The 70,271-nt window shown below is 44.2% G+C and overlaps 5 protein-coding genes across 14 annotated transcripts in view; 2 read left to right on the top strand and 3 right to left on the bottom strand.

Moving 5' to 3' along the window:
- The window catches only part of ankrd44 (ankyrin repeat domain 44), a 47,920-nt gene extending 35,038 nt beyond the window's left edge, over positions 1–12,882 (bottom strand). For 2 of the 4 annotated variants that reach the window (XR_797456.3, XM_010747766.3), the window contains exons 1-2: positions 11,891–12,882; positions 2,841–2,924 (exon numbers count right to left, since the gene is read on the bottom strand). Coding sequence is in view for 3 of the 4 variants with exons in the window: in XM_010747766.3 (XP_010746068.1) it covers positions 2,841–2,924; positions 11,891–11,917 (111 nt within the window). In the remaining variant the exon portion in view is untranslated. The remainder of the gene's footprint in view (positions 1–2,840; positions 2,925–11,890) is intronic. The other 2 variants (XM_010747767.3, XM_010747768.3) reach the window with 2 other exon arrangements.
- A 2,908-nt stretch (positions 12,883–15,790) lies between these two features.
- Positions 15,791–26,980, bottom strand: sf3b1 (splicing factor 3b, subunit 1). Of its 5 annotated transcripts, XM_010747761.3 has the most exons (23): positions 26,848–26,875; positions 26,090–26,262; positions 25,358–25,459; positions 25,116–25,230; positions 22,687–22,766; positions 22,390–22,575; positions 21,775–22,237; positions 21,533–21,654; positions 21,239–21,436; positions 21,013–21,114; positions 20,553–20,732; positions 20,377–20,463; positions 19,850–20,120; positions 19,473–19,618; positions 19,066–19,212; positions 18,686–18,811; positions 18,332–18,553; positions 18,054–18,236; positions 17,727–17,959; positions 17,510–17,641; positions 17,130–17,402; positions 16,512–16,728; positions 15,791–16,413 (listed from the first exon to the last, which is right to left on the bottom strand). In XM_010747761.3, the coding sequence occupies exons 1-23, from the start codon at positions 26,873–26,875 to the stop codon at positions 16,255–16,257; spliced, it is 3,945 nt and encodes a 1,314-aa protein (XP_010746063.1). In that variant the 3' UTR covers positions 15,791–16,254. The 5 variants fall into 5 exon arrangements, with proteins under 5 accessions (XP_010746063.1, XP_010746064.1, XP_027131701.1 ...); XM_010747762.3 differs by lacking the exons at positions 25,116–25,230; positions 25,358–25,459; positions 26,090–26,262; positions 26,848–26,875 and adding an exon at positions 23,121–25,027; XM_027275900.1 differs by lacking the exons at positions 15,791–16,413; positions 16,512–16,728; positions 17,130–17,402; ... (13 more) ...; positions 21,775–22,237; positions 22,390–22,575 and adding an exon at positions 23,121–23,175 and having other exon boundaries at positions 26,848–26,980.
- Positions 26,981–28,549: 1,569 nt separating this feature from the next.
- On the top strand, positions 28,550–35,664 carry coq10b (coenzyme Q10B). The gene is made up of 5 exons (XM_010747760.3): positions 28,550–28,724; positions 31,248–31,403; positions 32,036–32,228; positions 33,144–33,245; positions 33,377–35,664. The coding sequence occupies exons 1-5, from the start codon at positions 28,627–28,629 to the stop codon at positions 33,542–33,544; spliced, it is 717 nt and encodes a 238-aa protein (XP_010746062.1). The 5' UTR covers positions 28,550–28,626; the 3' UTR covers positions 33,545–35,664.
- Positions 35,665–37,437: 1,773 nt separating this feature from the next.
- Positions 37,438–42,760, bottom strand: hspd1 (heat shock 60 protein 1). The gene is made up of 11 exons (XM_019270178.2): positions 42,634–42,760; positions 41,159–41,334; positions 40,729–41,064; positions 40,540–40,635; positions 40,361–40,454; positions 40,088–40,256; positions 39,850–39,949; positions 39,509–39,754; positions 39,249–39,423; positions 38,969–39,147; positions 37,438–38,695 (listed from the first exon to the last, which is right to left on the bottom strand). The coding sequence occupies exons 2-11, from the start codon at positions 41,330–41,332 to the stop codon at positions 38,525–38,527; spliced, it is 1,740 nt and encodes a 579-aa protein (XP_019125723.1). The 5' UTR covers positions 41,333–41,334; positions 42,634–42,760; the 3' UTR covers positions 37,438–38,524.
- A 266-nt stretch (positions 42,761–43,026) lies between these two features.
- LOC104932517 (MOB-like protein phocein) lies at positions 43,027–53,100 on the top strand. Of its 3 annotated transcripts, XM_019270177.2 has the most exons (9): positions 43,027–43,342; positions 45,201–45,356; positions 48,281–48,343; positions 49,740–49,840; positions 50,264–50,306; positions 50,525–50,611; positions 50,747–50,826; positions 51,635–51,746; positions 51,881–53,100. In XM_019270177.2, exons 1-9 carry the CDS (start codon positions 43,211–43,213, stop codon positions 52,013–52,015), a joined length of 909 nt encoding a protein of 302 aa, XP_019125722.1. In that variant the 5' UTR covers positions 43,027–43,210; the 3' UTR covers positions 52,016–53,100. The 3 variants fall into 3 exon arrangements, with proteins under 3 accessions (XP_019125722.1, XP_010746061.2, XP_010746057.1); XM_010747755.3 differs by lacking the exons at positions 43,027–43,342; positions 45,201–45,356 and adding an exon at positions 47,469–47,607; XM_010747759.3 differs by lacking the exons at positions 48,281–48,343; positions 49,740–49,840; positions 50,264–50,306; ... (2 more) ...; positions 51,635–51,746; positions 51,881–53,100 and adding exons at positions 45,490–45,579; positions 45,674–45,881 and having other exon boundaries at positions 43,040–43,342.
- The last annotated feature ends 17,171 nt before the right edge of the window (positions 53,101–70,271 follow it).

Below are 70,271 nucleotides of genomic sequence, written 5' to 3'. Positions count from 1 at the left end.
TGTGTCTTATATATCATGACACATGCAGACATTTTCAAAACGTTTTTCAAAGAGCAGAGAACAGACTGAACACGTTTTACCGGAGAGGATGGGAGCTCTGTGATCTCAGCATCGCCCAGGAAGGCTGCTGCATGCAGCGGGGTGCGCTTCTCTGCATCCTGAGGGAGGAAGTCAGTCGGTTAGCACGTTCTTATAAATCAGGACGGTGCAGTGTGTGGGTTCTACTTTTATCAGCAGCTGCATTCATTCGTGTGTGGCTTTTTCATGAGAACACGTTCAGATTCCCTCCTGAACTAGAGCAGAGTACATTTTTATTGTTTGATTCTGCTCTCTGATGACGACCAAATGAAGATGCTCAATCAATATGAGATCGTTCTTGTCCTCTGCGGATTGACACAGGGTTGTGCTTGTCTCCATCACCTCCGTGAATTGGTCCAAAATGCTGCATCGAGAAAAGCAGATCACATGACCCTGATTCTGTCCTTCCTGCATTGACTTCCTGTTGATTTTTTACACGGATTTTAAAGTCTGATGTTGACTGTAGCTTTACATGACCAAGGCCCTACTCATGTAAAGACCACTAACCCCAATGAGTCCTGTAGCAGCCAATAACCTAATAACGTCCAATAATGTAATACCTGCCGGAAACATAATCATTTTGCTCATTTTAAATATAAAAAGTCAATAATGTAATAACTTAGTAATAACTAGACTGAGCAAACACATGTAGGTCCCATGACCACCATTCCACTAAGTGATCTAACCACTATACACTTCACTGTAATGAATAAATAATTTCCTCCATACATGAAATTATGAATTTACATATTGAAGAAAATAAACAATATTCTAAATAAAGATTTTGTACAACAAATAATTCTAAAGGAGAGAGAGTGCTGCATAGTATGTACCCTTGAATGAATATGAGACATGCCATCCACTAATTTATTTTTGATGAGCAAGACTTCTGCACAAAAACTGCAAAAATAATATTTTATTTCCAAGAAATGCAGTCCTATTTATGTATTATTACATTATCTGATAACAATGTTTTTAATGCTATGCCAATAACTTATAATATAATATAATAAGCAAAATGTTATTACGTTATTGGCAGGTATTACATTGTTGGACTTAATTACATTATCTCTTGTAAGCCCCCAAGAAAGTTTGGGTCATTCCCAGAGCCCCGACTAGTAACTAAAGGTGACCAAGCTTTTGCTTGAAGACTACCTGCAGAGATTAGACGTACTGCTTTTTAAATCTCTTCTTAAAACATTAGATTTTTTGAATTTGATTTGATTTATTACTGTTGTTCTATTGTCTTCTATCTAAAGAACGTTGTAACATTGTTAAGAAAAGTGTTCAAATTAATTTATCATTATTATTATTTTTCTTTAAAGCTGATTACATCAGTTAATAACATCAGTGCACATCTGTGTGATTGTCTGCTCATTGACTGCTCTGTGATGTGCAGCTCTCGTCAGTGCTGATGTTACATGATGGTAATCTATGAGTTCATGCTGAGGCTGAACAGAGGAGGCTGTGACATCAGCTCACAGATGATGACCTGAGGATCAGTGTCAGGACCGTCAAATACATCCATTGTTCCTCTAGTCAGCTCACTCACACACTCACTCACACACACACACACACACACACACACACACACACACACACACAGACAGACAGACAGACAGAGAGCGATGACCACCCCACGTGTCCATGTGACTGGTCTGAGTGCAGCCTCTCTCGACAAAAACTCATCTAAAGGGGACAAGGACGGTGACGTGGGAGTCCTGAAACAGGCAGCCATCAGTAGACTGATGCAGCAGAGAGAGGAGAGCAGGCCCTGCTGCGGACATGTGTTATACATCTACAGCCATATGATGGGAATAAACACACGCTGTGAACTTTGGCCTGACTGACTCTTGACCTGCGGCCCTCCTTGGTGCTGGCTACAACAAGAAGTGGGGGCAGAGTGAAGAGAAAGCAGGACAGAAGACGACGAGCCGGATATTCATTTTCCTGAAGATTTTGAGCTGAGATAGATGTGAAGACTTTTCACCAACACTGTGTGACTGTGATTCACAAATCTGCAAACAGTGAGTCAGACATGTACATTGAGATATGGACGTATAAATGGTATAAATATATGTTGCTGTTGTTGTCCTCTCAGTGTTTTGCACGTCATCTAAACATGGTCGCTTAAAGGGGCATCACACTCTCCAACGAAAAGAATCTGACACATCATCTGATAAATATAACTTTTGGTAACTCAGGATTTTCAGTTAGCTTCCCATAATTACAAGAGAAGAGTTAGGAGATGTGGATCAGGTAATTAGAAAAAATATATTTTCTCCAAAGCTATAAATTACGCAGATTTTAATTATGAGATATTTAATGAAAATTACCAGGTGCTGAAATCTTAATTATGAGAAAATTCATTTTTAGTAGCTCTATGGAGCAATATTTTTATGAGTGGATCCCCATTCTGTTTATACTGTGGTGGAAAAAACATCATAATGTGCTTTCATATATGAGTTAGACATTTAAAGGTCCAGTGTGTCAGATTTAGGGAATTATATTTACAGAATATATATTATTCATTTCTACAGTAGCCCAGACAGGATAAACTAAACATTGCCTCTAGATTGGGACTTATGCTTTTTTTTTTTTTTTTGCAGTTTTGCAGCCCCTGAAATTTCTCCTGGGGCGAGGTGTATTCAGTTGGTTGCAGTCTGCAGCTTTCTAGCCTAGATAGATAGATAGATTTTAGACGTCCAACACATCTTTGTCTTGATGTGTGTGTGTGTGTGTGTGTGTGTGTACGTCCTCACCAGGGCATTGATGTCTTCAGACTTGTATATGAGCATGCGGATCTCTTCAGGGTCTCCGCTGAAGATCGCCTGGATGAGAGGAGGCTGTGGAGAGGAGAGGGGAGACGTTCAACACATGACCAGAGGCGCCATGTATGACACACAGTGATCCATTCAAAAAGTCTGTGAGGCGATGTGACCAAACGACATGTTAGTTGAGAACATTTCCTGCCCATAACACAAGAGGAGACCAAGCATGATCCTTCCCATGGTATATGTCTGTGTGTGTGTGTGTGTGTGTGTGTGTGTGTGTGTGTGTGTGTGTGTGTGTGTGTGAAGGGGCAGCTGCTTCACTTTAAGCTGCTGTGTTTACAACTGCTGGAGCAGAGAGGGCTACTATGAGGCTGTATCCTACTATATACTGTATACAAAAATATTCTTTATTACCAACATGACTTTATATACACATGGGTGTGTGTGTGTGTGTGTGTGTGTATTATATGTAGACAGGGCCAATGTATTTGCCACCAAACAGAGAGACTCTTGTAGAGAAGTCTTTGTCGATAGAGATCATAAAATAAAAAGTCTGTGCAGAGAAAGGACTTTAATGAAGGGCACTGTGTGGAGGTCATGTCTCTGAAACCCTTATTTTCTTTCCCAGAGCACAGATATGAGATAAATAGAGGTCCTAGACGCACACACGCGCACACACACACACACACACACACACACACACACAGTAGCTATCAGTGACAATCAGCACTCCAGAACAGAAACCGTTGTGGGTAAAAAGAAGTCAACACGGTGGAGGCCAACATGGCAGTGACTTAACAATATTCATGCAAGTTGAACTGTTTGTCCTGAAGTACACATCATATGGACTTTGCAGCAGCAATAATACATAAATGACATTGTGGCAACATGAAAAGGGTCACTAGTAGTGATGAACCTACACCAGAGTCCGACCGATATCAAAAATTCACTGATAGAACTATGCACTGACATGACTACACAACGTACTCAGGAGGCTGCTCTCTTAAACAAAGTTCAATTTTATTAAAGTTAAATGTTCTTTAATATGTTAAATAATAAAGATGATATTAATCAAACAATTCTACTTCATGTTCTGCTTGCATTGTATCATAAATGACAGTTCAGTCTGCTCGATAAACAAGCGTTTGTTTCTGTACCAGACAAAAACTGCTTTTGTAACAGCGCATATGGGATAACATGTATGTTAATACCAAGCAGCAACTTTTGTGGCTGTGAAGTGAAGCTAACACAGGAAGTGCCAAAAACTGCAGTTCCTCAAACGTCCACTTGAGTCTGGCTCCAGAAGTGAGTCAGTCTCCATAAGTCCCTATGTTCAAATGTCCAACTTCACAGCAGAAATAAACATGTTTACAGCCTGGTACAAAAAACAGTTTTGTCCTCCACCCCGTTTCACATCTTTATCTTGATGTTGAAACTAATTTCAAGAGTCTGGTAATTCATTTTTGTTTAATACAGAAATGAATGGCTGACGGAGAGTAGTGCTGGATGATACGATATGGCAGATTTATTTAAAGTCATATCAGAAATAAGCTAAGTGATGTTAAAACAACTAGCTGTGTTCCATGTCATGCACTGCATGAGACCAAACTTCACATGTGTAAAATAAAAGCCACAATAAATGATTTTTTTGGAGAACCATTTGATTTAATATTTAAAATCTCTAGAAAGAGAACATAACACAATCATATCCTCACAGTGTCATACCGCTAATCAATAACAGCTCTTTATTAAATAGAACCCAGATCTACAAAAAGACTCTGAAACACAGCAACATGGTGGAAAATGGTTAGAAAAGAGTCTAATCTGACACTGACTAATTAACATTAAAGTCAAACATTGTCAGGCCACATGTCTACAGGTTAGATGTGTTACTGAAGACTCCGATCTAAGTGAGGCAGGCCTCAATCCACTTCCTGTGTGTTTCTGCCAGCTCCTGCCTCACTTCCTGTTGCACAGTCTCTCCTTCTCAGAAACTCGAGAGAGGAACCACAGAGGAGCGTTTCACTTCTGCTTTAGAAGCAGAGCACACATGCACGCACAAAATGACACCACTTCCTCATCTGACCAGTTTTCTTTCCCCTTTAATTTGATTCGGCTGTAATGCCACATCATCGCACCATCTTACTTCTGCTACCTGATACCCAATTCTACCTTTTTTTAAACTTTGCTCACACAAAATCTAACATAAAAGACTGCTCAAAGTCACTGCTCCCAGACATGAAGCAGTCAGACATGTAACCCCTGGAGTTGTCACGATACAAAAATAACTAAAAGTATCACGGTTATTGCTATACGGTGGCCTTTTTTTATTATTATTTTTATGAACTGCAATGTATTTGTACAAGTTATGAATACTTATTAAATACTTATAATTCTGTTTGGTGTATGATAAACTTAATACTGGTGAAGTAAGAATTAGATGAAACAAGTTTGAAACAACGAGTTTGCTTTTGAGCAAAATTAGTGGAGCCACTGACAACGAGCAACCCAGCATGTGGAAACAGCCCCCTTGTTTCCAGTCTTTGTGCTAAGCTAAGCTAACCACTCTGCAAGAAAGAGAATAAACGCATCTTCAAAAACTATTCCTAACACAAAATAGCTTGGAGGAAAGACTGATGCCACACTCATTTTTGTTTGATAACTAACGAGCAACAACCAGAGGGGATTAGCTTAGCTTAGCATAAGGAATGTGTGGGGTAAACAGCTGGTCCTGCTCTGTTTGAGGTTAAAAATGCATCGAAAACACCTCTGAAGTTCACTGTGAATATATTATATATCAGTTGCTTTCACACATAGTGAAGGGCTCTAAAGGCAAACTAACAGCCGAGTGCAGTGACTTTCTCCAGTCAACACTGCAGAGATGTGCTAGGCAGTCATATAAACCGTTGTTATTCACAATTACAGCACATAACTCCCTCTATATTCATAAATGCACGTTTAGATTTTTTTCTGTGTATAGATTAAACAAACAAAGAATAAAGTGTATTAATAAGTGGCATTTTGCCTTTCAGACAGGGCCAGACTAGCTGTTTCCCCCTGCTTTCAGTCTTTATACTAAGCTAGGCTTCTATGTGACTTAACACAAGAGCGCTATCAACCTTTTCAAAGAAAGTAAATAAGAATGTTAGACAAATCTTTGTACTATTTGTTTAAATAAAACAGTCAAAAAATATTCAGGAAATTCTTTATATCAAATCAAATCAAATCAATTTTATTTGTATAGCCCAAAGTCACAAAGTACATTTGCCTCAGAGGGCTTTACAATCTGTACAGGGAGTGACACCCTCTGTCCTTAGACCCTCGGTTCGAGTGAGGAAAAACTTGCCCACAAAAAACCTTTAACAGGGAAAAAAGGTGGAAGAAACCTCAGGAAGAGCCACAGAGGAGGGATCCCTCTCCCAGGACGGACAGACGTGCAATGGATGTCACGTGTACAGGACAAATCAACACAAACATATTGTACAATGACTGATAAAATGACAATAAATTATAATGAATGATAAAAATGGTTACAGTAATAGATATGGTAGTAATAATGACAGTAATAATATATGTAGTGGGCGTCATGCAGGATCACAGCAGCAGCCACGATCCACGAGAACCCGCTGGACGACAGAGCACAGAAACTCCGGGGAAGTTTGGTTAGTAACATGCATTAATGAGACATGTCCACAGATGGAGAGATATGGAGAGATATAGAGATATAGATATATATATATAGAGAGAGATAGAGATGAGAGTAGAGAGAGGAGAGAGAGAGCGAGAGAGAGAGAGAGAGAGAGAGAGAGTTTTCGGTAAGGGAGATGTGTGCATCTTCAACCAATACCGTGCCTGGCTAGGCATAACCCTCGGTGGGGTCCCCCGGCAGTTAATCCTATGGCAGATAACTAAGGGATGACCTGAGCCAGCCCTAACTATAGGCTTTATCAAAAAGAAAGTCTTAAGTCTATTCTTAAAGGGGTTGACCGTGTCTGCCCCCGAACCCAGAAGGTAGTTTGTTCCACAGAAGAGGAGCCTGATAGCTGAAAGCTCTGGCTCCCAATCTACTTTTGGAAACTATGAACCACAAGGAACCCAGCCCTGAGAGCGCAGTGTTCTAGAGGGGTAGTAAGTATTATGGAGCTCTTTTAGATAGATGGTGCCTGACCATGAAGAGCTTTGTAAGTAAGGAGAAGATTTTAAATTTATTCTAAATTTTGTCCATCACGGGCCAATGGGGAGGTGATCCTGATCTGTTCCTGTCAGAACACGTGCAGCAGCATTCTGAATTAACTGCAAAGTCTAAGAGACTTATTGGAGCACCTGATAACAAAGAGTTACAATAGTCCAGCCTTGAAGTAACAAATGCGTGGACTAGTTTTATATATATATATATATATAGATAATATAATATATATATAATATATATATCTATATATATATATATATATTAGATTATATATCTCTCTCTCGCTCGAGTTGAACACCTAGACTGAAATGAATAAACTATAATAAAGAACGTGACCAAGTCCGTCCCCTGGAGGCCACACTCCACAGGTTGAACAGGAGAGAGTGGAGGGGGTGTTTTGGACACATTTGTCACTTATTCTTATAAAACTTCCACCCATTATAGCAACAAGCAATAATTTCATGCAACCTAACAAAGCAGAAAGCACATCGCCAAAGAGGAATTACGTAGGTGACAGAAAATGAAGGGAGAGAGAGGACGTGGTTCCTTATTGTCCGAGGAAGCGATTGTCCTGCTTTCCTCACCGCTCTCTCTCCTGGTGATCAGCCAGCCAGGTTCAAAGCTATTAGTAGTGATTGAGGTTTAATCAGTGTTTACTTGAGCAGACTGATAAGAGATGGAGGGAGGAAGGACACATTTAGGGTAGAGAGAAGTGAGTAAGGTCCCAGCCGGAGAGAGAAAAGGAAGAGGGGGGTTGTTCCTTTAAAGAGGCAGCATATGGCCTCTTTAGCTATGCCTTTCTTTCTAAGTGTTCCACATGCACTCACACACACTCACACACATTCTTGCAAGTCTCCACACACAAAAACTCAGCTGGCAGCGGTCCCTTGTCACAGTGCTGCTGTGTCTGTAATCGCCATGGGGACTTAGGGAGACTGGTGCTGGCACGAGAAAAGCAAAGAGATTTAGGGAGTGTGAGCATGAATGAGAACATACTAGCACCTACGCACAGACCAATACTGGAGATTTGACGCAGATAAACATTTTAGAATAATAAAAATCTGACACAGATATATCAGCCAATATTTGTTTTTGTGATATCATTCAGTAATGACCCATCAGATTAGTTTTCTTGAGACTTTATGACCCGTGGCACATAGAAAAGGTCTTTTCTTGATCCATCATTATATAAAATAAACTTACAACGAAAACCTGAAATTGAACATAAACCCAAAATGAGAGAAGTTGATAAGAATAGACCCTTCACTGAATGAGTCTTTTGGTAACAGATAAATGAAGGGACAAATTCAGGACACCCCTCCACCCTAATCATTTTTACACAGCCCCTAATACTGCACTACAGTACTAGGGCTAACTGGCTATCCTACAATACAAGAATAATTCTGCCACTTCCAGCAGCTGGTGAGGATGCAAACCTTTTTAAATGATTTTTTTATGTGATGGACAGCCAAAGACAGGCGGGAAAGTAGGGTGTCTCTGGAGCATGGACTCGCTGGGTGCCACGGATGCAAACTTTTTCTTGGATCCTGTTCTTTTACATAATCAGTACACAGCACTGAGTTAGCATGACATCACGCATAGCCCTCAGATGAGTATTTAAGATCCTTTTGCAAGGTTTTGCTTTTCATATGTGTCACCTAGAAACATTAAAAAGTCACTGTGGTTTCTAATCAACACATGGAGCTAATGCTATTAGCTAGCTAGCTACTGATCAATTCTGCTGATCAAAGCAGCAAACCCTGTGGCTGTAGGCTGAAGTGCCAATAACTGCAGTTCCTCAAACGTCCACTTGAGGCTGGCTCCAGCAGTGAGTCAGTCTCTATAAGTCTCCATGTCCAAATGTCCAACTTCACAGCAGAAATAAACATGTTTACAGCCTGGTACAAAAAACAGTTTTGGTCTCTGTAGCTAATTTCCCCGTTCATGACAACTGTACTGAGGGTGAATTTATATACAACTCACCTGTTCACATTATATTAAGGCTTAAAGTTATGCAGGGTTAACAGCACGACTACTTTGATTGACAGGAAGGTGCCGTTACAATTAGCTTATCTTTGCCCATTTTTAGATTAGCCGGGAGGGAGAAGAGGCAGTACTGAGGTTCACAGCAGCTCTTCAGAAACCTGTGGGTGACGTTACTGATATGCCGTCCATTCCTTATACTGAGAGCACAATTAACCCATGGAGCTAATGCTATAAGCTAGCTAGTTAATGTAAGCTAATGATCAATTGTGCTGTCGACATGCAGTGACTGAAAATGAGACAACCACTGTATTGTAACTGTATTGAGTGTAAACCTGCAACTTTTATCACTGTGCACTGCATGTTCCACGTGAAAACATTAAGCATGACAGACATAGCAACAGCAATCAATTATCGACCAATAACAAAGAGCCCAAGTCAAACCAGAAAGACAGACCGATGAAAGGAATGCTGAATGAGAAGCTAGTCAGACCCATGCAGGATGTGTAGCTATCAGATTTATCAGTCAGCTCTGCAGACCATCTAACACATCGTCAAACATGAAAGTTCACTGTTCACCACAAACACACTCATATTTCCACACAGCAACACTCATTTTTAACTTTTCTCCTCAGCCAATAAAGTCCAACCAGTGTCCACTCTCTCAGTCTTATCCTACACTAACTTCCTCCATCAGATTACATCTGTTTTCATTCCAAACACACACACACACACACACACGCTGATCTGTAAGACATAAACGTCATGTCTCAAGAGCACACAGACACACACACACACACACACAGTACGTCCGGTGTTGTGTCTCCTTCCATAAAAGAAAGGCCGTCTCTAACCTAGCCTCATCTGCTTCCCCTCAGGGTCAACGGCACACTTCTGATGTCGCCCACCAATGAAGTGTTAAATCAAACCCTCTATTCTGCATGTCATCATCGCTCAGCCTCCATCAGGAAGGAGCTGAAAACAAAAAAAAACACTTCACCTGCCTGAAAAGGACACAGGAAACAATAGAGGAAGGCTATGTTAAAAACAAGGAGAAATGGGAAAATACTCAGAAAAAGTGTACATGTGCATATCCACCGCGCACACACACACACACACGCACGCACGCACGCACGCACACACACAGGACTGCTGTGGTGGAAATTCAAAAGTGAACAACTTCCTGTGCTTCCTTTGAATGGCTGCTGGAAATATGACGCGTCTGCCTAAAATAGGCCCGTCAGCATCAGGCATGTATACATTAAAAAATGTGCACATCTAGAAACACAACTTAGGAGCTGCACTTTGACCCTCCTGTCTTTTCACCGTGACCTCTGGACAACATCAGCGTCTGCAAAGCCTGCCTGTTACAGGACTTCCTAAAACACAGCCGAACACACTGAGCTTACTTCACTATCACAGGTTTAAAACAAGATTGTCATGTGACCCACTCTTGATCAGCACATGACCAAAAAATAAAAAATCTATATGCTGCTGGCTGAGCTGTGCTCTAAGCTGAGGCATCCACTTATCAGCTGTCATCAGCATGTTTGTCTGCAAATAACAGGAAGCCCCACACTTGTGAAGAAAAAAAAAAAGTCCCTCCCTTGAAGTGAACGATGGCTCTGATATGAGTGACAAAGCTGTGTCAGAATCACAGACCATTCTGCATATCAGCGTCTCCTCAGGTTCAGCTGGTGGAAACCTGAACGTGAGTTTACAGAAGTGAGCTTACGTTTAGGGACCTGTAGGGCGATCACCATCTGATCGCTTCACCATACACCACTGACAGGACCAGGACTGGAGGTTAGACATTGGCCCAGCTACAAGTCATGGGGTTACACGTCAAATTAGAGCTGACATGATCAAATATTGTCTCTTTTCTTAGTTTTAGATTGTTATAATCGGAATACGACAACTCAAAGTAATGAAGCTGCAGCCCTGCATCAGATATCTGAGCGTCAAAGATGATTCCTGAACAATCTATTTAGTAACTGTTCTCGACATCATCACACAGTCTTCCTCAGCAGAGTTTGTTCCTGAACACCTTAAAGGAGCAGTATGTAGGATTTAGTGGCATCTAAGCAGTGCAGCTGCTGATTGCAACCCTTTCACGTCACCCTCTGCTTCCTAGAATGAAAGAGAAACTACTACTACTCCATGGAAGTAGACCCACGGTGTCTGTATATATAAGGTCTCATTCATTTTCAGGTGACTGATTATGCACTAATGAAAACATAATGATACATATTATTTTCCATTTCACAGCCCACTTTGGACCTTTAAGGACTTCTTGTTCTTGTTGCTGAGAGTGAGAGTGGGCAAACAAAGTGAGGAGCATCATGTGATGAGTCAAAAGCTCCAGAGCTAGACTGTAACATGACATCACATCTCATCAGAAAGAGATGTATTCACGTGAAGCAGCACGTATGACAGATGAGTGTGGCTCCAGGCTTTCTCTTTGCGTCTCTTATTGAGGACATTCAGCTCTGCTGGGGATGCTTGCAGAGGGAAAGAGAGCAGGAAGTCACTGAGAAGTGGGCTGTCCTCATTTGAACAGAACACCCAATATTATAACCAGAAAAGGCAAAAAAAAAAAAAAATCAGAGTTCACCGTCCAGCTGTGGAGCAGCTGTGGAGCAGCTCTGTGGCCGTGTTCAGGTGCTCAGCCTGCCGGACACACACGCTCTGTTTCCGGTCTTGTGTTTGACAAAACCCCGGAGAGGAAGCACAAAGGCTCGATATTAAAAATACATTTCTAGCAGACAGAAGACACACACACACACACACACACACACACACACACACACACAGCACTGAGGCTGTCTGTGAGAGGCTAAGCTAACCGCAGCTAGCAGGTCTGTACCTGGTCGGCCAGTTTGAGAACAGCCATCTCTGGGTCAGCTCCAGCTGCTCATCCACTCCCTCCGACACCGCAGCACCATGCACGGTGCGATGCTGCGCCCGAACACCGCCGCCGCCGCCGCCGCCGCTCCTCCTCCTCCTCCTCCTCCTCCTTGTCCTCCTCCTCCTCCTTTCTCCGCTCTTCCCGCGGGACTTTAGGGGACTAGATGTAGCAGCGCGGCTTCTCGTAGCTCTCTAGCAAACACACAGGCGGATGATGGTGATGAAGGCCGGGGCGAGCGCCGCGGCCATCAGCCCCGCTCCACTGACGCTATCTGCGGCGACGCTGCTGAACCGAGGCAGCCGCTCGGGGGTCGCGGGAAGGCGGGGGAGCAGGAACGGATTGACCCACCGGTGTAAACAATCCACATTTATGGCTTATAACTGCAGTTGCACGGAGGTCCCAGGCGTCCCTCAGAGCCATACAACACCCACAAGAAGCGTCCTTCCTCCCCGGTCTGCAGAGCCACAAGCCTCCCGGAGAGGCAGCCAGGCTGAACTCAGCTGAGCACAGATCGCACAGGAAGTTGGTGCCTGTCTCTCCTCCTCCTCTCAGATGCAGAAGTGGAGGAGAAGCTTCCTCAGCATCAACAACACGCAGCACCCCCTCGCTGCTGCCCTCCACCGGAGCATGTGTGAGCTTCTTTCTGCATGAACCCGCTGCAGAACAGCCCCTCTGCAGTGTTACACATTGTTTTAATGCACTTCATATGTCAGTTTCAGTACATTTACAGAACAATATTTCATTCGAAAACATAATTCAGCTTTATTTATATAGCGTCAAATCATAAGGCAGAGAGACAAATATGCACAGCAGCAATCATGAACAACTCCTCTCACCTCCTGCATCAGACTGTGGAGGCCTTAAACAGCTCCTTCAGCTACAGACTGTTACTCCCACCATGGAAGAAGGAGATCTACCACAGGTCACAACAGCATGACCTCATGCCTTTTTCTGAATGAGTTTCCTCGGTGTGGGATCATTAAAGTCTATCTTATCTTATCTTATCTTATTACTGTACATTAACTGTAATTTTAATGGAAATGTGACTAATAGTAGCAATAATAACGTCAGTAGTAACCACAATCCCTGATCCATGAAACCTGCAAGGCAAGAAAGCACAAGAACTCTGGGGAAATAGCTAAGTTAGTAACATGCACTAATGGGACATGAATGTGCAGTGATACAGTTTATAAGACATGATTGATTTGTATGTACATTTACATTTAATGAAATATTATCTCCAAAAAGTGACAGGACAGAAAATCTTCAATTAATTTTTACTTTAAATTGTTCTGTTCGACACAAGATTGTCACACAGAAAAGAATGGAGCTGCTGGTTAAACATGTCAGTAGTTCCACGTCATTTAAAGCACGGTATATTTTATGTGACTACAAAATCAAAAGCGTGGTCCTTTAAGAAACAATGAAAAGCTTTTAAAGTTTGTTGTTTTTTCGTCAATGATCATCGACTGGAAATTGTATTAGAGAACCATCATGGACTATCTGCTACATCAGTGCTGCTGTCACTTCATATACACAGTGTGGAAACATTTGTAATCACAGACATCTCCTCGGGGAGCGTTCTAACCTAGCCAGACAGAGTTTGCCAGGTTACCTCCCACTGTTGACTCAACAAACACACACACACACACACACACAGCAGCAGCAGCAGCAGCAGCAGCATTAGAGACACCGCCATGTCCTTTTCATGCTTCACTGTGCTCATGGAGATGCATTCCAAAGTTCTAAGGGAAGGGAACTGAAGAGGGTCAGTGTTGTTCCATGTCTGGGAGATAAAAACATCAAACCGAGGATGTTTTTTAGACGTGCTATTGCAACACAGACATGTCTGTAGCTCTAGCTCAGTCTGTCCATCACTTTGGCCCACACATTCATGGTCCCCAGCAGATGTATTCAACTAAATGTGAAGATGATTCAACCTTTTCTGTTAGCACCACTATCAGGTCCACATTTCTGTTTTTTAGTTACATGTCTCGACAATGGTTGCCTTGGAATTTCACACAGACGTTCATGCTCCCCTCAGGATGAATCATAATATTGTTGCTGATCTGACTTTTCATCTGGCATTCCCATCAGCCTCAGCTTTTCTTTGTTTTTGGAGCTAAGTAACACTTTACAATATCAATATGCAAAGCTGAGATGAGGGCGAACATGACAAACATTATACCAGCTTAACACCAGAGTGTTTTCACTGTGCAAATGCATGTCTACATTAGCATTGAGTACAGCCCCACAGAGCCTCAGGATCACATGATAAATATATATATATCCAACAAATTGGCCTTAAAGCAAATGGCACACAGCAGCCTTACAGTGAGGCCCTGTGGGAACATGTGACCTGGATCAGCTCTCTGAGTCCCTGCTCAGCCAAATGTGAGTAAATGTGATCTGATGATGATCTATGAATTCTCAAAGATCTGGAGTACAAACTTTCTATTAAACACACAGGCACATGCACACAAACCCCCCTCTGGTTTTTAAGGGATATACCTCCGCTACAGCCACACACACACACACACACACACACACACACAACAGACTTATTGCCTTCCTCCTCAGATTAGCAGACCCAGAGTCTGCCAGGGGAATCTGGGTCAAAGCACACAAGCATGGCTGTGCAGCAGTGGTGAAATGAATGGAAGGGAGGAAGAGTGGGGGAGGTTTTTTCCATTGTGTGTCTATGAGCGTTCATGCATGTGTGTGTGTGTGTGTGTGTGTGTGTGTGTGTAGGAGGGTCGAGTTTTGATCTCTGCTTATTTGTAGTGTAAATGAATTCTCTATCTATCCATCATCTATATGACAGGCGTGGACATTCATGTGGAGTCTGGTGGAGTACAGAGAGATGCAGCACGTTTCTCAGATCATTACATCACCGCTCTTTCACAGTGTTCACGGTATTCCTGTACTCTCAAAGGTTAGACAGCACAAGAAAGCAGGGTTTAGTTCTCATGGAAGGAGATGTGCATGCAACCAAAAGCAATAACAGCTCACAGTTTGGACCAGCTCCATTATGTCAGACTGAGTTCACCCATATGTGAGGAATGAGTTCATCCTAAACAAGGCCACCAGCACAGCCAACCCCCACGCTCCTGCTGCTTTATCTGGTTGTTGTGTCTCAGCAGGATGATAACAGGAAAACTGGACGTGTTGTGATGTCATGTCTGAAATACTAACATACTGTATGTTAGACGTGGACGGAATGTGCCTTTAAGTGGGAGACATGAATGTATACTAACCAAAACCATAGACCCTTGAAAACAAAAAAAAAAACTTAAACCTTAAAAAAAAAAAAAAACATAACTTTACACCTTAATATAATTAAAACAGACGAGTTCATGTTTTTTGTACCAGGCTGTAAACATGTTTATTTCTGCTGTGAAGTAATTTTAACATGGGGATTTATGGAGACTGACTTGTTTTTAAGCCAGCCCCAAGTGGCAGTTTGAGGAACTACAATTTTCAGCACTTGGTTTAATAATGTGAAACGGACAACAAGGGGAAAAATAATTAATTCAATCATTAACATTCAAAATTTGAATGGTACTACACAGAAACTCTATGGCATGTTTAGCTCTGGTCTGTGTACCGGTTAACCTCAGCAAAAACAAGTTAATTCAGCAACTAACATTCACTATTTTAACACTGAGTGGAACATGGGCAAGCCGAGAGACTGCTGTGACTGTCAGTCTGACCAAACTTTAGTGACTAATTGGACCTTGCAGATTTGTAGCATATTGTTTATAATTCTGCATGTATTAATATAAGTTCGTTCATGCGTGTTCAAATTGATAGAAATTCTGACAGACTGGGTTCACAGACTGAAGAGAAACAAACAAATTGAATTTTATACACAAACATTTTATTTGGTTAAATTAAGCAACCATCTAGTAAGAACAGAGGTGTGAAATGAGGAGAGGGTGTGTACAGAGGTCTATCAATACACACAAACAAAACATAGTCCAAATATTTAAAACTTTGTGACGACTGCTCTGCATTCTTTAATCAAGGCTCGTCTGACCTCGGCCATTCTTACAAAGGAACACTCAAAAGAAAACAAAAAAATTAAAAAAATACATACAGACTCTACAGTTTCTTCTTTCATTTCTCCTAACTTCATGCTCATTATCAATTCAGGGTCAACAGGCGGCATCAAAAATAGCTGTCTGTACCCGCATTAGACTGTCTCACCACCAGACCGACAGTTTCTAAAATAAAAACCAACTCGGTCCTACACCGAGATACAGACGACGATGGAAGGTGACAGTTTAGGGAGGAAAAGCAAAGAGCACATACATCTGTATTTACAAGACGTAGTCCAGCTCGTAGCGGACATATGTGTTTTTCTCGTCGTTGTAGACTTCTGGGTAGTGGGCGATGAGTGCGTCCTGTGAGCCAATGTAGATGGAGTTGTAAATCTTCCAGTAGACGTCTCTCACTTTCCTGGCTGGATGGAACAGACCCTGGAGACACAAAATGGATTATTATCGATTTATTTAACACTCATCACCAATGCTGAATCTTTATTCATGTTATGAGGGATGATCCAGGTTGTTCTTACCTGCAAGCAGTACTGCAGCATGCGGCAGGGCCCGATGGCGACCCTGAGCCCCTCCAGGGCCCCCATAACAGCCTGAATTACATGAGGTGACGTCTCGAATACGTTGGGCCACACGTAGTTAAGCAAGTGGTTAAGGGAGTCTTCGCAGCCAAAACCATAAACACCCAAAGACATGTGCTGGACCACTGCACTGGCAGTCTGTCTGTGGACCAGGTCTCTGCAGGATGACAAGAACAGGGTCAGGGCTCAACAGTAACTGGTGTAACTAAACTGGAAATGAATGCAGCCAGTAACTACGTTTACTTCAGTAAAAGTTCAAAGCTCAGGATTTCTGTGTTTTTATGACCTTTGTCAAGATTATCACACAACGGGGCGGTTGGTAGCGTAGTGGGTTAAGCAGTGGGTTAAGCAGCCGCCCCGTGTGTAGAGGCTTCAGTCCTTGCTGCAGTTGGCCCTGGTTCGAATCCCGCATCGGACGGCCATTTACTGCGTGTCATTCTCCCTCTCTCTGCCCCTTGCTTCCTGTCTATCTTCAGCTGTACTATCATTAAAGGCATAAAAGGCCCAAAAAATAATCGTAAAAAAAAAAAAAAAAGATTGTCACACAACAGGACTCACCTGTCCATGAGTGCATCCTCCAGCAGCGGTGTGACAGCGTAGATGTAGTCTTTGCCCATCTCTCCAATGTACTCGAACAGGAAGGAGAGGGACTTGAGCACGCCGTTCTGCACGTTGAGCTCAGGCACGCGGTATTCATTCATGAGCGCAGGCAGCACTGTGAACGGTGAACAGGTCTCTGCCACGATGGCGATGGCCACAGTCGTGCAGACTCTGTTCTGACGTTCCTGGACTTTCAGGTTGTTGAGTAGAGTGGCCAAGACATCGTGGGGGCTGAGAGGAAGGAGGTAGGTAAGTATTGGTTAGGTTTAGGTTAAGTCAACGTAGATTCCTTGAACAGAGACTATTGAACACAAAAAGATGAAGTAAACAGCACTCACCCGATGGCTTTGGCGATATAACCAAACGTGTTGACAGTCGCTCTGCGGATGGCTTTTTTGTGAGCCTTCAACAGCTCCAGCAGCTCAAAACAGATCCTCATCCACTCCCTGGCTGACACATATTCAGCACCCCTGAAATGAACACAAGGGGTTAATACAGAGGCCTGTGCTGCTCACTGCGCTACAGTCACATACATAGAAGTTTTATTCCACCAACCTGTCAGCAATCCTGCCCACCAGGTCGATACAGTTCTCCTGCACCTTCTCGTGTCTGTTCTTCAGGATGGGTGTCAAACGAGGAAGCAGGTCTTTGATTGGGGGAGTCATCTTGTGCATACCAATAACATTGACAATGGCCTTGAGTGCTCCCAGGATGCTACCCAGCACCTCAGGATACTCCTCTCCCAGGTACTCGTACAGCACAACACCCAAGTGACCCATCAGCTTTTCCTGCAGTGACAGGACACACAACACACATTAGTTTCTAACAGAAGTTATACAGTTGTGCTTTGAATGTTTGTGTGTATACATCTTCATAGCGTACCTCCTGGCAGGTCTTCATGACCACAGCTGTGCGGGAGATCAGGTCAGCAGCCTGCTGACGGACCTTGGCTGACTTGTTGTTCAGACGCCACAGCACTGTACCACAGATCTGAGGCAGGTAGGGTTTCACACGCTTCCCGAGGGCGTTCACCACGGTGCCGAAGCCGTTGAGCATCACAGAGTCCTGCAGAAAAACAAGGAGGGATTAAATCAAGTCAACAAAGGGTGTTGTGTAAAGAGGGTTCTTCCTGATCAGACTGATGAGGGTCGTCCTCTCACCTCTGTGGTCTGCTCCTGGAAGGCGTACAGGATACCGTCGATCAGCTGCTCCTCCAGCTTGTGGTCGATGTCAGCTGCTCCCAGGTTGCCCATGATTTTTTCGATGGTCTCCATCACCATCTTTCTGTACTGTTCTGCTTCGTCTTTAAGATCATCAACGATGCGAGAAATGATCTCTGCTGCTCCAACTTTGTTGGCCAACTCCACTGTGGTGTCCACCAACTGTTAGGGGAGGAAGATGCTTCATAAACAGGGGCATCCATACCATGCAGTCCAGACAAGGTACCAAACCAAACATTTCATCTGAAACTGACTTTTTACGAGCTGAACATGAGCGTGTCTGTGTCTGCTAACCTGTCTGTAGTTGCGTCTGTCCAGGGCCATCCTGTGCTGCCAGAAGTGCTTGAAGAAGGGGGGCAGGATCTCAGTTTTGATGTAGTTGGCTTCCACACCATCAGTGCCACAACACTGTTTCACCACCTATGAGACGGAAGACACGTGCAGGTCAGAGACAGAAACTGACTGCAAGGTTTCAGGTCCTCTACTGTCAGTGTGTAAATGTAACCAACGAGGTGCAGGGTGAGAACAGAGAGGACGCAGAGGTCCGCTCTGATGGTTCTCATGTTGGTGTTCATGTAGCGAACTACTAGCCCTGATCAAACCATGGAGCGGTTCAACAGGCGAGAATGAGTCGCAGGAAAGCTAGCTGAGATTTCATTTTCCTTGGCCCTTACCTTGAGTACGATCTTTTTCATCTCCTCGTCGGGGGACTGGAACTCTCTGATGAGGATCAACATCACTTCTCTGGTGTAGTAATTTGCATACTCTGCATCCATCAGCGGGATCAGGTAACCAATAGCTTTGAGGAAAGCAGCCAGACCCTAGCGACAAAGAAAGAAATGCACTGTAAATACAAACATGGCTCCTGGATTGTGTCTTGGAGACCTTCATAATAATGGAATTGTCTGATGCTCCCAGCAGAGTATTCACAGTCATTCATCTGACCACTCCTGGCAGCAGCAGCTCCTCAAAGGAGACTTTATAGCAAGCAAATATTCACACTGTGGCCACGTGCAGGCTCAGTGCTGGGTGTTGATCTTGCAAAAAATAATTAGTTTGCTCCAAAAAGAAACCTGCTCACCTTTCCTCTGTGCTGTCTGATACCCTTCCACAGTGGCTTGAGGACCGAGTCAAAGGATTCGATACCGTAGGGTGTAGCAGCTTCAGCGAGGGCAGCTATAGCCAGGGCACTGATGGTCCTCACCTTCTGCTGCTCATCCACCAGACCTGCATCACCACACAGTCAAACAGTCAGAGCTCCACCTCATGAACAATCTGCTGTATCTGCTGGGTCACTCAACAGTTTCAGGCACAGTTCAAGCAATAATTAAAATCATCATTTTATAGAAATTACAGCTGGCAAAAAGAAGAACTTTAAAACTTTGCATGTCTGCACGCACGTCCATCTGAGATCGACAGTGTGAGTCTACAACACCTCTACATGTGACCATGACTGACCGTGTTCGATGATCTCCACCAAGCTGCGGAGGTGGGGCAGAATGGCGCAGCCCATCAGGATGGCGATCTGCTGCACGATCTTGATGCCCGTGTGTCGGGCCTGCCAGGACTTCTTGCTTTTACACACGGCTTTGAGAAAGGGTAGGAGAGATGGGATACCAAGAGCAGAGGCCACCACGGCGAAGGCTCGGGCAGTCGTGTTTCTGACGTACTCGTCCATGTTGTCAATATCAGGTCGCATTGTGGAGATCATGGTGGCTAACCCAGCAGCCTGGAATGGACAGGAAGAAGACGAATGTCAGTACCAGTTCAGGACTGATCCTAAATAACTATATTCTGTTAATGGAAGCTCTGACTGTAACCAACGGGTGCAGGGTGAGAACACACGAGGCATTGAGGCCACGTCTGCTAGCTCTCGTGTTGATATTAATCTAGCGAACGACTAGCCCTGATCTGACCACGGACTGGTCGAACAGGCGAGAATAGTTCGCAGAGTGCGAGTGTGTAGAGTGCGTGCTCCACTCTACCTTTGCCAAGTTAGAGATGATTTCTCGGCCTTCCACTCTGGCATAGTAGTCCTCATCAATCAGTAGGGGCTCAATCACCACCAGGATCTATGCACAGACAGGACAGGGAGTTAGTTCAGAAAAAAAAAAATCACAACCTACTAAATACAAGCACAGGCATCTCACACTAAGCCTACCTTGTGTACGTATGGTCGAACCAGGTCGTCCAGTTTGTAAAGAATGCGGTCGATGACTTTAACCAGCAGATGGCGCTCCTGGTCCTCCAGGGTGGGCGACATGAGTAGTGGCAGGATCTGGTTGAACAGGGGGCCCGCTCCAAATTCTCGAGCTTTATCTGTGATCTGACGCAGAGCGGCCTAAAAGGAGAGAGGGGAGAGGGTCTGTCAATCACTCAGTCACTGAGACAGATGTGATGATCTGTGTCTGCTGAGAGCAGCAGCTCCTCACAAAGAGGACTCTTCTGCAGCCGCACAGGCTCAGTGCCGGCTGTTGATCTTGCAATAGGTATCGATGTGGTGCTTTATGCTAGATTTATGATGTGAGAAGAAATGGACAGGAGAACCTCAGAGGGAATTAAAGGGATATTTGGAAATCATGTGGGGCTTCAAAGGAAGGAAAAAAACCATGGGGACCAACCTTCCTCATGGGGGGTGTTCCATTTTTAATCTTCAGCAGCAGCTTCATGATCTTCCGTTCTTTCTGCTCTTCAGGACTCAGCGTGGACTCATCCACCTCCACCTAACACAAACACACACAGCTCGTCATCAACACACACGCTGAACTTCAGACAGGACAAACATCCAGTTGTTGATTTTACCACGGTTCACGTATGATGTGCGCGTGATGCAAATGTGACGCTCACCAGCAGTTTGTCGAAATACTGGATGTCATCGGGTTTGAGGAAGGGGAGGTTCCCTGAGGGCTGGTCATTCATCTGTTTGGTGGTGCGGTCCTCCGCCTGCATGTGGAAGCCCGTCATGCCTCCGATAGGGGTGGGGGTGGCCGACAGCTTACGGGCCGGAGTACGGATCGGCACGTAGCCTGCTGGTGGAGGCAGGACCTGTGCAGAAGAAAAATAAAGTGTCAGTACTAATAACTAAATAATATTTACTCGTGATTTTATCAGCAGAGTTAAAGGCAATCAACAGGCACTGACCTTGTATCCCTCTGGGAACATGGCATCAAGCTCCTCGTCTGTGAGGGGTCGGTTCCTCTCATCGATTTCCCTCTCCCACCTCCACGCCTGCAGCTGCTCTGGAGTCATGCTCATCAGGTGACCTGGAGAAAACAGAGGAGCAAACTCATTTAAAAACACAGAACAACCATCAAGGGGTAAACCCATGTCACAGATTGCTTAGTTGCTTATAGGACCATAGGCCAAACAAAAAGTCTATTTACCTGGTGTTGGGGTAGCCATGTTCATAGCTGGTGTTCCAATGGGAGTTTTTCCTGGGGTGAGTAGTGGTGTTGAGGATCCCATCTGACTGGCAGGGGTTTCATCCCACCGAGACTTCCTCTTACTAGCCCCAGGGGTTGGAGTCTCCCCCACGGACTCATCTCCCCTGTCTGTGCGTGGCGTCTCAGCCCAGCCACTCCCGTGTCCCGGGGTCTCTCTTTCTGTCTTTGGGGTTTCGTCCCAGCGGTTCTTGCGCACGCTTCCTGTTGCTCCACCGTGACCAGGCGTGGCGTGGCCAGGTGTGTCCCTGCCGGGGGTGGCAGCACCAGCAGGAGTGTGGCTGGGAGTGGGCTCCCACATTCGGGTACTCGGAGTGGCTCCGGGGGTCTCACTGCCTTTAGGGCGGCCAGGGGTTTCATCCCAGCGGCTGTTTGAAGGCGTGTGTGCGGGAGTGTGTCCTGGAGTCTATACAGGACCAGAAAACAGATGAAATATAAATGACACAGAACAACTGCAACAGCCCTACATTACTGGAAGTTACTTTAGACTGAGTACTTCTAGGAATTGATCTTAAGTCATCTATCAAGCAGAGAGAGGCTGAAGCTTGAGTGGCTCACCTCAGCAGTGGAGTCAGCCTGGTCCCAGCTGGACATCTTTTTGGGTGTAGCATTAGAGGGGGTTTGGTCAGCTGTCTGGTCCCAGCGACGCTTCCGCTTTGTGGCAGCTTGGCTGGCAGCAGAACCGTTGACAGCTTTCAGGTCCCCTGCCTTGGCCTTCTCTGCCAGCTGCAGACGAATCTCCCTCTACGTACAAAAAGGCACAACTGTCAGAATAAACCATACAACCGCACCGCAGCACTGGACAACTGGATGTGACGCTTTCTACATCAAAGAGAACAACGCGTGGCAGCTTACCTCCTCCTTGGACAGGTTCTGCTCCAACATGACGTCCACGTAAGACCTGACTTGCAGCTTGGGGTCCGGCGTTTTGCCCCCTGCGCGAAAGAGCACCAACAAGAACAAAGGACACTCATCAGTATGCGCTCCGGGGACCCGCGTGATTACAAACACAGCAAGCACAAACACAGCCAGCTAACTCTGACTCTCTTTACCAACACATTAACTTACGTTCCTGTTTTTATAAACTGCTGATTCACAAAAACAAAGTCCTACAATATTACATACAAATATACATTGGTCTCTCTTACATACAGTCATAGCATTCTAATGAAAAACAAGCAGATACATAGAGAGAAGAGCTGAGGTTGTGGTGCTTTCTTTAAGTGGATTAAGAAGTTATAGCCATCACTGATGCAGGGGTCCTGGGCTGTGCTCTTCAGAATACGTACACTTTCAGTGCCAAGGGTCCTTCTGCAGTCAGACTTCAACCGGCAGAAAAGAAGCCTAGAAAATTTCTCTTTACCATTAGTAACACTTTGGAAAAGGGTTTGAACTCACACACAACAGTATACCACCTGGGTTGCATTGATTTAGAGCACTCAAAAAACTAAGCAAACAAAAAAAACAAAAAAAAAAAAAACAGCATCTTCTTGGGGAATAACCACAAAACTAAAAAAAGATTCATTTGAGACCCTGTGGTCTGGATTCAATTTATTTACACTAGCATATCAAGATGAAGTCAAGATTTGGAGGCTACATCTATGAATGACATTACTACAGCTTAAAAAATATGAGCATCTACTTGAAAGATAAGAATGAGGCAAAAATAATGAGAAATATGATGAGACGTCATGTCGGAGGGCACTCACTCATAACAGCACTGATTATTATTCACTCAGCACACATCTAGATCTTGACTTCTATTTCAGCTTAAAGGTAACTGATAACATAAGGGAAAGATATTACGTCAGATATTTGGCCAGTAATTTTCCATCGTGGAGAATTTGATCCAAATTGGTTGGCAAATAAAAAAAGAATAAGAGGCTCTCGGGGGTTGAGGTTTGTTGTAGCTGGGCTGCATCTGATTCCCCTCAAACAAGCAGCCAGTGGACCCTGACCCAAACTGACAAGTGCATAGTTCTCTGTGTTCCCCATAACCTACACAGGATGAGTTGCTGCACCCTTAACAGAGTGCAGTACAGGACTGGCAAAGCAGTACTGCTGTAGGAGAGAAATTAAGGACAGTTAGTATGGGCCTGTGGTATTGTGGTACACAATTTTCTTGATAACATATTTCTATTTCACAGAGAGTTGTAAAATAGAAACATATTTACACAACAACTTTGTACAGAGAGCTCTCTCTACATGCAGGCTTCAGACAGGCCCTATCTACACCACACCTGGAACTCTCAGGCCATGTAAGATCACATTGGCAGGGGAAGTGAAGGTCAACAAAAAGATTTTAAGAATCTAAAGAAAGACAAACTGGCTGGCTCAACAAATGATGAATTCATGATGAGCTGTAGAAACTGAACCTCAACAAGCCTAGATATTATGATCTTCAGATCATTAAGTTTAACTGGTTTCAGGCTATGGTCCTGTGCTGAGGCCAGAGCACTTTACATATCTGACAGTGTGACCACAAGACATTTCAATTACAGCCCAGACTTTGAGAAAATGGGAAGACAAATAGGAGTTCTTACATAGCCCTAATCATTCTGGTTGACTACACCAAAGTGGCCCCGGATGTTTCTCTCCACTGCCTGCTCTGTGGGTTTATGTCTGTCTATGAGCGAGCACACTATAGTTGTTCATACTGAGCTCAGCATGGCCTAACAGTTCACTGGCAAGTGAATTTGTTATGGTGTAACTAACCCTTACACTTACATGCCTCATCCTGATATCTTACGATAAGAAGACGCTGCACTTTCCCGTCATAATCTAGGCTGGCTCTCACATGGGATTGTTAACCCTTCGACTCACAGACAATCCATCTGCCACCCATGTCTGTTAGGTGAATTGCCCCCGCCCCTTTGCACATTGAACACCTAACCACCTCCCCACAGAAAAGCATGGTAACCCTGCCATGGTTTGACTTGATTTTATTGCACACACCAGGGTACAGTGTCCCATTTGGCACTTTAAAATCATGGTGATAATATTTTGAGCCCACGCTGACATGTGCTGCGAAATTGGATAGAAATGCAGATCGTGTATTAGGAAGAAAGCAGACAATGACACAAAATGTTGTTGGACCACAAAGGATTGACCACGGGGAAGGCATCGGGTCTGGGAAGCAAGCTATTGTGTTGTGGTCGAAGGGTTGAACAGCAAAACTACAGGTGTGAAAACCATTGGTAGTCATGGGGGTCGCAAAAAAGTGAACCGTGAAAGGGGGAGGAAATGGGGAAGGTGTAATGAGGACAAAAAAGAGCAAAATTTACCATCTGCAAAAGGGTCAAGGCGCTCGGGCGAGATGATCATCTGTCTGCGCCGGGCTTTGTATTCATCTTCCCGCTCTGCGATCTTCTGTGGCCGGTGCTCTGCAAATGGGTCGTACTGCAAAAGAGAGATGGGGTGTAAAGTGTGTTTCTAAATGGAAAACAGGCTCTCACACAGAGAATCTATTTGATGGCATGACAACAGCTGAAAGTTTATATCTGTGACACCACAAATGACCACGTACTTGCTCGTCTGACTGAGGAATGGCATTGAGAATTGCCACTGGCGCGTGGTACCCTGGCTTCTTTTGTCCCAACAAGCTTGTTGATGAATCCTCTTCGTCGTCCTGAGGAAAGACAGAAAAACCAGAGTCTAGTCAAAGCTCACCAAAACGGCAAGACTCTCCCAGTCAGACTTCAACCATTAGTGACACTCTGGAAAAGGGTTTGAACACACACACACACACACACACAACAGTATACCACCTGGGTTGCACTGATTTAGAGCACAACAACAACAGCAACAACAAAAAGATTAATTTGAGACCCTGTGGTCTGGATTCAATTTATTTACACTAGCATATCAAGATGAAGTCAAGATTTGGAGGCTACATCTATGAATGACATTACTACAGTTTAAAAAATATGAGCATCTACTTGAAAGATAAGAATGAGGCAAAAATAATGAGAAATATGATGAGACGTCATGTCGGAGGGGCACTCGCTCATAACAGCACTGATTATTATTCACTCAGCACACATCTAGATCTTAAGATATGACCTCAGATATTTGGCCAGTAATTTTCCAATTTCCAAGTAATTTGATCAACAACAAGCAGCCAGTGGACCCTGACCCAAACCGACTCTCCCAGCTCGTGTGCAACAAGGCAAGCTCCAAAAACACACCGTGGAACTGTAAATAAAAGCAACAGAGATCTACAGTCTACAAAACATTCCCGATGTATCAATCTACTCACATCCTCCTGTTCATTGGCAGCAATAGACGTGACATATCCAGCGAAGCGACTGTCGCTGCCACCATAGATCTCCTGGTCATAGAATCCAGTGGAGTCCAGGCCCACTCCCTGCTCTCCTTCCTCCGGCAGGGCAGCCTTCATCCCCTGGATCTCCAGGATCTGGGCCTCGATGTCTGCAGGGAGACAAGAAAACACGACAGAGGCTGAGAAACTGCGAAATTATCACGACATGTCACGATAGAAGACTATTCATAGTAATATATATAGGGTGAACGGGGTGTATTACGGCTCAGTGACACAGACAGAGCAGGACGTGTGCGTAACGTGTGCTCGAGCTGTTGTTAAATAAAGGCATCGCTAACTGGATTAGCCAGACGCGAGTCGTTCTGGCGGCTGAATAAACAAACTGCAGTGGTGAAATACAGTTATAAAACAAAGCACGCGATTAAAACAAATACTGGATGCACGTCAGTGACTCTGACGGTGAAGCTGCATAATGCATATATAGCCGCAAAACGCAAAGCAGTGCGGTGACGCTGAGTTAGCCAGCTAGCGCGCTAAAGGCTAGCAGTCAGCGCCATTATGTGAGTCCGCGCTGCGTGGCTCCGCGGCCTGCGCGTGTCGCGATTAACGACTCATTAACATGCACGCGTGCCCTCAAACACTCTGATGTCTGCTACAACATTTCCCCACACACAACACCGCATAACGTAGTTTTTAAATCGACCCCGTTTCGTATTATTCTGCGAATTATTTACCTTCGTGCGTCTTCGCGATCTTCTCCATTTTGGTGGCGATTGTTCGACTCTACCACCGGAAGTATGTTAATCCACAGTTCCGCCTCCGTGAAGCTGTTCTCAGACCAGTTTACTCACGCTCAGCCTGTCAGTGTTTTGAAGGGGTCAGGGAGTTAGCCAATCAGGAGCCGCCTGTGAGGACGCGTTTCACTGCAGAACAAGTACAAGTCCTGTCCACAACACGTACTACAGGCAAAATATTAAAGTTATCTGAAGTACCAACGCGCTCACCATGTAGAAAATGTTATATGATTATATACATGATATTTTGTCATTGTTATATATATAATTATTATTGATGCACCAATATGTAAAATATACGGAAGAGGATTAGGGCCACATAAAAGAAAATATCTCAGAATTCTGACTTTTAACCTCAGATTTTTTTTTTATGTGGCCCTAATCCTAAAAATGCATGTTTGCGATGGTCTGCAAATATCTAATTTAAACTATTTTACACACTGCTGGGAGTTTCATCTATAACAATGGATCAATTTTTATGAGAAGGTTACGAATGTATTTAAAATCTGAATTTCAAAAGTAACCATAGATTTCCAAGAGTTAAAAGTACTTTCTACTGGGAATATAAAATGGAAACAGTATTTACAGGTTAGTCATGCATTGTGCTTAATTTGATTGATTTGATTGAGTGGAGTAATTAGCATACTATAGTAAATGTACTACTGTGTTGACTACTTATATGTTGATGTGGCAAACATCATTTTAATAGAAATGCACAGACATACAGATAAAAAGAAGAGAGTGCCTCTTTTCAGTAGCTCTCTATATGTTTATGCAGAGCAGCTGTGTGAATTTACAGGATGATACAAATAAAAAACATATAGATAGATAGATAGATAGATAGATAGATAGATAGATAGATAGAACATATGAAAATATACATAAGAAAAATATACATATGGACTCTTGTGCAATAACTTGTGCAAATGTGCATTGTGAAAAACTTAAATGGAGAAGGTGCAATTTTGCGTCCATTATTATATCAGATCAGCTGTTGCAGAATGAGCGTCCTCTCTGTGCACAGAGGGAGTCATTGTACAAAGATATTACAGTCGGTAGGAATGACCTCCTGTAGCGGTCTTTCTTACGGTGGAGCTGCAGGAGTCTCTGATTGAAACTGCTCTGTTGTTTGAGCAGGAGGTCATGTAGTGGATGTGGGCTATTGTCCATAATACTGAGCAGTTTGTGGAGCATCATTTTTCCTTTTTTTTTTATATAGATAGAACAAGCTAAACAAACTTAAACAAACTTAAACATTGAGCTGTTATATACATGAAAGACCTGCACAAGACTGTTGCAACACATTTGCACTCAGAATCAGCACGACATTAAATGGAATGTACTAACTGTAAATTAGCTGACTGAAAATAATAAAGCAACGTTTCTGTCATGTGTAGTTTATGAGCACACGGTGCGCGTGTCAAACTAACTGAACTTCACGTGTACTTGAAGGCAGCACAGGACGACGTAACCCGAGCCAGCATCTCGTGACTTTCCTGCGTGTGCGCGTTCGTGCCCGCGCGAGACACTGACGTAGGTCATTTCAGCTGACAGACAACAATACGGGCCAATTAAAAACTCCCAGTTAGTACGGCTCCTCCAATGGTGGACCTGTATTCAGAGTGGGCGTGATGTTAGGGGCGGGGCACAACTGTGGGCATTGATACTTGTCAACTTGGCATTAATAAGCGAGTGAAGAAATCCGTCAAAGAAGGGACGATGGCGAGAGGTGGTCGAAGTCTGCGGAGAGTAGCCGAGTGCATTAAACAACTCCCTTCTGCAGCTGGCCGGGAAATACAGACTAGGAACAACGTGAGGTACTGTATTTAATCTGGACTCTCGACTAAACCTGGGAAGTGTAGGAGGAGACGCACCTCAAACAAGAATAAAACACTTGGAGACTGTTTTGTTGAGTTCCACACGTTAGGCTTCAAGGACGTTATTCGTGGACTTTGTTTATTTATTTATTTTTTTGCCTTATAAGAAACTTTATCGAATGGCCTGGACATTGTTGTCACGACAAAAGTGTCTTTGTAGCAACATGGGTAATGTAGTCCAGGTAGAAATCATTGGAGCCTAGTATCCTGATAGAGCCTTCATAGTATGTCCTCAAACACTGCACACAGTGTTGTCATAAAGTGTCAACATGTCTGTTATTAAAGTTAAGGTTATATACACTGATAATATGATTTCTTTTTCACTACAAAGTAATCACTAACTGTAACTGTCAGATAAATGCAGTGCAGTAAAATGTGCAATATTTTCCTCTGAGGCGTGAAAGTAAAAGCGAAAGTAGCAGAAAATGTCGACTCTGTGGGCACAGTACAGTGAAGGCATCTCTAAAGTCTATTTCAGTGTAAAAGTAAATGCAATAATTTACATTCCACACGTCCAGATGTTGCAAGTTACAGATAGAACAACTGCTGCTGTGTTTTGCAATCTGTCTTGTCATCCACTTTTTATCTGGGGTTCAAAATCCTGCAGAGGAAAGAGTTTTTAGGTCAGCTGACAGGTGTGAGGTAAGATAAGACCACCGCCATTACTCTCCAAACTGGGAGCAGGACTGAAATCTAAGTCAGCCCGTGACACAATGTTCTGGAAGGCGGCAAATTCCTTGGAAGTGTTTTCTCGGAAAAAAAAAAGGGGGAGTCCTTTCAGCTTCTTCACTGTAATGGTCAAAACATTGCATCTTTAAACTTGTGAGGACATGCAGTGTTCAGTGTTCAGTATGCAAACTGCCTCTTTATCCACCATCCTCTGGTTTTGTCCTGCTCCTGCACCCTGGTGGGTTGTCATACATGCACCCGTGTCCTCCTTCTTTGCTCTGAAGTCCAGTGTCTCCACCATAGCTCTCCATATCTGCAGCTGTACACATGCACGCACCCGGCAGTATGAGGTCAGTGCTATGTGGCAGCTCTATCACGTTACAGGTAGTAGCGACTGAGTGGACTGCCAGAAATGAAGCAGGAATTTGAAGCAGCGTGTCACGACGAGCACAGAATAGATTTCTTTAGGTTTAAGCTGATGATGACATTAATATTGTTATATCTCATTAAGTGATGACATAATGGCTAATCACATCTAAAGATATGCCCTGAGAGCTGTGCTCTGCTTTGATATACAGCTTATGTTCCAAACTATCCGGTGCCAGGGACACCATGGAACAGGGTGCCACAGGTGGCGTGGGTGACAGCCAGGCACAATAGACAAATCAAACTGTGTGACACATCCCTCAGTAGTCCCAGGGTCACTGTCAGTCAGGCCGACCCTGCAGACTGCTGAAGGCAAGAGTAACACAACCCGAGTTTAGTGAATCGGTGCACGATTAACAGAGTGTGTGTGTGTGTGTGTGTGTGTGTGTGTGTGTGTGTGTCAGAGAGGATCTAAATCAAGACTCCTGTCAGGGTCCCAACTGGCTCATGATTAGTGAAGCATCACTGTGGGAAAGAATGGAACTAGAACTGCAGCCAGAGTATTATTGCTCATTTTGATTACAAAGTGAAGAAAACATCATATTTTTGCAAATCACAGGTTAAGTTCCTTCTTATGTGACTCGTTCAACTGTAGGAAATTCAGATGTTTGTAGTTTATAATGATACAAAGCTCATTTAATTCCTCTAAAGATTCCTCTATCTTTACTGCAACCGCTGCATGAGGAGCTCTAAAATCCTTTTTCACCTCAACATGTATTACATCAAATTCACAGCGCTCATCTGTCCAGGAGGTGAGCTGCAGGACTTCAGAGAATCACACAGCTAGTTATCTAAACTAAAGCCCTTAATCAATGAATTACACTCAGCACGTGCTGTGTGCTGGAATATTATCGTTGTCAGGACATTGATCAGAAAGTCAGTGAGCATCAGGCAGTTTGAGTGTGTCTCCTGTTGGGACATATTTTCCAGTATTCATGGAATTCTTCCTGTATGACCTGCTCATGATGCAGTCCAAACCTAATCATTAACCAGATTCTGTGACTTCTGCCCCCTCTGGCCAGACACACAGGGTACATGTATGGAAACGTATGCAGGCGGTCACAGAACAGGGTTGAACAAGCCCAGATGGAGACAGGGTGGTGCAGTGTTGTAGGTCTCCAAAGCTAGTCGTAAACTCGGCGCCCTTGACCTTGTTCCATTTTGACTTACAGGCATCTGTGCATGTGTGAGCATTTTATTAGAATGATAAATGCCTGACAGGTGTTCCAGGAAGGCTTCCATGCAGAACAGCGTGTTCCCCGGAATGAAGCTTCACTGCAGCCTGTTTGGTTATTGGTTATTAACTCCACGCTCTGTCCTGATTCCACTCCACGCAGTCTGTGTCATTACTGTTTGTTTTGTGATCAGATACCTGTCATCATGCGGGATCCTGATGACCCGTGTACCCCCCCTGCTGGGTGCAGCCATGCCAGGCCGTGGCATCCTGTTGCCTGCCCGCAGCTTCTTTAACCTCGCTGATTCGTTCTCCAAGAGGAAGGAGTATTCAGAGAGGCGCATCATCGGGTCAGTCTGCCATGTCTGCTTTCATTCATGTGACGCTGTCTGAGACTTCCCTCCCCTTAGCATTTCACAAGACAAACTTCTTGTCAAGTTAATGATGAGCAAATATAATAATCTAAGGTCTTCTTAATAAATTTCACATATGAATAATGAATGCTGGTGTCCTATGGCTCCACTATGCTTCTGGTGACGCACTAAATGTCCTCCTGTGTTCCATACAGAGGTCACAGTCACTAAATCTGAATGTATAAATAGACGCAGGCGGCAGCAGCTTGAGTGATGCTGTTATGTAAGAGTGGTGTGAGAATCTGTCTCTCATTCACGACTTCTTGACTTTTCTTTAACTCATTCCTCCTTTTCTCTTCTTTATTCTGCCCCCCCCACCCCTCCTTCTCTCTCTCTCTCTCTCTCTCTCTCTCTCTCTCTCTCTCTCTCTCTCTCTCTCTCTCTCTCTGTCTGTTCCTCATTGATCCACTTCAGACATTACTGGGTCACGAGTCCTGTGCAGTGCCAGTCTTGTTTAGTGTTATGTCACAATAGCTGACCTTCATGCCCTTCCTGGTGTGCAGTTCTGCACAGATCTGTTTGCACGCTGCCAGCTCACAGCTCTCTGCTCCCCATCCTCCACTCTTCAGGTATTCCATGCAGGAGATCTATGACGTGGTGGCCGGGGTGGAAGACTACCGCCTCTTTGTGCCCTGGTGTAAGAAGTCTGATGTGGTGTTCAAGCGAGCTGGATTCTGCAAGGCCAAACTAACTGTAGGCTTTCCACCTGTGGTGGAGAATTACACCTCCCTGGTCACTACAGTCCGCCCCCACCTGGTCAAGGTAAGGCACCACCTCCCAGGCCATGTTTGCTAAACACAAGGAGCACCATGCCAGAACATTTTCATACTCTTTTCTCTGGTATGACAGGCCTCACTACTGGGCAGTTGGTGCCCCACATACTGTACACCCCACTGAGTCCTTACTACAGCAGTGAAAGTAAAATAAGGCATCCAAAGAGGAAAAAGAAAAGAAAAGTCTATTTCCTGCACAAACTCTAGACCTATATATATTTGTTAGAGGATGTTACACTGATCATACAAAAAAACGGACATCCCGCTCGGCAAGCCAATCAGACACTCAGATCGGTCAAACCTCCACAGACAGCCTGAAATGTCTGAAGCAGAGACTATCCAGGTGGATTCATGGATTAAACTCTGATCATCACTCCTCGCCGCAAAATAGTGACACAAAGAAGTTTAAACAGAGAGCCTCGATAAAGCTTTTATCAATCAGAGAAATAAAAAGTTATTTCCTGATTGTTTCACAGCGGTTACATTCAGCAGGTATAGACACGTCCACAGCAACACACCTCAGCTCCCCCCACAACACCTCATCTGTCTGAATGCACGCTCAGGCTGCTGGAATGTTTTCTTCATCCCATTATCATCCAGTCCTCCCCTCTAACACACTTTAAGTAGTTCTTAAAATCACCTCATTCTACACTGTGTACACACACACACACACACACACACACACACAGTGTTACACATACCCGTATCAGTATGTACCAGCTCTTCACTGAAGCTGTATGATGTTTACACACTACTCAGCTTTTAAAAGGTTAGACGTGACAATAAAGTACTCACAGTTACTCAATACAAGTAACTACCAATACATTAGAAATTCATTACTCTGTGTGTGTGTGTGTGTGTGTGTGTGTGTGTGTGTGTGTGTGTGTGTGTGTGTGATCTTCAGGCGTCCTGTTCAGAGGCCAAACTGTTCAACCACCTGGAGACGGTGTGGCGTTTCAGCCCCGGCCTCCCCGGCTACCCTCGTACCTGCACTGTGGACTTTGCTGTGAGTTCACACAGTGAGCTTGTTCTTTCATGTTTGTGAGCTCGTCATGTTTGCAGCTGTAAGTGTCGTGTTTCAAACTGAGACACACAAACAGTAACGCAGTATGAAATGGAACTCCATCCTCTCCTCAGATCTCCTTTGAGTTCCGGTCCCTCCTCCACTCCCAGCTGGCTCACGTCTTCTTCGACGAGGTGGTGAAGCAGATGGTTTCGGCGTTTGAGCGCCGCGCCTCCAAGGTATACGGCGCAGAGACGGTCATCCCCCGCGAGCTCATGTTCCACGAGATTCACCACACGTAGCGTCTCCCACCACTGCACAAACACATGAAATCCACGAGACAGACACAACGATCAACGCCTAATGCCAGAGAGAAACATGAGGGAGAGAGGAGGAGTGTTAGAGAGGATGAAGAGGAAAACTGAAACCTGCAGTGCCTTTCTCACAACCAAGACCAAAGTTATTCCCAACTATTTCCTTTCTCACATTTTAGCCCTGATGTTCAGCTTTTTTTAGTTCATGGTGACACATCACACTGGACACTTCAAATACGGTGTGTGTGTTTGATTCCCACTTTGTTTATTGTCTTTCTCTCCAGTGGCACAGAGTTCAGGTTATATGTTATCAATATATATTGTCAAATTTTGTAGGAGAGAAGGGAGTGGTGTTTAAAGGTAAATCTTCTGTTCCTTTGCCCATATATTAGTTTTATTTTGAAGCATCGTGCGAGAAGTGTGTGTGCATTTCAGGGTTGGAAACCCGATTTAGGTGATGCTTTGTGTTCACCTGAAGTCACAGCGGGAGTTTCACGTGTCAGCCAGTTAATTGCTCGTCTCAGGTCCACACGTGACCTCGTGTAACATAAGGATAGAAAATTCCTTAACAAGGTCGACCTCATTACATGTACAGGTCCATGTGGAACCTCAAGGATCAGCTGGCCCACATCTGATGTGAGTGGGAAAGGATTATAGGTGAGAGCTTGACTCAGCTGTGATCAGTTAGAAAGTGCTCGACATGAAGTAATGCCTGGCGGCAGAGGACTCACTTTGGAGTGTGTTCTGCTCTACAGCTTGTCACACACTCCTCTCTGCAGTGATTCCACTTCTCCTGATTTTATGTTGTCATGTTGTAAAAGGACAGGAAAAGATCACGTTTGCCGAGCTGGAACCAGACCATGTTGGCAGTTTTGCCAGTAATGTTGGTCAGTGATTCATTTACTGTCGATCGTGTCAGTGATTATTTGTGGCAGCTCTACAAGAGTGTGAAACCACATTTGTCATTCAAACACTGGTTACAGCAGTGCAGCACACTAATGAGAGCAGTTTGTTTGGGAACCTTTGTGGTTCAATGAAAACAAGAACTATCATTTGTGGAGACGTAGACGGGCAGAGGTTACAGCTGAGCTGGATCAACACTCATGGATTATGTTGCTATGCTGCTTCAGCTTGATCCAGAGGAAGGCAGAGGTTACAGCACTGAGACCAGGATCCAGATAGTATCATGGGCGGACTGGGACCAAAAATCGGCCCTGGCATTTTGGACCAGTAAATATATATATATATCGGGACTTTTCGGCCCAAATAGCACGTCGGCCCACCGGGCAAATGCCCGGTATGCCAGATTGCCAGTCCGTCCCTGGATAGTATTAAGACCTCCATGATGACTTGATCAGGCACAAAGCATCTAAAGAAAAGAATGTCTAAATTCACGCCGTAACTCTGCCCCTCCACGTCTCACCACACACCACTTACTGTACATTATGAGAGTATCTGATCAGATTAAAGGGCAGAGGCAGTGACACTGTGGGTCACAGAGGATGTATTATGGCTGCAGGTAGATGTAGTAACTATACTGTAAACACACACACCTTTATGGGGTGCTAAACTTTCATTGTTCTTTATTTCTCAGTAGGAGACGCTGTCTGTTTTTCTTTACAATGTTACACATGCTGCACTCTCGTCATTATTAAGGGAGCCACGCTGGACATGAGAGTTGCTAAATGAAACGGCAAAGTGTGCAATATCAGCGGTGTAAGTGTTAAGCGAGCGTGTATACTCACTGTGTATATAAGGGCCCAAAGTGGCTGGCTAGGCAGAGGCCGGGTCGCACACCTTGACCTGTGCTGTCAGTCACATGCTGTCACAGTGAGCTATCTGCCACTAACTGTCTAACCCACACTCACTCACAGAGTGCCTCCCAGCCTGCTGGCAGCGTATTTATCTTTATTTTGAAACATTATACTCTTTTATCATATTTATTAGTCTCAGTGTAAATATTGGTTTGAAGATGACGTAAGAAAGACCTGTACACTGTTTTTAAAGACTGATGTGTAAGTTTGGGATGGGAAGAGGACTTGTGTAAATGGTGTTTGTGTTGAAAGATGTACCGATTGCATGATTTATAAACTATTTTTTATAAAAAACGTTTGTGTGTGTTTATTTCTCAACACTTGTACAGGACAGGTCGTGGCTTGAATTGAGCAGACAGAAATAGAGTCATCATGTGAGTGGTAAGAATAGACCTGCCGTCGGTATGAAGCAGGCTGCTTTTGAACGTGTCATGAGGTTTAGAAATGTCACTGCTGGCATCATTGAAGGCTCTGCACTGTTCCCTGTGCACGCTGACCTGCACTGATGTACCATGGTGAAATATTCCAGCAGGTGAAGGTGAGCACGCAGACACCAACCACAGACTAAACCAACCACATCATCCATTCAGAAGCTGTTCTGAAACTTTTCACCATGTCACATGATCTCTGGAGGAGGATGTTGAAATAAATATGGCCTCTATAGCAGCTTTGTATTTATGTACATGAGGTAGGTGCATATGACAGCATGAGTAGATTGTTTGTGAGTGATATTTACATATGAAAAGAACAAAAGACTAAGCACTGAGAATAATCATTTCTATTGTTATTTCACAGGTAATGTTCCTCACACTGTGTCTGCTTTTAAGTGTTCATCACAGCGATGGTCAGGAAGAAGGAACGTACAGTGTTCTGTAGGTGATATGATGAAATGATCAGCAGCAGCTTTTCCTCTGCTAGAGATCAGCTGCTGTTCATCAAGATAAAGCGTGGACATCAACTCTGAAGCTAAATTGTTCCAAAAAATAGAAATTTAAACTCAGTGTAACTCAACTGGTCAATGTATCACTGACGAGTGATCATTACTGAAAGTTCCAGACAAGATACTAAACATCCAAACAGCTCTTTCCAGGATTTCAGATGCTGAATCACTGTTGAATGTAAATGGAGTCAAATGAAGCCATAAATTCCTGTGTGTTCTACACTGACCTCAGATCCCTTAAGTAGCCATGCTAAGTTTGTTTGACCATTTCTTTAATGATTACCGAGCAGTCTGCACGACTGTCAACACAGCACGCAGTGGGGAATTTATTGCTTCAATTGATTTACCATCAACACTGATTGGACATCCACAAAAAGTGGAAAATATCTCCTTTGTGTGTGTGTGTGTGTGTGTGTGTGTGTGTGTGTGTGAGAGAGAGAGAGAGAGAGAGAGAGAGAGAGAACTTTAAACCTCAGCTAATGAACTGTAATCCGTAAAGTAGTGTTTGAAAAAGAGCTCAGTAATCAGCTCATCTTGTCCCAGCTTGGAAGCCTATTGGAAATACATCATAAGTGTAGCTTCAAAAACTACAAATGTCAAGATTTCCTCTGACCTGAGGATATGGATTCTGGGAGACATACAAACTCTAGATGCAAGCTTTACTAAAAAATATATTACATATTACTTGCAGGTAAAAGTGTATTTTGCAGAATTGGAAATCAGTTTCCTCCATTGCAGAGACAACAGTTAAATGAATTAAGCTCCTATAGCACAGCTGATAAAATCTTATTCAGTTTAAGGAGGAACCCAGAGAAATATGAAATATGAAAAGGTACGTGGCTCCTTCTTGTCCTAACAACCATCATTACACCAGTTTAACTAGTACATCAGTATATTTTGTCTACTAAAATTCTGTGATTTTGATGATTTGGTGACCTCATACATCACTTGCATTTTATTTTGCTTTTCAGAAGGAACCAGAGGTGAACTCACGCAATTGTTTATTTTTTACTGTACCACGGTGGAGGATGGTGAGGTTCTGATTTTGTCTGTCTTTGTTTGTCTTTTTTGTGAAATTATATATATGAAAAAGACTTCAATAAAAATATCTTGAAAAAAAAGCAACATATCTGAACAACTGATTTTATTAAATAAAAAAAAAAAAACATACCATTCACCATTAATCATGTCTACATTGTACAAAACAAGTCGAATGATCACTGCTGTTTGCAGAGGAATAACGTGGAACAGAAACAGCTGTGCTTTATGAAGTAATATCTGGATGTGGTTTCTCTGACTCGCAGTGAAAGCAGAGCGCATGAGCAGAGTCTCACTGGTGAAGATCAATAATAAACAGCACAAGGACACTGCACGTTTTCACATTTAGACTCATGACTCCTCCCCTCTCATATACAATCAGCCATATGCCATCAAATCAATATTCAGCTGACTCATGATCAAAAACAAACAAACACACACAACCTAACAATGATTCATGCATGGAAATGACTCCAAAGCCTTAAAAGCAGAGATGTCAGTAAACATGCTTTCAGGCCCTGGTGACACTCAACGTGCTCATTTAGGCACTCTTCTTTCAGCTGTGGTCATGTGACATCAGACAGACAATGTAATGTTACGCAGACTTGAGCTCTGGAAGAAAGTTTAATTAAATCAAATGACAGACTTGAAGTCAAAATATTAGCTGGCACAAAGAAAAATGACAGATATATAAAAAACAAAACAATTAACAAAATACTATGACAGAAATAAGGACTGACTCGTGGTAGGCATCTTTTCTCCTCTCTGCGGTAACACAGAGCAGCATCGACGTTTACACTGTTAGTTTCTTCTTCACGACCTCTCTGATGAAACGTAGGAGCATCTTTATCTGCGGGCTGTTTTATGATGAGTTTAGAGTAGAGGTGCTGAGGAGGATCCTGGTCTAACTGGGCTTAATGGGCTCTCAGACCGGTTGAGTGGGACAACTGGCTGAGTTTGTGGCTCCTCCATAAACCCAGAAAGAGAGGCAGGAGGCAGAATCATGTGAAGAAGTGGGGGGGGGGGGGGTCATTAACTATTTGCAGCTCCAACATACTCATAGTCAGTCAGTATGGGCAAAGTCTGGTGCAGGTTCTTGGAGGATTTTCTTCTGTTCCTCAGCCACCTTCAGCACCACTCTGCCTGTTAGTCTGTACAGCAGTCAGGAGGGTTGGCCTAGAAACCCATGCCACCTCCCATACCGCCCATGCCACCCATGCCACCCATGCCTCCCATACCGCCTCCTGGCATCTCCTTCTCCTCCTTGGGTATCTCTGTGACCACGGCCTCAGCAGTGGAGAGCAGAGATGCTACTCCTGCAGCATCCAACAGGGCTGTCCTCACCACCTGAAGTAAGAAGACACAACGTTTGGGTTGGGTTGGCTTCTCATACATGCAGCAACACATGATCTTCTCCTAGTTAACATCAAAACTACTCAGTCAAGTCAGATTCATTAACTCAGCCTGAACACTGTGTGGCAGTGTTGAGCTGGTTCAGATATGCGAGTCTCCTCTACACATGCTGAACAATTGATTTCTAATTACACACCTCAAAACACAAAATCTGATTGGTTGCCGAGTACTGTCTAACTACGTGTCCACAGTGATGGAGTACTGTACCTTGGTGGGGTCAATGATGCCCTTCTCCACCATGTTGACGTACTCTCCCTGCATGGCATCATAGCCGAGTTCGGCCGCCCCCTGCAGGATCTTCTCCACTACTAGCGAACCCTCCACGCCTGCGTTCTTAGCGATGGTCATGGCGGGGATACGGAGTGCCCGTCTGATGATGTCCACACCTGTGAAGGAGGAGGAACAGATCAACGTGGTGCGTGTCTCAAATGCAATGTCATGTATTATTACTACATTCTAAAGTTTCAGTACAGCTGAGTTCACTAACCGATCTTCTGGTCGGCGTTGGCAGTTTTTAGGGTATCAAGGGACGGGATGCAGCGCAGCAGGGCACAGCCTCCACCTGGTACGATACCCTCCTCCACAGCCGCCCGGGTGGCATTCAGAGCGTCCGTCACACGGTCCTTCTTCTCGTTCACCTCCACGTCACTCGTTCCTCCGATCTGAAACACAGATCATGCATCACAACTTTGTTTTTCAAACAGTTAAACTACAAAGCTCAGCAGGTAGCACCGTCCGTGGACGCACCTTGAGCACGGCCACTCCGTCAGACAGCTTGGCCAGCCTCTCGTTGAGTTTCTCCTTCTCGTAGTCGCTGGTGGTGTGCTCCAGCTGCTCTGCAATCTCTGCCGCCCGCTTGTCGACCTCAGCTGGGCTGCCGCCTCCTTTCAGCAGCAAGGTGTCGTCTTTGGTGATCTGCACCTCGCCCACTTTGCCGAAGTCATGAGCCTGGATGTCTTCGAGAGCAAGGCCCAGAGACTCATCTCCAAACACCTGGAGAAAGAGAACAGACACACATTTACAAACTTAAGCTTAACCTGAGGTGGATAAAGGTTGTCCATTTACTCGATACTGAGAAGTAGACGTACAGTTCCTCCAGTGGCGACAGACATGTCCTTCAGCTGATTCTTCCTGTTGTCTCCGAAGCCTGGAGCTTTAACAGCGACCACCTGAAGGCCGACCTTCAGTCTGCAATTTGTTGAAATAATTAACTTTATTTAAATCAAACACTTAATAATAATAATTTGTCATCTGGCTAATCTATTAAAGCTACACACAAGCCAGATTTCAGCTTTTCAAGTGGCTCAGGACACAAACACAACGTACCTGTTGAGAACCAAGGTGCTGAGGGCCTCTCCGTCCACATCCTCAGCCACAATGACCAGTGGTTTGCGGTGCTGGTTGGCGATCTCCAGGGCTGGCACGATGCTCTGGACACTGGAGATCTTCTTCTCACTCAGCAGCAGGTAGGCGTCCTGGAACTCACATTTCTGACCTGGAAACAGAGGTTAAAGATTTAGCATGGTTATTTTTATAGGCAGATATGAGGACAGGGCGTGTTTCAGCTTCATGTGTGCTGGTCGGTACGAGCACCCTCACCTTTGGCAGTGTTGATGAAGTAAGGGGAGATGTAACCGCGGTCAAATTTCATGCCCTCAATGATCTCCAGCTCATCGTGCAGAGTCTTCCCATCCTGACATGTAAAGCATGTACTGATTATGTCACTTTACAACCAGAGGAGTACATGTGTTGTTTTTCTGTGAGATTGTTAAACTCACCTTAACAGTGATGACTCCTTTGCGGCCGACTTTCTTCATGGCGTTGGAGATGATGTTACCAATCTCCACGTCGCCGTTGGCTGAGATTGTAGCAACCTTAAAAGACCAACGACATCGAGGAGCTTCATTACAAAGTCAAGACAGGCAGCTACTCATCATTCCTATGAATAAATGATTTATTATGTTAACCTGTGCGATCTCCTCAGGGGTTGTGACTGGTTTGGACAGGTTCTTCAGCTCGTTAATGACGTGCTCCACAGCCATCATGACTCCGCGGCGGATCTCCACGGGGTTAGCTCCCTTGCTGATGGTGTCGAAACCCTCCTTGGCGATGGCACGAGCCAGCACTGTGGCGGTAGTGGTGCCGTCGCCGGCCTCCTCATTGGTGTTGTTGGCCACGTCCTGCACCAGCTTGGCGCCAATGTTCTTGTACTTGTCCTTCAGGTCGATGCTCTTGGCCACCGTCACACCGTCCTTGGTGACCTTAGGGCTGCCCCATGTCTGCTCGATGATGACAGTGCGACCCTGGAACAGAGAGAGAGCGGTCAATCAGTTCTGAATTACATCTTGAATAGAACCAAGCAGTGGATTCAACACAAAATATCAAACCTCGTATTACCTTTGGACCCATGGTGACAGCCACGGCATCAGCCAGCAGGTCCACTCCCTGCAGCATGAGGGCACGTGCATCAGCTCCAAACTTGACATCCTTGGCGTAGGCTCGTGTGAGGTGAGGAGCCAGCGCCCTGCACACGGGCCTCACCTGCTTCATGACTGTCGGTAAACGAAACATCTCTGTGGGGAGAAAAGACACGTCTGACACCACATCATCACATCATCCATTCATGATCACCAGAGGGGTTTTGGAAAGCAGACATGTAGAGCCTGTGATGAGCGGAGCCAAAGTACACCTAAATAATAATTCACCAAAACTCATCCACCCCCCCTCAACCCCCACAGGAGGACGATGTTACAAAGGTTAACTGTGCCCCTGGTGGCCACTGGTGACATGACATGCTGCTAGTGAATGAATGAGCCTCCAGATTTTCACTTCTCCATGTCTCCTTCTACAAAAAGATGCAATTATTACATGAAGAACATGACAGCAGAGCTCAGGCATCCCAAAATACACTGCGACTAACAACCGTTTCTACTGATGGTTACTCTGTCGGTTATTTCCACAATTTTTCAATGAACTGATGACAAATTAAAATAGCAAAATATGGGGAATGGCCATCAAACTTTCACAGACGCCATGGGGTCGTCTTTATAATGAGTGTGTGTCTCTAACAGTCATGATCCTGAAGACACTTGAGGCTGGAGTCAGAATATTTTCCATTTCTGTACAATAAATGTCTAAAAGGGTTCAATGATCAGTAAAAAGTCTTCTGTCTAATCACATATGCTAACAATAAAGACAAAGTGCCCTCGGCCGTGTCCTCACTCGACAGTTATCCAGTCCAGCTTTCTTCTACTTGGTAAACATCGAGCTTAATCTCTAGATTAAGCAATAAAGAGCCGTCTAGTACTCCTGCTGGCCTTGATCGTGACTCGGGATTATAAAAAGTGTCCCTCAAACCGGTTCCTGGTTACCCACTCCACCCCCCACGTGTTCTCCTCAGGTCGTGCGTCACAAGGTCAAATTGGAAAAAGCATGTGCGGAACTGCTTCCCCATCTCGGCTCAGCCTCTAATGACTGACCATCACACTGTCAGCGAGTTGATCAACAATTCAATGACCGACGACACGTTCCCGGTGATCAGACTCTTCCTCCGCAGCTCTCCCCTCTGTCTCTCGTGACTTCAACATTCATGTGCTTCATCATCAGACACGCACGACACGCAGCGTGCCTGACTGAACCAAACTCAATAACCGTCTGTTAGCTTCAGTCCATAGCAGCATGTTAGCCTGTGTGTCCTTGCAGTTCAGAGTGAAACCTGTTAGCTGTTAGCGTTTCTCAAAGTGTTGCATCACAGACTGTCACATCTTAGCTAACACAAACTCTACGCTTAAAAAGGCCCGCGCTGGTCTAAAGCACGCAGCCTGCAGTGTTAGCGCAGAGGCTGTAAGACTTGAGGACATGTCCGCGCTTACCTGTGAGGTAAAAGGCTCGGAGCGGCTACAGGGTGCTCGTCTGTGAGACGGAATGATGAGACTGGACCGGAGGACAGCGCTGCGCTGCACATGGCCCATCACATCCGGGTATTTCACCGGCACGCCCGGACTCTGAATAACACATAACTAGTCTCCAAACTCGTCTTATATGACTCTTTTTAAAGAATAAATCATGTGAGCTACACCTCATTGTACATATATATATATATAATACTGTGTTGTAAGTTATACAATTCAGCTCTTTATTTATGATTTATGAGTCGAAATACACGTCAATGCTCGTTCCCGGGCAGTCGCTTCTAGAATTTTCGCGTGTGCCATTGGAGGAAAAAAACAGAGGTCAAAGTTGAAATTGTGCAACGTTGCTCCAGCTTGTAATGTGTGAATAACCGCGAAATGACCGACACACACTCCAGAAATCACCTGGACGTATTTCCGTCCTGCTGGATAATGTATATGTGAATAAAGTGCGACGTGTTTGCTCTGTACGTCAGGTGTACTAGAATGTTCTGTGTAGGCAACGAGTCGGACTTCAAGTTCAGGGCAGGTGTTGCGCATGCGCAGAACATCCTTCTGGATATTTCCTCACGTGGAGCTCTCCTCCCTTCAGTGCGTTACATCCACGCTCGCGAGGAAACCGGGGTGCATCTCCACGCAGACGGTCGGACCGCTCACACGCACAGACATGGTAAGACACTCTGTCCGAAGCTGTCCGTGTTCGTTATGGACACCGCAGCTCTTTTCCCGCGCTCGTATGGCTGCTGAATCACCGTTAGCAGGCAGCGTTGTCTTAGCTTTCTCTAACATCGAGTCACAAGGTCAGAGCAGGAGAGAAGGAGACACGGTCCTGTTCATGTCACGACACGCTGCAGAGGCTGTTAGAGGAGGAGGTTATCTCTGTGGTTAAACACACAGCTGCTGCTACAACCTGTGTTAGCACACCTCTGCTCATTCTGTGTGTGTGTGTGTGTGTGTGTGTGTGTGTGTGTGTGTGTGTTCGGATGGACGTTTATGACGCGACACGTGCTGATGAATGAATGAGTATCACTGCAGCAGTCACGCGTGGCTGTGCATGTAAAGTGTGTGAGAGAGAACGCAGAGACGGCTCAGTCCGGTGAGCTTCTCTCTCCGGTGCCTGTCGGTCACGTTTATCTCGTCATGTTAAACTGCGCGTGCCCTTGGCCGGTGGAAAAAATACCAATTCCATGCGCCTTTAAATCATTTCCGGGTTCCGGTCCTTGCTTCCGTTACGTAGACTGACCTCGTGACCTATCCCTGCAGAGCATAAGTCACTTCCGAGTGCTGTGACTCTTCATGTTTGACTAGTACGTGCTAATGCAGAGTATCATGGATAAGTATAGTACTATTAGTCCACTGATCAAATGATCGGCGGTTCGATCCCCGGCTCCTCCAGTCTGCATGTCGAAGTGTCCTTGGGCAAGACACTGAACCCTAACTGCCCCTGAAGGCTGTGCCATCAGTGTATGAATGAGATATGTAGTGTAAAAGCGCTTTGAGTGGTCAGAAGACTAGAAAGGAGATATATAAGCACACTCCATTTACCATATTAAAGTCCTTCACGGTGTTTGGTGTCTGTGTTAGAGCAGGAGGATAAAATGTTCAAAACACTGCAGTATAATGCCAGTTCATGCAGCCGACCGTTAGATGCATGTACCCTGACACCTTCATGGAAAGCTTCTGGCAAACTGTCCCTGAGTGTTATCTTGAAATGTTAAAAAGCTGGAGGACGTTTCATCCCTGTCAAGGCCGTTATGTGACTGCACAACATCAAATTCCAAGATTCTTTTTTTTCATCATCAAACTATTTTATCAGCCGTCCTCGCTCCTGCTCCCTGACCCAGGTTAAACAGCCACAGTGAATAGCTAACTCCCAGTCAACAAACTGGGACATGTCCTTGTCCCCCCACCACAAACAACCTTCACCCAAGGTCACTGGTACATCTGCTGCTATCAGACAGTTGTCCTCCCTCCTCCCTCACGCCTCTGCTTCTTGGAACTTTACACACTGCCCAAAAACACAGACATAATGGAGAAAGGCTGACTTTGGTTAGACAGAGTTTTGTAATAATTGACTCCTCAAAGGCTCCTCTGTGAAGCAGCAGCTGACTTATTGACATTACTTAAGTCTCCCTGAAGCCTTCCACCCTCACCTCCCCTTCTCCAGCAGAGCAGCTACAGTCATTGATTAATCTGAATAATTTTGTTTGAACACATTTGAACTAAACTAACACTGAGTTGTCATACAGCAGGCATTACTATTACACTGCTTTGAATCAGACAGAGATTCTGTCTCATCAGTGTGTGTTTGTAGACCCCCTACAGAGTAAGTTAGTGGATCAGGGCTCCACTGGCATGTGCACATGGGCCAGAGAAGCCTCATTGACTTTAGGTTTGGAGGAACAAAGAAGTCAGAAAGCCCTGTACGCAAACTTCTGCCATCTGTTTTATTCAGTAGTAACAATAGTTAAAACATTGTTTGATAGTAATAGTATGTGTTCATTTCCCATCTTTGTTCTCACTTGCAGGCCTTCAGAAAATTCCTCCCCCTGTTTGACCGCGTGCTGGTGGAGCGCTTTACCGCAGAGACAGTAACGAAGGGTGGCATCATGCTGCCAGAAAAGTCTCAAGGCAAGGTGCTGCAGGCCACGGTGGTGGCAGTAGGACCCGGCTCCGTCAATCAGGTGATAATCTGTTCTCAGCCTACTAGAGCAGATTTTCTGTGAATTCCTGCTGTGCGGCATGTGGTGTTTCCCAGTTTCTATCTGGCCTCTACTCTTGTGTAACCTCTGGTGTGATGTTTCTTTGTTTTTCTAGAAAGGAGACTTGCAGACAGTCAGCGTGAAGGTTGGAGAGAAAGTACTCCTACCAGAGTACGGTGGAACTAAAGTCAGTCTGGACGATAAGGTGCAGTACAGTTGGCTTTTCATCTGAATTGGTTAAGATCAGTTTTCTTGCTGTACCTTCCTCAGTTAATCTCTTTTCTTACTCTAACCTTCAGGATTACTACCTGTTCCGTGATGCAGACATCCTCGGTAAATACGTCGATTGAGTCATCTCTTTTGTTGCTGATCATGTCAAGTCCCTGTCATCCCTGCAGAGAGGAAACTAAGTTCGAACTGTCATGTCTGTTTTTTCTTTTTTTGTTATTACAATTGTAAATAATTCTAATTACATTTTGTTAAAATAAAGGTGAACTGTTGATTGTCGTCCTTTTGTCTGATTTCATACTTCTGTAAGCATTAGTCAGCAGATAAGTTCAGATACAATGAGGTAAGTTCAATGCAACATGCTTAGATATACTTGTAGACTACTGTTAAGACAAGATGACTACCACACTCAACATTCATCCAGAGATGGACATGACTTGCCAGTAAAATGAGTGGATTTGGTGCAAAATTAAACTACGATGTGTCTTAAAGCAGACAATGAACTCCATTTGTACAGGATGTAGTGCAAATGTGACATCTCATTTTGTGAGTAAAAAGTCATTCAACATTTGATATAAGTATTATCAGCAAATAGTCTCAAATGTAAAATAACCTGGTATTTAAATGGTATTTAAACTCTATTATAGCGTTCATGTTAATCAGTATTTAATGTTATAGGTGGAGCTCATTTTGACTACTTGCTTTGCAACTGAGAGCAAGGTTAATGTAGCCAGTGGGCCATCACACTGGAATCTACCTGGAGTTGATCTTTGTTCTGTCAATAAGCTCTGTGTTGAATTCACACAAACTGTGAACTCTGTCTAGTTTACAGGAGGAAGGGATCATGGTTTTCTCAATAAGAACAAAAGCAATCCAAAAATGTTCCACTGTAAGAATGTTTGATGTACTTTTAATTCAACACAGTGTTTTAGTAATATGTTCTAGTCACGTAATAAAATCTAAAGTAATGAAACCAATGTTGACACAGTGTCCTTCTATAGGACAACGCCACAAGATAAATTAAACATGCATCTAAGTGATAAGAATGTTCTCACTAATTTGCACTATTTTTTCTGCTAAATGCTTGCTTGTGGTAGGAATTGTTGGGTCACTATAAATGATATAGATGACAAAAGGAATTTAGTGCAATATACACTACCGTTCAAACGTTTGGGTCTGAAAATTCCATATTTTTAAATTAGTTTAAATAGGACATATTGCAAAATGAATATGAAATATATCTATTGACAGGGTCAGAAATAATGATTTTTAATTAAAATAATTGTTTCCTTAATCAAAGAATCCTCCATTTGCACAGCAGCTCAATAGGGTTGAGATGTGGTGACTGTGCTGACCACTCCATTACAGACAGAATACCAGCTGGCTGCTTCTTCTCTAAATAATTCTTGCTCCAAATTGAGCAGTGCTTTAATATTTTCTTTTTATTGGCCAGTCTGAAATATGGTTATTTCTATATATTTTAAATGAGTCATATGTTTTATAAGTACATCATTTAACTTTAGCTACATTTCTAATTTTCATTCTGTTTATGCCACAATGACAGAGGGCTGTGCTGTCAGTGTCAGTAAGGATAAATGAACTTAAATGGAAATAGTCGAGTAAAGTAGAAGTACTTGTTGTAGTTGGGTACAGTACACAGTATGAGTCTGTGTGTGTGTACAGTACAGTACACAGTATGAGTGTGTGTGTGTGTGTGTACAGTACAGTACACAGTATGAGTGTGTGTGTGTACAGTACAGTACACAGTACACAGTATGAGTGTGTGTGTGTACAGTACAGTGCACAGTATGAGTGTGTGTGTGTACAGTACACAGTGCACAGTATGAGTGTGTGTGTATTTTGAGTGTGCCGCTCCGCGCTCAGGTCACATCCGAGTCCTCCGCTACGACACGGCGGCTGACGAACATCCGGGTATTCTGTCGAGATGGTCATGGCGGAGGGTACTGCAGTTCTCAGGAGGAATCGGCCTGGAACCAAGGCAAAGGTGCGTCTAACCCGGCAGGAACACTCGCACAGCAGCGCAGTGAAGCCCCGGGGTTACGGGATGCCGTCTTGTTTGAGTCCCGTCGTTTTACTGCACGTATTCCATCGACAGCTCGGCCGCAGACAACACGCAGGAAGGGCCTGACCTGGAACCAGCCAGCGAGCTAACCTTAGCTGTTGCTCCGTCTATTTCCTGGAGTATCGTTAACTTCTATGACCACAGGAATTGCTTTATATCTCGGCGCTCCGCGTGATAATCTTTGTTGATTCAATAATCATAAACCCAGTGTGGCGAATGAGGCTCACACACGGTGCTCTAACACTAACCAGCCGCTCTGAATGTTTCGTAAACGCTCTCTGGCTGCTTTCTCTACAGGAAGCAGTCGCAGCCCAGCTGACGCTATCTGGGTTAGCTAATGAGTTAGCGTTAGGTTCGCTTCGTAGCCGTGAATCATGTAGAAAAAGAAAGGCTGCTGACTGTGACTGTGACCTCCTCTCAGCAGAACACTGAGTGGAGCCACACTCCAGACTTAACGAACGTTAGCTCCGTGTGTGCTGCCTCAGCCTCGCCGTTGAACGTCAGATGACAGCTGTGTAGACATGTTTGAGCCACAATGGCAGCTCTGTCCGCTGTGCCTGAACACTAACACTGTCCTCCCTCCCTCCATGTGTAGGATTTCTACAACTGGCCGGATGAATCATTTGAGGAGATGGACAGCACCCTGGCTGTCCAACAGGTGTGTTGTCATGTCGAGTCGTGTGTGTGTCTGCCACAGCCTACACAGTGTGTGTCTGTGTGTGTGTGTTGTTCTAAAAAAAAAAAGAATTACAAAGGAAATGATGACTTTATTGATAATCATAAATATGATGTCTGTGGTAAATGGACTGTACTTGTATATCTCTTTTCTAGTCTTCTGACCATTTAAAGCGCTTTACAGTACATATCTCATTCACACACATTCACACACTGATGGCACAGCCTTCAGGAGCAATTTGGGGTTCAGTATCTTGCCCAAGGACACTTCAACATGCAGACTGGAGGAGCCAGGGATCGAACCTGATTAGGCCAAAGCCGCCCATGATAAATATGACTAAAGGTCCACAGTCCTGAATATAATCAATAACAATAATGTTATCTGAGCATAAACAAAGGCTTTCATTGTGAAGGGTCAGATAAGGCGAGACAACGAATGACAGGTTTACATTTTGTCAGGTGTGTCCTGATACAATTCACATGCCCACGAGTACGCTGAGAGAGCAGCAGGAATGTTTCCTCCTGCCCATACTTGCCACCAAGAGATATCGCACTGACACTATTCCAATGTGAGCAGTGGGCGTCACGTCCATGTTCTTACTCAGTGGAGAGATTTCTTTTTCTTTTCTTCTTCTTTTTTTTTTTTAGCTTTCAGCAGTCAGTTAGTAAAATCTGGAGTATCCTCCAGTGTTCTAGAGTTTCTAGTGCAACATTTTCTCCATGTTGTTAATACTCCACTGAAATAAAGAATAGAAATGGATATGAGAACAATCATATTTATTAGCTGACTGATGTTTAATGTCAGCAATCTCCTCGCTAATGGTAGTTACAAACTCTTTTATCAAAGACTAAAGTTAAAGTTATACCTGAACATTTCACTCTGTGACTTTCTTGAATTTTTATTTGACTTATGACAGATGTTTTTACAGAAGACCCCCTGTCATACTGAACACTCAGTTAACTGTAAATGTTAAAGCATGTTTGTTGTTGTACTGACAGGAAGTGGCACACTGCATGTGTGCGCTCTGCTGCTCCCCAAACAAAGAGGTCCAGAGTGGGTTCAGACTGTTGAAGCCTCAGCTGAACTTAACATTTCATTATGTGCAGAAGGTGGCATTAAGATTTCTTTACAGACAGTATGTAGAGAACGATGCACTAAGGTGCAACTAAAGACACTATGTAGTTCCATCAAGGTATATTCATGTATCTTGCTCCAGCTGTGCAGCCTTCATCCTTTTATTCTAGTTTCCCAGAAAACACCTTGACTTTGGAATCATTAGTCATTATGGATCATCAGTGTCACGGTTGTATGAAGGTGATGGGCTGTGGCTGAGTGAGGGTCTCTACTGAAGTGTGTATCTGTGTGATTTCTCTTTCAGTACATTCAGCAGAACATTAGATCAGACTGTTCCAACGTCGACAAGATCCTGGAACCTCCAGAGGGTCAGGACGAGGGGGTGTGGAAGTACGAGCACCTCAGGTACGTTTTCTTAAAATCTAAAGATGTATAGAGGAGTGCAGACTCCCCATGTTAAGAGTAGCATTTAATTCACTTATTTTAAAATGAAAAGACAGCCATGATCCACTGTATACAGAGTGAGGGCAGGCAGCTTACTATTTAAAAGGACTCGTTGTCGAGCTAACAGACATTCCAATGCTACAGTGTTCAGCTGATTTGAAGTCATGCTAAGCACCAGTTATTGTCATGAATGTGTTTGGGTCTGTTGTTTGTCTCAGATGTCTGACGACACTTTGAGTCAAGCATGTTGGTTCCATAGAAGTGGTGTATAGATGATCTGAATGTTGATGCCCTCAAAACAGTTGTAAACCTGACACGTGGTTACTGAAGCAGGAATCACTGGTGTGCATTTGTTCTAACCGTGCTCTTGTTTCCTGTTTGTAGGCAGTTCTGTCTGGAGCTCAATGGATTAGCTGTAAAACTACAGGTCAGTGATCGATTGATGTACAGTTTGAAATGTTCTGATGTGAGCTGCTTCTGTCTGAAAGATTTTTGTCTCAGTACCAAAGTCTATATCCAAATAAGGAGCACTTTAAGGGTTTAAAAGATTGTAACAAATACATCAACAGTCTGCTCAGTGCAAACACAATCACAGCTTCAAAGGTCAAATCTGAGCTGTGCTGATGTTCGTCTTTCCTCCTTCAGAGCGAGTGCCATCCAGACACCTGCACCCAGATGACAGCCACAGAGCAGTGGATCTTTTTATGTGCTGCCCACAAGACACCCAAAGAGGTCAGTCAACACCGATTCACTCAAACCTCACGCTTGTCACACACATGAAGCCCTAAGCATGTTTTATTAATCTCTGCCTTTGTCTGAGGTCACACAGAAACTTTGTTTTAATGACGCGTGTCTGTGGTCCTACAGTGCCCTGCCATTGATTACACCAGGCACACGCTGGACGGAGCTGCCTGTCTTCTCAATAGCAACAAATACTTCCCCAGCAGGTCAGTCCTCTTCCTTTTTAAACCTGCAGTAACCCGTGTTTTTGGCTGTTAAACGATGTTGATTTACCACCTTTACTAGTTAATACGGCAAACTTGCAATAGTTGGCAGATAGTTGCCAGCAGTTAGGGAGCAACATTAGAGTTGAGTTTCTGGCTGCTTGGTGAACCCTTTTCTCTACCAACTCTTGAGGGAAGTATCTGACTCTCTGGCTGCTAAACGCTCCTTTATGTTCACCAGCTTGTCACTAACTGTGTCTGTCTGCTGTGTGGTGATCAGGTAGTGTACAGTGGGTGTTTAGAGGTTTTACACTCAAACAGCTGTCCGCTGAGGCCAGAAACAGAGCTTAACAGCTGAACAACAAGCTGTAACTCACTATTAAGCTCTGCAACACTGTGGGGAGCTGCAGCTTCAGCTGCTAATTCTGTAGGTTCATTATGTTTAATTTATAAAGAGTCGTCTGACACACTGGATGCCTGTTGGGTATAACATTGATATCAAACTCATACTGTTGACTTTTAAAGCCCTGCTTGGCCTAGCTCCTGGAAACCAGATACATAACTGTGCACTCCTTTGGAAGCATTCATGGTGTTGTACACAAAGTGATGACACTGTCGTGTTAATAAAAGCTCTTGAGAGACGTTTAGCACCCCACAGCCAGCCATTGTTGCGAGAAGTGGGTGTGCTTGTCACATTGTCAGTTTCAGGAAATAAATAAAAAAGTTTGAGTCCGTTGTTATGGTGGCTCGAGCTTTCAATTTCAATGAATGTAATTACACACTGCTTCCATCGTCTGGTCCATCTCTGCAGGGTGAGCATCAAGGAGTCATCAGTGGCCAAACTGGGCTCTGTCTGTCGTCGCATCTATAGGATATTCTCTCATGCCTACTTCCATCACCGCCAGATATTTGACAAGTATGAGGTATGAAATATCCTGCCAACGCGTTACACCTAAGAAGCTCTTAGTTGGATGTTTCCACTCTCTTTGTTTGGTGAGATTCAGACTTTCTAACACAAATATGAGTATAATAATCTTAATTTTCATGCGACATACAGAATGAAACGTTCCTGTGTCACCGGTTCACGCGCTTTGTCATGAAGTACAACCTGATGTCCAAGGACAACCTGATCGTGCCCATTCTGGAGGAGGAGGCGCAGAACACCTCATCAGCTGGGGAGAGCGAGGCTTAGGACACAGCTGCTGCCATAAGGGAGACCCATGTAAAAACACACACCATCACAGAGGAGACACACAGAACACACACACACACACACACACACGTATATGTACACACTACAGTGTATTAAGGCTCCTGTCTAGTAACACTGTCCATGTCCCTCCACCCTCGTCACCTGTGTCTATCTCAAAGGAAGTAAGGGTAAAGAACACCAGGAGCAGAGTTCAGCCATGCCTGCAGGACGACATGATGTCACGCTGTGACTTAGCTGTTTGTCATACAGTCCTGCTCTCACACTACTCCTTTAGGGAAGCCCTTCTCCTTAATCCTCTTTAAGCAGCTGGATTTGCAAAAACCTATGTAATCATGGTGACCTGTATTGTTGACAAAGGCACACACTGACAGCCGCCCCCCCCTGTATATAACCCCACTCCCCCTTCCTCCCTCTCTCTTAATTCACTATCATGTTTTTCTGATGGTGCTTCACTCTTTTGTGTCTGCTTCTGTTTCTCTGTTCACTCGTGTTGCCTACCAGCCTGTTCGGGGGTGTCCCATCAAATGGATCACTAAATTAGCCTGCTGACTTAATAATGCTATTAAAACACAATGTTAGGTATGTGTGGCTCGTGTGGTAGTGAACAAAGACAAACGTAATCTCTAGCTTTGTATGTGTACTAGCAGTCAGATTCTTTCTGTGTGGCCTCTGAGGTGAACCTTCAGAGTGTTTAGGAAGGCTTGTTGGCTAACTCTGATCCTGCTTTGTGACATGCCCCCATTTTAATACTGTGTAAATAATGTGCCTGATATTCCCCCCTTCCTTACATGACAACCACAACTGTACGGGCACAGACTGAGCTGCTGTAAGCCAGTTCTTACTGCTTTAAGCATTACATGAGTCAATACCACAGGAAGGCAGGAATATCAGCAACATTTCAGTACATCGGAGCACAACCTCCCTTCTTTTACCCTCTCTCTCATTAAGTTATTTTGTGGGAGGAGTCTTGTCAATCCAACCCACTTTTTTTTTTAATGGACTAAAAAATTTTGTTACTGTTGACATTTTCATGATGTCTGTTAATAAAAAAGACCTATTATTCAGCTGGCTGTGTGGACATTGTTGATTATTGCTTCAGGGATGTAGCAGTTTCTGCAAACTGGTGGGGAGGAAACTCAACACTCAAAGAAGCAGTGTGTGAGATTTAGCGACATCTAGTGGTGGAACTGCAGAGCTATGGTGACTGAAAGGCTGTATCTAGAGCCAGTACAGTCTAATAGTAAAAAAATTACCCCTTTGTCCTTTCCTTTGCTTTACCTCGGTGGAAAATGTCATGAGTTCAAGGAAAGATGTGAAGGAGAATTTTGACTTAGTAGAAGACGACTGCAGTGTCTTTACATCATCATGTGACAGCGGATACAAAGTTCATGTATAAACATATTAACAAGTTATGGCAAAAGATAGGTGATTAATAAGCAATGGTAACTTAATGATGATCTACAGGGACACTGCACACACATTAAATGTGATGTTCAGCTACCACTCCCCTCCGTCTTCATCCTCCTGTCCAGAATTAGAATCAGAAATATTTTAATAATCCCAGGGGGAAATTATTTTTGTATACAAACAAACAAAAACAACATATGTTAAACAAGTAATCATCTATCTATCTATCTATCTATCTATCTATCTATCTATCTATCTATTAAATAAATAATACAAAAAATAATGTGCAACAACTGCAAAAAGTGATTGACAGTGTTTGTGTCAGATTACAGTGTGTGTCTGACTCTCTGAGGGAGGTGTTATAGACTTTAATGACAGCAGGCAGGAATGATTTCCTCTGTCGCTCTGTGGTGCATCTAAGTGAGAGGAGTCTTTCGCTGAAGGAGCTCCTCTGCAGAGCCAGTGAGTGGTAGAGAGGGTGAGAGTCATTGTCCAATATGGACTAAAGCCTGGACAGCATCCTCCTCTCTGCCACAGTCGTCAGAGTGTCCAGCTCCTCCCCCACGACATCACCAGCTCTCCTGACCAGTTTGGTAAGTCTGTTGGTGTCTGCGACCTTCAGCCCACTGCCCCAGCATGTGACAGCGAAGAAGATCGCACTGGCCACAACAGACTCATAAAACATCCTCAGCAGATGTTAAAGGACCTCAGCCTCCTTAGGAAAAAGAGTCGTGTTTCTTGTCCAGTCCAACTTATTATTCAAGTACACTCCTCTACAATATCCACAGGGACCCCCTGGATGAAAACGGGGGTCACTGGTGTTTTTACCCTCCTCAGATCCACTATTAGCTCCTTCGTCTTTGTCACATTGAGCTGCAGATGATTCAGCTCAGTCCAAGTGACAAAGTTGCCCACAGCAGTCCTGTATTCACTATCATCACCCTTTTTAATACAACCAACTATTGCTGAGTCATCAGAGAACTTCTGAAGGTGTCAGGATTCGGTGCAATAGTTGGAATCTGAGGTGAAGAGGGTGAAGAGGAAGGGAGAGAGGGCAGTCCCCTGTGGGGCCCCAGTGTTACTGACCACCTATCGGACACACAGTTCTGTAGGCATACATACTGTGGTCTGCCCATCAGGTAGTCAACAATCCAGGACACGATGGGGGCCTCCACCTGCATTGCAGTCATCTTCTCACCCAGTAGAGTCGGACGGATGGTGTTAAAAGCAATGGAGAAGGCTTGAACGTGGAGTGAACGAGACTACTGCGACCTTATGGAGAGTGGTGGGTCGGACAGCCAGTCTGGAGCCTGCTGGGTTGGTAGTGTTTGTGGAGGAGACGGGCTGCTTGCGTCTCAGGCTGCAGTGTGAGAATTCCGTGAGTGGAGGAAACTCTTGATCATCCAGCACAGTGAACTTGTTGTGTAGGCAGAGGCCTGGGGCTGGTGAAGAGGATAGAGGTGACTTACTACCCCCTTTTCCCTAATAAAGAGGGTTTTCTCCTTTCTTGGTGTTGCCGACCACAACCCAATGCTGATGCGCCACCGTGTGTGAGGGAGTAGAGCAGACCGGCCTTTGGTTTAGCCCCGAGCTAGAACAACGAGCCCTCCGGGATGGCGTCTGGAGCAGGACCAGTAATCGGAGGAGTGGCTGGGGCTGCTACAGCAGGTGGAGTGGAGGCTGTGGCTGGAGAAGAGATGGCATCTGCGTGGTAGGGAGCAGTAGTAGCTAGCTCCCTAGGACTGTTAGCAGACACCTGCACAGGGCCTAAAGTGCCTGAGACGCAAACGCAATCTACCATCTGCATGTATTACTAATCTACACAGTGTAGAACATTTGGTACATGACAACATTCTAGAACATGGCAACATTCCATAACATTGAAGAACATGACAACATTCTGGAACATGGTAACATTCCATATCATCACAACATTGTAGAACATTACAACATTCTGAAATACAGCCATTTTCTAGAACATGATGACATGTTCTAGAATGCAGGATGGTTCCAGAATGTTAACATTCTAGAACATGACAACATTCCAAAACATGACAACATTCAGGAACATGACAACATTCCATATCATCACAACACTGTAGAACATTACAACATTCTAGAATATGACAACATTCCAAAACATGACAGCATTCCGTAACATGGCAACATTCCATAACATGACAACATTCCAGAACATGACATCATGTTCCAGAATATTGTCATGTTCTGGAATATTAACATTCTGGAACATGGAACATTTTAGAATTTGTTGATGTTATCATTAAAGGACAACATTCAAGAACCTGATGTTTTTATTTATTTATTTATTTTTTATACTTTATTGTGTCAAGCAATGATTACATTTAACAGTTACTTTCCCAGATGATCACACTTTTTTTTCCTCTCTCCAAGCTTTAAGGAGGTTGAGGTGATAAATCTGTGTTGCTCCTCCCTGGTCAGACTGCACAAGCTTATAATCAACATCACCCACTCATCGTGTGACCACAAAGGGACCTTGCGACTTGCCAATACGCAAGTAATTTGGAGTTAGATGATGGGAGTAATACAAGCACTTTATCTCCCAGTGAAAATTGTCTTAACCTAGATCCTCTGTTGTACAGCCACTACTGACATTCCTGGGCGAATTCTCATGTGATAACTGTCCCAGTGTGTGGAGTTTTGCTCTCAGGTCCAGGACGTATTGAATTTTGTTTTTACTGGAGCTTGGACCTTCCTCCCAGCTTTCTTTAACCAGGTCCAAAACCCTGCCTGGTTTTCAAAGGGAGAAAATCCTGTGGGGCGCACTGCACAGCAGAGGAGCTCCGGTGAAATTGCCAGATGAGGTCCATCCCAATACTTTTAAACAGGATCTCAATCAATGGTAATGGGCACAAAGGCGCTCTCGGGATGGCCAGTTGGTTGGCATTTAGGGCAGGACGCACATCTGCCTGAATGCCTGACCAATAGAATCGGGCCATTACATGGTTCAGTGTCTTATCACACCCCATATGTCCAGCCATTGGGTTAAAATGAGCCGCCTGGATAACTAATTTCCCAGCGGCTTTTTGGTACCATCAACTGGGTAATTATTTCATCTGTCTGAGTGTCACGACTCACTCTGTATAGTCTGTCCCTGCGCAATGAAAAGTGTGGATATGTTAACGCTGCATCAGGGCGCACTATGTGACCATCAATTTTTATCACTTGGTCGAAGGCAAAGCGTACTTACCGGAATGCTGTACGTCCCTCCTGGACCGGGGAAAGGTGCCGAAGGGCCGACAACCCGAATCACCTGGCCCACCTCCATGAGCAGGCACTCACAGTGAAAGTGACCGGGCTGTCCACACCTCCAGCACTCCTGCCCTGCCACCTGAGGAACCCTCTGTGGGTCGAGCGTAGCGCCAGCAGCTGCTGGAGCCTGGGAAGGAGAGAGAGAATTAGTGCGGGGCTGATCCAGATGATCCTTGGCCAAGATAATGGCTGCTGCCAGGTCCGCCGGGCAGTGGCAGCGCACCCAGTCCGAGGTGGCAGTCTGGAGCACCTCCACGAACTGCTCCAGGATTACTTTTTCCAGAAGCCCAGTCCTTTTTATCTCCCTGTATTGGCCTCGAGAGGGGGCAGGCAGGCAGAGCGCCGCTATTTGTGCGTCTCCTGACAACAGGGGAAGCAGGCCCACTCCACCCTGACCAGCCACATGCTGTTGCCGTTGCCTCGAACATCAAACTCGAAAAGTTTGTAGCTATCGTGTGCAGCTATTTTGTGCAGGTTGATTCCGGAGAGTGAGGGGGCCGGTGATGCTGTCCCCACCTGAGGCACCATCGTTTCCAGCTGTCTGTTCAGTATCACCTGGTCTCGGTTCATTGCTGCGACCTCTGCCAGCATTTGGGCCAGCGTGGTTATTGGATTCTGTGGCTCCATCATCTCGTCTAGTCTATTAAGTTATGTTGGGTACCAATTGTGGCATCCTATTCCACCGCAGGTTCCTCAGCAGAGACACTCAGTGAAGTATAGCAGTTTTTAGGTCTTTTATTAGACACCACAATTCACACACACTTCTGAGCCATTCTCGGTGGACACGATCCTCTTGATCATGTGCTTCCGGCTCCTCGTGTGTTCGTCTCGTTCCTCTCTCCCAGGTCCAGCACGCTACTGTGTTAAAAAGGGGAGAGTGATTAGACAACTAGATGCAGGTGTGCTAATCACCTCCCCTGGCGCTGCTCTCCTGAGCCCTCTCCACACCTCTCCCCTGCAACTGATGCACCACGCCCCCTCCACACTGCCCATTATGGATTGCTGCCCCCTGAAGACCTATGGCTGTAGTAACAACCTGATGAGCAAGTTTTATTGATTTAAAATCAGATATTTAGAAACTAAGCACCAGATTTTCTTCCAGTCAATGTCTGAAGATGTCTTTTGGTTTTTAAATGAAGCTAATATATATTATTGTTTATTTTGGAGGAGAAATAGATTTGACCAACCACAGCAACAGAAGTTTCTTCAGATACTGAATCATGACAACACCAGAAGGGGTTGTTTAAAAACTAGCATATTATAGAAATACTATTCTTGTCTGAAAGTTCAAAATTATTGAAATGGTATGTGATCACTGGGTGTAATTCCCCTTTGTGTACAGTAGATGGCGTGCAGATAATGGGGAAGGGATAGAAGTAATCACTCTCCTACACAAAAGTAGATAATCTGCTTTTTTAAGTAAAAAGTATCTGTATTGGTATTTACTGCAACTGTATTTACTTGGTATAGGATCGATACCAAATTCTGTAGTACAGTATTGCAGTATTGATATATTTTGAATTGTTTAATTTCATAAAGCTTTAGCTGTCCATCAGCTACAATCAAGAGAACAATTTAACTGAAACAGGACTGCCATGCTGCAATTGTTGAGCAGTTTATTGTTGCCTGCAGTGCCATAAAAAGGGTGGTCAAATCAATCTAATATTTCTCACATTTATGGAGGTATATTTTATTTCAGATGGAGGTGGAGCATCACTGATACATGCTCAGAGAAACACTTGCTCCTGCACAAGATCTCATCTTGTCTCAGAAACTAAGCAGAGTCTGGTTAGTACTTGGATAGGAGAAAACCTATTGCCATAATGTCATCATACCTTCATGAGGTTGTCACCTGGAATGGTTTTACCTGGAATTAATAGGTGTGCCTTGGAATTTCATGCCCTGTTAATGTGTTCAAGATCATTAGTTGTGTTCTTAAGAGGTAGTGTTGGCACACAGTAAATAGCTCTATTCAACTACTGTAGTAATTCATTAGATTCACTAGAACTAGTCCATCATTACTTTAGGGCATGACAATATGATGACACTGACTCTGCCACAGGAAAGGAAGACCAAGAGAAACCTTAAACCCGGGGCTACATGGCCTAGCTATAACACATTGACAGTCATGTAGCGACAGTAAACACTAACCTTTTCATATTTCACATCTTCTTCCTATTTCTTTCTCTCTCTCTCACTCTCTCTCTGTCTGTGCCTTCTTCTTCTCTCACATAAAAAACACCGGTGCACCGGCAATAATAGTCCCTGGTAATTCACTTCCATTATGGCTTTTTTAAATTTGTATCGTTGTTGTTGTTTCCATTAGAGCAGCTGCCCACCCAGTCCTTTAGTATAGAGATTGTGTCTGTCCCCCGTCCACCTACATTATTTAAAGATAAAACAAACAGAAGAGGAGTTCATCATAAAAACTTAATAAAAATTAAATCAACATCTCCAACAGTCCAAAATAAGAGAATTAAATGTGGACTATTGAATATCAGGTCTTTGTCATCTAAAGCTGTCTTAGTCAATGAATTAATATCTGATTATGATATTGATTTATTCTGTCTCACTGAAACCTGGCTGCAGGAGGATGAATATGTTAGCTTAAATGAATCCACTCCTCCGAGTCATAATACTCATGTTCCTCGAAGTACTGGTCGAGGTGGTGGAGTTGGAGCCATATTTGACTCAAGTCTATTAATAAATCCTAACCCTAAACTAAATTATAATTCATTTGAAAGCCTTGTTCTTAGCCTCACTAACCCAACCTGGAAAACTTTACAGCCAATTTTATTTGTTACAGTATATCGAGCTCCAGGTCCTTATTCTGAATTTTTATCTGAATTTGCAGAATTTGCATCAGGCTTGATCCTTAAAACAGATAAAGTAATTAGGTGATTTTAACATTCATGTGGACAACCACAATGATAGTCTTAGTACTGCGTTTATCTCTCTATTAGACTCAATTGGCTTTTGTCAAAGTGTAAATAAACCGACTCATTGTCTGAACCACACTCTTGATCTTGTTCTTTCATATGGCATTGAAATTGATAATATAATAGTCTTCCCACAGAATCCTCTTCTGTCTGACCATTTTTTAATAACCTTTGAGTTCATACTACCGGACTATAAGCCTTTGTATAGAAGCTTCTACAGCAGATGTTTATCTGATAGTGCTGTAGCCAAATTTAAGGAAGTGATTCCTTCAGCATTGAATTCAATGCCATGTCTAACTGTAACAGAGGACTTGTCTACTTCCTTTAGCCACCCACAAATAGACCATCTTGTTGATAGTATTACAGGCTCATTACGGACAACTCTAGACTCTATTGCACCTCTGAAAAGAAGATAATTAAACAAAGAAGGCTAGCACCATGGTATAGCCAGCAGACTCGTAAATTAAAGCAAGAGGCACGTAAATCTGAACGCAAATGGCGTGCCACTAAACTAGAAGAGTCTCATCTAGTCTGGCAAGATAATCTCAAAACATACAGGAAGGCTCTCCGTTATGCCAGAGCAGCCTATTACGCTTCTTTAATTGAGGAGAATAAGAACAACCCCAGGTTTCTCTTCAGCACTGTAGCCAGACTAACAGAGAATCACAGCTCTACTGAACCATCTATTCCTTTAGGTCTAAGTAGCAATGACTTCATGAGCTTCTTTAATGATAAGATTATAACTATTAGAGACAAAATCCATCACCTCTTGCCCTCAACAGGCATTGATCTGCATTCTGATACAGCAAGTTTTGAAACAGCTGTAAAACCTGTTATGTATTTAGACTGTTTTTCTCCCATCGACCTTCATCAAATAACTTTAATCATTTCTGCAGCTAAGCCGTCAACCTGTCTCTTAGACTCCATCCCAACCAGGCTGCTCAAGGATGTTTTACCTGTAGCTAGTAATTCTTTATTGGATATGATTAATCTGTCTTTATTATCAGGATATGTACCACAGTCCTTTAAGGTAGCTGTAATTAAACCTCTTCTTAAAAAGCCCACTCTAGACCCAGAGGTCTTAGCCAACTACAGACCGATATCAAACCTTCCCTTTCTGTCTAAGATACTTGAGAAAGCTGTAGCTAATCAGCTGTGTGACTTTCTCCATAACAATAGTCTATTGAAGGATTTTCAGTCAGGATTTAAAGTGCATCATAGCACAGAGACCGCATTAGTCACAAATGTTACAAATGACCTCCTAATGGCATCAGACAAAGGACTAATCTCTGTACTTGTCCTGTTAGATCTTAGTGCTGCATTTGACACCATTGACCATCAAATTCTTTTACAGAGACTGGAACATCAAATTGGCATCAAAGGAACCGCCCTAAGCTGTAAATCGCATTTTTTTAGATTGATCTCAGTTTGTTCACGTCAATGATGAATCCTCCATGCAGACCAAAGTTTGTCATGGAGTCCCACAAGGTTCTGTACTTGGACCACTTCTATTCAGTTTATATATGCTTCCTTTAGGGAACATTATTAGGAATCACTCTATCAATTTTCATTGTTATGCTGACGACACCCAATTATATTTATCGATCAAGCCTGATGCAACCAATCAGTTAACTAAACTCCAAGCATGCCTTAAGGATATAAAAAGTTGGATGACCTACAATTTTTTGATGTTAAATTCAGACAAAACTGAAGTTCTTGTAATTGGACCCAAACACATCAGAAACTCTCTTTCTAGAGACTTAGTTACTTTAGATGGGATCACCCTGGCCTCCAGCTCCACTGTAAAGAATCTTGGAGTTGTTTTTGATCAGGATTTGTCCTTTAACGTCCACATAAAACAAATTTCGAGGACTGCATTCTTCCACTTACGTAACATCGCTAAAATCAGACGCATTGTCTCTCAGGCGGATGCAGAAAAACTAGTCCACGCATTTGTTACTTCTAGGCTGGACTATTGTAACTCTTTGTTATCAGGCTGCTCTAATAAGTCTCTTAGGACTTTGCAGTTAATTCAGAATGCTGCTGCACGTGTTCTGACAGGAACCAAGATCAGAGATCACATCTCTCCCATTTTGGCTTCCTTGCATTGGCTGCCTATTAAATCTAGAATAGAATTTAAAATTCTTCTCCTTACTTACAAAGCTCTTCATGGTCAGGCACCATCGTATCTAAAAGAGCTCATAATACCTTACTACCCCTCTAGAACACTGCACTCTCAGGACGCTGGGTTCCTTGTGGTTCCTATAGTTTCCAAAAGTAGATTGAGAAGCCAGAGCTTTCAGCTATCAGGCTCCTCTTCTGTGGAACACTACCATTCTGGGTTCGGGAGGCCGAACGGTCAACACCTTTAAGAATAGACTTAAGACTTTCCTTTTGATAAAGCCTACAGTTAGGGCTGGCTCAGGTCCTCCCTTAGTTATGCTGCCATAGGATTAGACTGCCAGGGTTATGCCTAGCCAGGCACGGTATTGGTTGAAGATGCACACATCTCCCTTACCGAAAACCCCCTCTCTCTCTCTCTCTCTCTCTCTCTCTCTTTCTCTCTCTCTCTATCTCGCTCCATCTCTCCATCTCTCCATCTGTGGACATGTCTCATTAATGCATGTTACTAACCAAACTTCCCCGGAGTTTCTGTGCTCTGTCGTCCAGCAGGTTCTCGTGGATCGTGGCTGCTGCTGTGATCCTGCACGACGCCCACTACATATATTATTACTGTCATTTATTACTACCATATCTGTTACTGTAATCATTTTTATCATTCATTGTGATTCATTGTCATTTTATCAGTCATTGTACAATATGTTTGTGTTGATTTGTCCTGTACACGTGACATCCATTGCACGTCTGTCCGTCCTGGGAGAGGGATCCCTCCTCTGTGGCTCTTCCTGAGGTTTCTTCCACCTTTTTTCCCTGTTAAAGGTTTTTTGTGGGCAAGTTTTTCCTCACTCGAACCGAGGGTCTAAGGACAGAGGGTGTCACTCCCTGTACAGATTGTAAAGCCCTCTGAGGCAAATGTACTTTGTGACTTTGGGCTATACAAATAAAATTGAATTTGAATTGATTTGATTTGTTTTATTTGCAGCAATGGCAGGTCCCGGCCACCATAAGATCACCGTAGCGTTTTGATGGTTTAAGCAACTGCACTTTGAGATATATTTAAAGCTCTTTTTCTGGATTGTCTGACCATTGTGTCTTAAAGTATTGATAGAATGTTGACTGACTATTCTTACTTAGTTGAGGAGTTCTGGTCATTATATGAATTACCACAATAGTTGAATAGAGCTCATTACTGTATACCAAAAACTACCTGTGAACAACACAACTCCTTTTTACTATATACAATATTTTGATAGATGTCTGTCAGATAATATAAAACTGTAAAATGTAATTCCACTGGAAAAACAGCAGCAAAGAGGAGTAGTGATGCTGACAAAGACTACACAATGTTAGCTTTTGTAGGTTAGGACTAATAACAAGGAAGTGTCCCAAAACAAACAAAGACTGTCTCCAAGGCCAAGTCAAAGTCTTAAAGCCTTCATGACGCTGTCTTCGTTATGACTGTAAATAACCCTATGTTGTAACCTAATAAAAATAACCTATGGGCCGTGCGCCCGGGATGCGTGCGCCCCCATCGGTCTGTCCGACGCCCCCGTCTGCCTTGTCAACACCCCGCTCCAGGGGCGCCCGCTCCGCTAACTTAATGGGCGGTATCGAAAATTACCGAGGTTTTTTGCTTTTTCGGGCGTTCGTGCGCCCCCCACGGACAATGCGCCCTGGGCGGCCGCCCACATTGCCCATAGCTAGGACTGGCCCTGGTTGTAATCACCAACTACACTGAATGTAGAAGTGGTATCACTTCTACACCAGGCCAGCTTTTAATTGTTGCATATTATTTCTGACAGGAATGGGTGTGGTACCTCATACTGTTCTGCATATTTCCTTCCAAATGAACTGCTGCATACTCTTTGCCTGAGGCATTGTCAACACAAAGTAGATGGCTTGTGAAACTGAAATAATGACATAAAACCAGATAAACATGGAAACAACTCAGTGTTCTTGTGCCACCAGTGCTAGTGTGGATATACACAGCTACAACAGATTGTTGTATTTACAGTATACACAACTTCCAGTCATGACCATGTTTGAGGTGGTCAATTTAGATGAAGCAAGAGGAGTGAGATGGTATAAAAAGGGATGCAGGATGTGTTTTCTGACTGAAGGGAACCCGGTTCAGTTCAATTTTGGAATTTGTTTTGCCTCAACTTGTGAGAAAACCGTGTTCTTAGTGATGCTAACAATGTATAACCCAGATAAAAAACATGTGCATTAAAAAGATATATTTCATTGTGTATTAGAAACAGACAGACAGATAATTAAGTTAAAAAAATTTGTTAAAAATGTGGAAAAACTAGGGGAACTTTAATTTGAAAGGGATGAGTTGTGGTCCCGGTCTGTCATACAGTCGGAGGAGCAGACGCAGTCTGTAATCCCACCTGACGCAGGTTCACTTTTCGCCGAAGCCTAGAAGGAGCAAGAGGAAGCATGTTCTGGACACGGTCTTAATGTCAGGACGGAGAAAACAGAAAAGTGGATAAACTGAATAAAAAGTGATTAAAAACTCGGAAAAAACCAAAGGAGGAATCTCCCCGGACGACCACGACCTGCAGGAGTGCAGTTGGAGGATTCGCTCGGGTGGAGAATCGCAGCGGTCAGGTTTTTGAGGAACCCTTGGATTTCGATAGAGCCTGTCTGGAGGACGGAGCCAGAGAGAGACGCTGATGGCGAGCCGGACCCTGGAGGATCGTAGACGTACACCGCGGAATTGAATCCTTTTTCTCACTTTTACACATACACACACACCCACACTGGACTGACACCTAAAGGGTGCAGATATAGTGAAGTGAACAGAACAATAAGAAAAAACACACGCAGCTGCGAAAACTTTTTATTTTGTTTGTTATTTTCTATACCTACCCGGGTAAGGCTGTTGTATGTATTTCATGTGGTTTATTATTCTCCCCAGCTTCATATTAAAATAGGGGAGCATTGTTCTCATTAACAAAAAGAGCCACAGTGTCGTTGCGTTCATGTGCATCGGTTGGTTACACCTGGGCTCCGTAGCCGAATTTAAATCTTCTGTTTCTTATTCTGGCCATTGGTTCAAGTTATTATTATCATTACTAATACTTTTCTGCTTCAGAAGGTTTACAATAGTGTGTATAAAATCATGTAATATATACCAAAAACTAACCCTAACCCAACAACCACATCCATCCCTGCAACTATTAAGCACCACAATGACATTTATAAATACCACTTCCGCAAATGCCACTACTACATACCAAGTAACCACAAGCAATGTGTTGTTGTGACTCACCTTCTTCAGGATACATGAAAGTACCCACTTGTCATGTCCTCTGTCACTGAGGGAGGAGTGATTTAGAAAATCAGAGTGCATGATAGATTAAATGCTTGTCTGTACCTGGAGTAGTGAGATCTCATCATGGCAAGAAAATTCCTCTGGTGGATATTTTTGCTTGGATATTTCCATGTAACTATAGGTAATTATTGAATATAGTGTTTGTGTTTATGGCTTGATTGTTTGTATTTAAATTTTTAATATACTTTATTGTATGGATGAAATAGAGCTGTTAAATTTGCAAGAATGCATTTCACTGCCTAACTGGTCCTCTGTCAAGCATCAACTGCCTCTTTCACTTATGTAAAGTTGGTATGTTAAATTTCAAAACAAAAAAACTTTAAACAGTGTTTTGCTATGCATAGCAGTTATGGTTTAATTGTTGACAAGACAATGAACATTTAATATAGAAAAATATCTGATGGATTATTTTGTGTACAAACAGCAATCGGTGTGGCATGACTGCACAGTTGTTAGCACTGTCGCTTAACAGTAACCCCAGCTGGAGTGCTCCCTGTTTCTGTTGGCTCTCTCCGGATACTCTGCCTTCCTTCCATAGTCTAAAGACATGCAGGTTAATCTGTGACTCCAAATTGCCCATGGGTGTGAATGTGAGCGTGAATGATCGTCTGTCTCTATGTGTCAACCCTGTGATAAACTGGCAACTTCTTGCCAATGAGATAGTAGGATAGTTTCCAGCCCCCATGACCCTGATAAGCCTAAGCATAATGATGGAGGACTCATCAACCTGTGACAAGAACAAAATATTTCTCACTTAAACAGTCAATATTGAATGATGTCACCTAAATCATTACTTTCTGGTGTTTTTCTTTTGCTCCAACATCCACGATTGCTCCTCCAGGCACGGCTGCCTCTCCAACAAGCACGACTTCCGCTGCAACAATTATGAATGCGGCTCCAACAACCATGTTTACTGCTCAAACAAGCACGACTACGGCTCCAACAACCTCAACTGCAGCTACAACAGCCACGACTGCGGCTGCAACAACAATGACTGTTCCAACAACCACGACTGTCGCTCCAACAACCACGACTGAGGCTCTAACAACTGCGACTGCGTCTCCAACAACCACGACTGCGTCTCCAACAACCACGACTGTGGCTCCAACAAGCACGACTGCGGCTGCAACAACCACAACTACAACATCCACGACTGCTGCTCCAACAACCACGACTTCAGCTCCAACAACCACGACTGTGACTGCAACAACCACGACTACCGCTCCAACAAGCACGACTCCGCCTCCAACAACCTCAGCTGTGGCTGCAACAACCACGACTGCGGCTGCAACAACCACGACTACTGCTCCAACAAGCACAACTGTGGCTGCAACAAGCACGACTCCGCCTCCAACAACCACGACTATGGCTTTGACAACCACGACTGCCACTCCAACAACCTCAACTGCCACTCCAACAACCTCAACTGTGGCTGCAACAACCATGACTGCGGCTCCAACAACCACAACTGCCGCTTCCACAACCACGACCACCGCTCCAACAACCACGACTGCTGCTCCAACAAGCACGACTGCTGCTCCAACAAGCACGACTGCCGCTGCAACAACCACGACTCCAGCTCCAACAACCACGACTGCCGCTCCAACAAGCACGACTGTGGCTGCAACAAGCACGACTCCGCCTCCAACAACCACGACTATGGCTTCGACAACCACGACTGCCACTCAAACAACCTCAGCTGTGGCTGCAACAACCACGACTGCAGCTGCAACAACCACGACTACAGATGTAGCAACTTAAAAGTTCCCGTGTTTCCGTGACGGAACCGTGATGGGACCTCACGGTCCGTGGCTGGAATGTAATCCCCCGCGATGACGTAGTCAGTGAGGCCCCGACTGGAAACGCCCCTAAGCAGTCAGTGTGAAAACCAGCTGCAATGCCTCATTTGTCCACGGGGAGGAGCAGTGATGTTCCGCTCTCACCGTAGACTGTCTAAAGACACATCTGGACAGATATGCTGGGGTGAGCGGTGACCGATCAGCTGAGACAGAGCACAGTCATGGATGTGGCTTGTGTTGCAAGGAATATGATCCATTCATAATCGCCCCCACACACACAAGTGTTCCGCGATCAGTTGATGGGGAAAAAAAACAGTTTTGATAAGATAACACTGGAGGCCAACATAACTTTGTATAAGAAAACTCTGTTTTGCAGAGTTATATCTGTGTGATGCTTTCTGAAGTCTGCAGTATGAAACACGGCGATTTCTGGTATTCCTCTGAAACGCCATAGTGGCCATATATTGCATAGTACATATACTGCCAGTATGATGGCATGCAGATTAGCGACCAGAGAGAGAGATGCGCAGGAGAAGAGCTTCCAGTAATGATGTACAGTGGAGGACAGAATAGCCTAGATGTGTTGATTTGGTAAACAGTTAATCAATAATAAATAAAATACCTCATAACATTAATGTGACTTGTCGAAAGCTGGGCCGCAGAGGAGACCACCGGGGTCTGGCTCCGTCAGCATGGACAAAACACAGCACGGACACTTCAGAAACTATGCAGAATGAGTTCAAATGAATCTTTAAACAGACAAAGAGTTTTTTAAGACTGCATATTGCTAGTGGATCTATTTTCTGACCCAGAGTGGCGTCCGTGACTGGTTCTGAATGAGGGATGCTTTATGGTACGCAGTACCGGACAGTACTGCTTACTTTCACCTTGTCTGCGAGCCAGATGCAGTCATCAAAAGGAGCCACATCTGGCTCGCGAGCCATAGGTTCCTGACCACTGATCTATGTCCACCACTAGTCTTTATGTAATTACGGGCGTCTCTTCATCTTGTGCTCGCGCTCTCTCTCTCTCGTTTATCTGCATGTAAAACAACAAACTGACCCTAAAAAAGTTACTAAACTGTTGTCGCTGCAGAGACGAGCAAGTTTCTCTAAAAGTCTGTGTAGTCCGCTGCAGCGGTGCCTCCATTTGCAAAAGAATTGAAGAATAACAACAGCAATAAGACATCCTGTTGTTAGAATATTTGCCATCACGTTTGACTGTTGTGAGACGCCATTTAAAGAGGGAGAATTACCGTGGTGATTAAAAGCCTCCTTTGTAGCCCTTTGTGAGCAGGTATGTTAAGGCACACACGTATTTTAGGCCAGGTAAACCCCACAAACACCTCATAAGCATTCTATTGCCTCAACCTTTGTTTGCACTGATGGGCTTTTGTCCCACAGTGTCACACAGCCAGCAGAGCGGACAAATGCAGCGGGTAACTGTATGGAGACTGTGTACTAGACAGTTAGCCTTGTGACGGGTGGCCTAGTGGTGCAATGGACGCTCAGTAATTATGTACAGTGAGGACAGGAAAGGCCTAGTGTTGTTGATTTAAACAGCTGACCATAGGCTAATAGCGTAAAGTAAATGGAAAAATTACGGGGAAATACAGGTGTGAAATAAGTCAAGTATAGTTGTGTTTAATAAATTTGCAGTATACGCTTACGAACCATCAGTGTTGTGATGATGTTGATGACAGAGGGACATATATTTAGGAGAAGTCAGGGCTGAGAAAGAACTGTGGTTTTAAAGCAAACGAAGTGTATTTTACAAAACAAAAACCCAAAGTCATATTGTGCTTAATCTGACGTTCACTCATTCACATCATTTCGTGTCTGACGTGTGTGGCTCTTATTCTCAATGTGTAGTCACGCATACCTGGAGGATGACGTCTTTACTCTGTGGTTTACTGGCACCGTCCGTGGTTATTTATTATGGCTAACATGGAACTTCTGAAGCAACAAGTTTCTTCTGTTAATCCACCAGGCGAGAAAGAAAAACCTCCATGAAGCAAGAATCTTTTTTGCAATTGTTATGTATTTAAGTCAAAGGCACGCATGCAAAATCAAACAAATACAAACTATAATAACACTTCTAAGTCTAATACACTGCTAATGAAGGAACCAATAATGAAGTATTACTGTGAAATATATAATAGTTGATTAATATGATATATATATATTAGACACAATGCAAATCCTTCGCGACTGAAGCCAGCTTTTTGCGCTGCGTGCCTCAGGGTCAGCCTTCGGGGACTCCTGAGTCTTTCGTTTATTCGGCTCCGGATCTTTTGCCACTGGTCCCCAGGACAGGTCGGGAGCGTGGGAATCTGGACATCAATTCCAAATTGGTCCGGCAGTGGCCGTTTGCCGTTGGTGCCGCTCAATGAAATTCTTCCCCAACAACTTGTAAACGTCAAAGGGAGTTAAGCGCCAGACACATTGCAGCGTATGTGTCCGGTCCGCGTCTGGCACAGCCTAAAACACTTCTTCCTCCCGTTCGGCAGGCAGGGCTCTGACTGCCAACGTTCCGGCGTGACAGTCACATGGAGCCACGGGATCTGGAAGCGGCGAGCGTGGGATCCCCTGGAGTGTCTCCGAACGTCAGCCGAACGTCTGGCACTGGGCTGCTTGGTGGTTGGTGGTGGGGACTCGCCAACCCTTTGCAGGACACTCTATGATTTCTGTAAGGTGCCTCTTCCACTCGGAGGCAGTCTCTCATTGAAGCTGTAGGGGATGCATCAGGGGCCTTGTAGCTTCCACGCTGTGGGCTACCCCGGATTTGAGGGCCCGGATCTCGGCCTCAAGTAGCCCTGGACCGAACAGGGCATAGCTCCTGCCACGGAGTTGACAGTGGTAGCCTTAAAGAAAAGGGGAAGACGAGATTAAAATTTAGCCTCTTTATACACTCCCAAGGTCACTCTTCCTGAATAAATCGGGATCGCTCATATCATACAGTATAAACTTTACCGCTACCGCCTTTTTTTTTATATAGCCGCACGTTTGCCCTTGCTCTCGGTGGTACTGGCCGATGTCTGTGGCCTTGTGAGCGGTGAGGGCTGCTTGTCATCAAAGCAGGTAATTTTCACTCAGGTGATTTGTTCAGGCTGACAAGCAACAGGTGGCAAACTTACTTTGATAAGACACGTTGTGGCCTCTGGGCGCTGTTATAAAAAAGTGCCGGCTTCCATTTTAGCGTAAAGAGTCCAGAAAATGTGACGGTCTTGAGTTTGCATGGGCATTTATTGTTGTCTCTTGGTGTGGGTGTTCGTTCCACACATCAATTTAATATGCCTAATTACCATTGCATCTATAGACCACTGTCATGCAAGAGCC

The sequence above is a fragment of the Larimichthys crocea genome, chromosome I, assembly GCF_000972845.2.
Source record: "Larimichthys crocea isolate SSNF chromosome I, L_crocea_2.0, whole genome shotgun sequence".
Lineage (NCBI taxonomy): Eukaryota > Metazoa > Chordata > Actinopteri > Sciaenidae > Larimichthys > Larimichthys crocea.
Note: the sequence above shows the minus strand (reverse complement) of the source record. Positions and strands in the feature narration are given on the sequence as shown.

Bases quoted from the DNA above. Each gene is read 5' to 3' on its own strand.
- LOC104932517 (XM_019270177.2), top strand. From the start codon at position 43,211: ATGCGCAGAACATCCTTCTGGATATTTCCTCACGTGGAGCTCTCCTCC. The intron at 43,343-45,200 runs GTAAGACACTCT...TCTCACTTGCAG, and splicing joins CGCTCACACGCACAGACATG to GCCTTCAGAAAATTCCTCCC. The intron at 50,827-51,634 runs GTCAGTCCTCTT...CCATCTCTGCAG, and splicing joins AACAAATACTTCCCCAGCAG to GGTGAGCATCAAGGAGTCAT.
- hspd1 (XM_019270178.2), bottom strand. From the start codon at position 41,332: ATGTTTCGTTTACCGACAGTCATGAAGCAGGTGAGGCCCGTGTGCAGG. The intron at 40,257-40,360 runs GTGAGGGTGCTC...CTCTGTTTCCAG, and splicing joins CTTCATCAACACTGCCAAAG to GTCAGAAATGTGAGTTCCAG. The intron at 39,950-40,087 runs GTACGTTGTGTT...AACAAATTGCAG, and splicing joins AGCACCTTGGTTCTCAACAG to ACTGAAGGTCGGCCTTCAGG.
- coq10b (XM_010747760.3), top strand. From the start codon at position 28,627: ATGGCGAGAGGTGGTCGAAGTCTGCGGAGAGTAGCCGAGTGCATTAAA. The intron at 28,725-31,247 runs GTACTGTATTTA...TTTTGTGATCAG, and splicing joins CAGACTAGGAACAACGTGAG to ATACCTGTCATCATGCGGGA. The intron at 33,246-33,376 runs GTGAGTTCACAC...TCCTCTCCTCAG, and splicing joins CCTGCACTGTGGACTTTGCT to ATCTCCTTTGAGTTCCGGTC.
- sf3b1 (XM_010747761.3), bottom strand. From the start codon at position 26,875: ATGGAGAAGATCGCGAAGACGCACGAAG. The intron at 25,460-26,089 runs GTGAGTAGATTG...GTCTTTCCTCAG, and splicing joins CTGCCAATGAACAGGAGGAT to GACGACGAAGAGGATTCATC. The intron at 17,960-18,053 runs GTACGCTATGAA...CTGTCACTGCAG, and splicing joins TCATGAAGACCTGCCAGGAG to GAAAAGCTGATGGGTCACTT.